At 42.8% G+C, this 71,893-nt stretch overlaps 1 protein-coding gene across 1 annotated transcript; it reads left to right on the top strand.

Moving 5' to 3' along the window:
- Window positions 1–18,797: 18,797 nt before the first annotated feature.
- On the top strand, window positions 18,798–48,164 carry GATA6 (GATA binding protein 6). The gene is made up of 6 exons (XM_049770057.1): window positions 18,798–19,963; window positions 24,361–24,527; window positions 28,404–28,529; window positions 30,527–30,614; window positions 30,698–30,801; window positions 47,450–48,164. Exons 1-6 carry the CDS (start codon window positions 18,826–18,828, stop codon window positions 47,615–47,617), a joined length of 1,791 nt encoding a protein of 596 aa, XP_049626014.1. The 5' UTR covers window positions 18,798–18,825; the 3' UTR covers window positions 47,618–48,164.
- Window positions 48,165–71,893: the final 23,729 nt, after the last annotated feature.

Genomic DNA, 71,893 nt, shown 5'->3' with positions numbered 1-71,893 from the left:
AGGGAGCCGGCTTTTGCAAAGCTTTGCCGGTTTTCATTCTCTGTAGTCCCTCGTCAGTATTGTTTTATAGCGAAAGAAAACATTTCATGCCATGAGTTTATAGGGAATGGGTTCCAGTTCTGTCTTCTTAGTTCTCACGAAGTATGCTTCTTGGAGGCAGAGAAGGATGATGCTTCAGTTAACTTAAGTCCTTTTCTTTTTGGGTTTTTAGCTTTTTCTTTTCTTCTTCTCTTTCCTTCCTTCCTTCCTTCCTCCCTCCCTCCCTCCCTTTTTCTTTCTTTTTTCTTTCCTTTTCTTCCTTCTTTCTCTCTCTCCTTCTTTTCTTTCTCTCTTTCTCTCTCTTCTTTCTTTCTCTCCTTCCTTCCTTCCTTCCTTCTTCCTTCCTTCCTTCCTTCCTTCCTTCCTTCTTCTCTCCTTCCTTCTTTCTTTTTCTTTCTTTCTTTCTTTCTTTCTTTCTTTCTTTCTTTCTTTCTTTCTTTCTTTCTTTCTTTCTTTCTTTCTTTCTTTCTTTCTTTCTGTCTGTCTTTCTTTCTTTCTTTCTTTCTTTCTTTCTTTCTTTCTTTCTTTCTTTCTTTCTTTCTTTCTTTCTTTCTTTCCTTCTTTCTGTCTGTCTGTCTTTTCTTTCTTTCTTTCTTTCTTTCTTTCTTTCTTTCTTTCTTTCTTTCTTTCTTTCTTTCTTTCTTTCTTTCTCTCTCCCTCTCTCTCTCTCTCTCTCTCTCTTTCTTTCTTTCTTTCTTTCTTTCTTTCTTTCTTTCTTTTTTTCTTTCTTTCTTTCTTTCTTTCTTCTTTCTGTCTTTCTTTCGTTTTTTGTTTTGGTTTTTGGGCCACACCCGGCGATGCTCAGGGGTTACTCCTGGCTATCTGCTCAGAATAGCTCCTGGCAGGCACGGGGGACCATATGGGACACCGGGATTTGAACCAACCACCTTAGGTCCTGGATGGGCTGCCTGCAAGGCAAGCACCGCTGTGCTATCTCTCCAGCCCCCCCCTCTCCCTCCCTCCCTCCCTCCCATTTTTGGGCCATATTCCATGATGCTTAGGAGTGACTCTTCATTCTGCATTCAGGAATTACTCCTGGAGGTACCTGGGTAATCATATAAGATGCCAAGGATAAGGATCAAACCCAAGTTGGCTGCATGCAAAGCAAGTGCCCTACTTTCTATATAGCAGCTTTCGTCTTCCTTTTTGATTGTTTTCCTTCACCTGTTTCAGGAACAAACACTGTTTTTCTGTAGTCAAAAAAGAGAACAAAACAAAGATAGAGAAGATAAAATTTTGCCATTGAATCATTACAAAATTTTTTCAAGGGAAGCAAAGTAAATCTTCTTATTTACTCTGAGGGAAAATGCAAATATTGGAAGAGTCCAACCCTTTATAAAGATATAAAATTAATAAACATGAGCCAGAGCAATAGCATAGACTGTAGGGCATTTGCCTTGCAAGCAGCTGACTCAAGTTCATTTCTGGCACCCCATATGGTCCCCGGAGCCTGCCAGGAGTAATTTCTGAGTGCAGATCTAGAACCCCAGAGTGACTTTGGGTGTATCCCCCAAACAAACAAAAAATGAATATGGTCCCCCGTGCCTGCCAGGAACTATTACTCCTGGCAGACAGCCAGGAGTAACCCCTGAACACCGCCGGGTGTGGCCCAAAAACAAAAAACAAAACAAACAAACAAACAAATACAAAATAAAATATATACCAAAATAAAGATACATGAAATGGATAGTTTTTTTCTATGATACTTTCCTTTCTAATGGTGGTAGTAGGCCCTAAATTTGAAATTCAAATGAAGTAATGTAGTGACTGGGATTTGAGAAAGGGTCAGAGTGTACTGTGGGACAGAGTGAACAGAAGTAGAACACTTTCTATAATTCCCTCCTCCTTGGGGAGAGACACAGAGCTTCATCTCTCACTGGATGTGACAGCTGCTTTGGAAGCCTGTGAGTTACTGTTTCCTTCAGTATAGCAGTGAGTGATAGAGAAGCAATGGTGGGTATGTGAGGGCCTGTTCTAATTTGAAGTGTCTTATATGATAAAATATGAACACAGATGATATAATCATCTTTAGGATATTCTTTCATGCTCCTGGAACATAGATAGTAAATTCAAAAGCATTTTAATGCTAAATTCAAAAGAATTTAGAAAACCAATTGGTTTTCTTTCCTGAAATGAATCCACAAGTGAAATTCCCTTTTCCTCCTTTTGGAGGTTTTGTTTGTTTCTTCATTTTAGGCCACACCTCATGATGTTCTGGGCTTACACCTAACTCTATGTTCAGGGATAAAGATGTAATTCTCTAGGAGGAAACTGGAACAAATGAAAACTATTTGTATGTGAGGAACCACACTGTTCCATTATGGGGGCTCTAAGAAGGCTCATCTTGAGAACAGAGCAATAGCACAGTGGGTAGGTATTTACCTTGCATGCAGCTGATCTGGATTTAATCCCTGGCACCACATATCGACTCCCAAGCACCACAAGGAATAATTCCTGAGCACAATTACCTGAGCACCACCAGACGTAGCTCCCCAAAGCAAAAATACTAATTTTGAGGCTAAACAATAGTACAGAAGGTTGGGTTCTTGCCTTGTACATGACTGACCCAGATTCTATCCCTGTTATCCCAAGTGGTCCCTGAGTACTGCCAGGAGTAATTCCTGAGTGCAGAGCCATCAGTAACCTTTGGGAATAATCATGTGTGCCTCTCCCCCAGAAAAAAAAATAAGAAAAGTAGAGAAAGAGTATTCATTTGTCTTTTAGCAGGCTGGATCTTGTTTGTTTTCACAGCTTTTGAAGTTCTGCCAGCATTATTTTGGCCATTTTTGGAATTCTGGCATAATGCTCTCATCTTGCCTCCAAATATTTATATACAGAATACCTTATTTCCAATAGCAAGCTTATTTTTATGATTTGTCAGTTTTATAGAAACCTGAGAGATCCAAACAGTCTCATATTTCTAAGCCAAAGCAAATAGCAGTTTCCTCCTTCTCCACCCATGGCTTAGTTACAGCAGGGACATATTTTTTTCTAAAAGTAAAGATACTGCCCAAATGATAGTACACTGGATAGGATATTTGGCTTGCTGGATCTGATCCCCAGCAATCCGTACAGTCACCCAAGTCTCACTAGGAGGGCTATCTAAATGCAGAGCTGGGAGCTCTGAGTACCACTGGGTGTGACCCAAAATTAAAAAAAAAATAGTAAAGATATTTGCCATCTTTAGATGGTTTTAACATAAAATGTAATTATTTTTAATGTTTTGTGCTAGCGTTAAATTATAGGTTGCAAAATAAGTGATCAAGTAAGTATGATGTGTTGAAACAAAAATATCCATACTTAAATCATGATTTATAAAAACCTATCATGTAGGGGGAGAGGTTGATGGCCTATTTGGTAAAAATAAATGCTATTACAAGGCTCTGTCCCCTTCACTTGACCCATTAGCTTGCTAATGCTCCTGGCATCCCATATGTCTCCTAAGCCTGGCAGGAACAATTTCTAAATGCAAAGCCAGGAGTAATCCTTGAGCGCTGCCAGGTGTGGTCCCAAAACAAACAGACAAAAATAGTTATGTCTCAGCTTTATGTTTCTAATATTGAAGATGATCTTCTGAAGTTTTTAAAAATTTTTTCTGGGGCTAGAGCAATAGCACAGTGGGTAAGGCATTTGCTTTGCAAGCAGTTGACCCAGGTTCGATCTTGTTATCCCATATGGCCCTCCGAGCACCACCAGGAATGACCCCTGAGCTCAGAGCCAGGAGTAACACCTGAGCACTGGTTGTGACCCCCAAAAAGCAAAAATAAATAAATTGCTTATTTGTATAGTAATTGGTATTTCTCCCCTTAAATGATCCGTTCAAATGGACTTACTGAATTAGTGATTACTCCAAAATTCTGAATAGAGACAATGTAATATTTTACTTTTATTGAAGTAATATCAAATTCTAAAGGTGTCAACGAACTGAAACCAAAACCCTCAAAGCAGTCACCATGTCTGCATCTGGCCATCTCCATAAAGGCAATCTATTCTTGATGGAGATGTAAACCAAGCTGTGAAAAATTATGGGTATATTGGTTACACAGCTGAAATCTGGCAGTTTGGGAAGATAAGTGGACCAATTTCCTGCCAACTGCACCCAGCACCCACGATTGCTGTTTCTTTTTGTTGTTGTTGATTTGTTTTGTTATTGGTTTTGTTTTTGTTTTTGGGTCACACCCTGCAGTGCTCAGGGGCTACTCCTGGCTCTGCACTCAGAAGTCGCTCCTGGTAGGCTCAGGGGACCATATGGAATGACGGGATTTGAACCATCATCCCATTATCGGTTCTGGATTGGCTTCATGCAAGGGTAATGCTCTACCACTCTGCTATCTCTCTGGCCACAATTGCTGTTTCTTCAATGGCTCTACTTCACCATTCATTTATTACTTTGTGCAGAGATGCAAATTTGATCAAAACTCCAGGCATGCCAGTATTAGACTAACATCAACAGGACTTTTTTTTTTGCTTTTTGGGCCACACCCAGCGACACTCAGGGGTTACTCCTGGCTATGCGCTCAGAAATTGCTCCTGGCTTGGGGGATCTTGTGGGATGCTGGGGGATCGAACCAAGGTCTGTCCTAGGTTAGCACAGGCAAGGCAAATGCCCTAGTACTTGCGCCACTGCTCTGGCCCCAGGGCTTTTTTTTTTTTATCACTTTCTCATACTTTTGTCATACTTTTGGAAGATCTGTCAGCCTGAAAACACACCCCATAAAATTTACAGTGCTTGGAATTCCTAAAGACAATTCCAAATCTTTGAATACTATCATTCTAATAACACACCGATTTAGATGCCAACATATATTTGAAGCCACCTAATTTCCAGAAATAAAAGAACAGGAAGATCAGTTAGCAACAGATATTAATAAACGTTCTGACAATGACATAATGACCTCACAGTGAGATTCATTAATTTTCACAATTTTGTTGCTGTACTCCTTTTTCTTTTCTTCCTTTCTTCTTTTCTTTCTTTTTTCAAATAATTTCACTCCCATTATCTGGAAACAAACAAATGTATTATGATCATGTAATACATGCTCCTTTTTTTTTTTTTTTTTTTGGTTTTTGAGGCCACACCCATTTGGTGCTCAGGGGTTAATCCTGGCTCAGCACTCAGAAATTGCCCCTGGCTTGGGGGGACCATATGGGATACCGGGGAATTGAACCCGAACCGCTCTTGCAAGGCAGACACCTTACCTCTAGCGCCACCTCACCGGCCCCTACATGATCTTTTTTTATTCAAACTCTATAGCTATAAGGCTTTTCCTCCCACAAATAAAGTTGTTCAGGATTGGGCCCGGAGAGATAGCACAGCGGCGTTTGCCTTGCAAGCAGCCAATCCAGGACCAAAGGTGATTGGTTCGAATCCCGGTGTCCCACATGGTCCCCCGTGCCTGCCAGGAGCTATTTCTGAGCAGACAGCCAGGAGTAACCCCTGAGCAACACCGGGTGTGGCCCAAAAACCAAAAAAAAAAAAGTTGTTCAGGATTGAGATACAGTCATATAACTGTGCCCACTGTTCTATAGCTCTCACCCCCACTAGTTTATTTTTTGATGGTTTGTTTGTTTGTTTTGTTTTGTCAATAGAGTTGAATCACTGACTACATCATTGAAGCCAGTATCATGCAATGTTTTGCCAAGTTTCCTTGTTGTGTTTTGTGAATTCAGATCTAACATTCATCTATAATTCATCTTGAATTAACTTTTGTGTATGGTGAAATAGTGTTCCAATTTCATTTTTTGCATTTGGCTAAGCAATGTTCCTAGCAGTACCCAATATAATATTATCTTTTTTTTTTCTTTTTGGTTTTTGGTTTTTGAGTCACACCCAGCAGCGCTCGGGAGTTACTCCTGGCTCCACGCTCAGAAATCACTCCTGGCAGGCTCAGGGGACCATATGGGATGCCGGGATTTGAACCAATGACCTTCTGCATGAAAGGCAGATGCCTTACCTCCATGCTATCTCTCCAGCCCTATCTTATATTTTTTTTAATTGTACTGCAGGTAACATGGCTATCCTAGTATTAACATTTATGGCTTTTTTTTTTATTATTATTTTGGTTTTGGGGCCAAACTTGGGGGTTAGTTCCAAGTCCTTGCTCAGAAGTTATTCCTGTTCATGCTCTGGCCCAGGTTGGTGTTTAAACATTATTTGTAGTTGAGATTCTATTTGGAAAGATAGAGGAGGAAAAATTTGGTATTTGTATTGAATTTTATAAACGTAAGTGATCATTGCCTTCAGTGTGGAATAGATGTTATTGATAGTAGTGGAGATTTTGTTTTGGGCTTAAGCATTCTATCTAAGACTTTCAATTGAATCACTTCACCTCTTCTCCCATAAGCACTAAGTAAGGGCTATTTAATGATTGTACTGATTGGGATATGGAAACACATGCGAAGAAAACTATATCCCTCAAATCTCACAGAACAGCAGAGCACAGTGGGGCAGTAAAGACAAACCACTTACATGTCAGAATGACCACAGTTCTCCTGGGCAGAAAGGACAATTCTAATTGTGGGGTGATTAGATAAAGAAGAGATCTATTGTGTGATGGAGCCACATTGTGAGTGCCTCTGTAGGTTTGGTGAAGGGTTTACAGTCATTAGTCTCATGAGCAAGTGACAGGGACAGCACTGGGAACCCACCAGGTTCAAGTGAATGGGACCACAAGCCCAGGCAGAATGGGAGCATCCTCTTGCAGTGCTTTTTGAAGTGGAAAAGGTGATCCAATGTGCTCCAAGGAAGAGCCTTTCTTTTCTCCTTTGTTAGATGCTAAATATTTGCATCCGAAAAGAGTTTTATTCTTCTGCTATTTACCAGTGCTTATAACTCCATTCACAGATTAAATTATGAGCACACTTATCATTGTGAAGACTTAATAACAAAGAGAAGGTGCTGTAATGGAAAGAACACATGTATGAATTTAAATAATTCTCAACAGGAAAATACCTTATATCACCAAAGCCTTCCCGTACACCCTGCCCCATAGCTCTTTTTTATACATTTGTGCACCTTTCCCCAACCCTTCCTCTCCTCCTCCTTTCCTTTTTCTCTAAGAGCCTGGAAAAGAAGTCTGTGTCCTTATTTACCTAACAGTACAACCTAACAGCATGCTATTCAACCAGACACTCTTCAGATTTTTATAAGCATCAACTGATCAAGTCTTCACAATTCTTTGAGGTATCTATTATGATGATCATCCCTTTCTTTACAGATAAGGAAAACAGAAATATAGATATTGGGATATTTAGATACTTAAATAAGGCCAGAAAGAGATTGTAAATTTCAGAGCAGGGATTTGAACCCCAACTTCCTTGATCTCAAACTCTCCATGTGGGTGCTTAATGTTGGTTAATGCTGAGGTGTGTAAGCAGATTCTGCTGCTAGCTCAACCTTTCAAGTCAGCTCCTACCTTATTCACCAGTGTTTTCACTTCTGCAAAGAGCCTGCTGAGCCCTCTACAGAAAGATGCCTTTGAAATGCAAAGGTTGACAGCTTTATTTGTGAATCCACACTGTGGTTTTGGCTCGCATCTGCTGGGCACAGGGCTCTGTGGTAGTCAGTCTTTAAAAATGGTGTAATTTTCACACTGTTTTTGTTGGATGATTGCGGGTCTTTAATTTGTGGTATTACAAACAGCAGTCATCTGGTTTAGGAGTAGCCAGGAAAAAAGTTATTTGGTATCTATTAAGTCAATTCCTATTTTTATTCACCTTTGTAGAAGTGTATATTATTAAGGGAGGAAAAAGCAACATTGTAATAGACTCTAATGTGTCTCTTCTGACAGGATAGGTCAAACGAAAAGGTCTTCTGAAGACAGTAGCAACAATTTTGCCTCCCTCTACTCCAGGTGAATACTATTTTCCCCTCAGTAATGACACCTCAGCTTTCTTTAGAATATCAATTTTAAAAGGGTAAAAAAGTCACACCTCTCGGTTCATGGACTTGGAACAGTAATAATAATAATAAAGAAAAGACCTTTGCTACCCAAAATAGTTAGCTTACCAGAAAACGCCAGAAAGTCAATATAAGTGAAGGCATGCAATTATGTAAAATATTTAATATAAATTTCCAGAAAGTAGCCAATTTGGAAATAAGGGTATTCATAATAGATAATCTCTTTGGTCAATGTTCTATGATTTAATTAATATGTTATACATTTATAGGCAAAGAGTAGATTATTTCAATAGTGTGTGCCCTTGCAAGACATTTCAGGGGTTGCAAACTTGAGTCTAAATAAACTGTTCCATTTCTGAAGAGTAATCATTCTTTTTGTTTAGCCCATTGGTATAGTATTTAGATTAACTTGGAGGTTTGTATTTAACCTGACAGAATTTCAAAAGCCAGATCAGATGCGTGCTCCTGGTCTTTGCTGGACTCTGGCAGATCTACAATCAGGGAGAAGGACTCTAGCCATTAGTTTGTGATTAATGTTTATAGAAAGTAATATTTCTACCATTTTATGAATGAAGCTGCTAAGGCACTGAGGGGTTAAGTGGCTTTCTTCATTCAACTGAGAGTCTGTTTATTAGATCCAAGAAAATCAGGCCCTCATGCAGCACAAACTGATTTTTTTGCCTCTAATTCTTACCTTAGCGAGATACAGTTTCTGGACCTGCCCACAGGCAGGTTACAAGCTGGAAGTTGGAACAAAAAAAATGTCAGAATCGTGACCATCCAAAGGAGGAAGGAAGCTACAATGGTATGTTTGACTAATAGGACTGGCATGGGGGTAATACTTTTTGGACCCCAGTCCTCCCTACCCCTACCCCCAACTCTCCACTCATTTTTGCTGATTCCTCATGTCTTCTGCCCATGAGGATTCAATCAGTCTCAGACTGCTGACCAGGGTGGGGAAGCAGGAGGACTGTAAATCTGAGAAAGCTGCAAGTATTCGGGGTCTTGAACTTTATCAGGTTTGAATGTGTGATTGTGAAAGTAAAGAGCAGAGAAATGACAGCACTCAGTAAATCAAATATAGAGAAGATCAGGACTGTCAGAGGCAAGAGAAAAACAGGCTCTGGGGACAAACCCCACTGAAGACCTGCAGGGAGAGCAAAACTGAGTCCCCACCGGACTCTACCTAGTTAAAAACAATTCCCTTCCTCTGTCATGTAGTTCAAGTAACAGTAGTCTTTCTTATGTGCCATGATATTCAAAAAGCTTTCTAAACAATTAATATTAACATTTTGTTTTAGAAGATAGGTGACTGTGAGAGTGGGGGAAAACCCACTGAAGACTTCTGGAAAGGACTACATTTTTTTTTTATTAAAAACAAAACATCTAGCAATGTTCAGGTGGTACTCCTGGCTCTGCACTCAGGAATTACTTCTGTTAGTGCTTGTGCAAGGGCTCCAACCTGGATTGTAGGGGGTCCAATCTGGGTCAGTCATATGTGGAGCAAGTGTCTTATCTGCTGTACTATTTTTCTAACCCGGGCATTTTCTTTTAGAAAAATTATGTCCATCTTTATCAGAAATTTTCATATTTGCTCTTTCAATAATATTTTACCTAAAACACAATCGAATAAAATGGGAATGAAATAAAAATTCTGAAGAAAATGTGATTAAAATAAAATGCTTCCTGCATATATACCAATGTACCAAATTTACAAATAAAAAACATGTCAGTTCAGTTACTTGTGCTAGGATCCCTGCCCCCACCTTTTCCTCTTTCTACTATCTATCCCCTGCTCAGATCAAATTAGCCCACCCTAAAGGTTCTCTCATCTTCAATTCACTCCTATCTACTTTCCAGGGAGGGTGCTGCTGACTGGAATTCTTGTCTTGAAACACAGGATGAGCCTCAAATGATCTTTGTACTGTAGAATTAGGAGCATGCAGCTTGCCTGTGCAAGGGACCAACAAGGAATGTTTTCTCTTTAAAGATACACAAACCAAATAAAAGGATCAGAGTTTATAATTTGTAGAAAAAGTTGATACTATCAACAGCCATCTCAAAGTTGCATAAGTACTAAAAACATTCTCTATTTTGGGGAGAAGGGGGTGCCACATGCAGCTATGTTGGAGGGGTCTCCTCCTGTCTTTGTTCTTGGGGATTGCAAGTGTCCAAGAAGTGCTAAGGATCAAACCCAGAGAGAAAGCAGTGTTCAACTCATTGAATTTGTTCTTTGGTCCCTAAAAACGTCTTTCCTTCTTGAGGGGAGTGGGGTGGGGCTGTTTAGGGCTATGCCCAGTGGTGCTCAGGGGACCAGGTGGGATGCCGGGATTGAACGCATTTAGCTGTGTGCAAGGCAAATGCCTTATCAGCTGTATTATTTCTCTGGCGCCTAAAGGACTTTTCTAGAAATCAGTTTGGCCCTGGGATTCATAAAAAAAAAAAAATGAAATGGATTGTAGAATACATGACACAATTTTTTTTTTTTTTTTTTTTTTTTTTTTGGTTTTTGGGCCACACCCGGCGGTGCTCAGGGGTTACTCCTGGCTGTCTGCTCAGAAATAGCTCCTGGCAGGCACCGGGGACCATATGGGACACCAGGATTCAAACCAACCACCTTAGGTCCTGGATCAGCTGCTTGCAAGGCAAACACCACTGTACTATCTCTCTGGGCCCACATGACTCAATTTCTAAACAGCTATTCTAATACTAATACTTATATTGTAGGTAATGATAATATAATAGCTAATAGCTGTATTTCTTCCCAATGCAACATAGTACTAATATGAATGCTACAAGACTATATAAATAAATATAACTGTTCACACAGATAGTGCTTACTCTTTCTTATATTAAGAACTCTTCACAGCATTCAACAATCCTGCAAAGAAGATACTTTTAACCCTCTGAATTTACAGATAAGTAAAAGGAGACAGAGAGGTTAGGCAGGCAGCTTGTCCTTGTCTACAGCTCCACCATGGTAGAGTCAGAGTTAAAACCAGCCAGGCTGGTCTGGAGCCCGTGCTCTTCAAATCTCAGTATGTGCGTCTCCCTTCTTTATTCTTTACCTACTTGCTGTGAACCAGAATGGACAAACTTTGCCTGTGAACTGCTAGAAAGGGAGGGGGAAAACTCAGAAGACTGAGCCATCTCCAAGTAGGCTGGGAGTCGGCAGTGGTGCTCTGCCTAACCGGCCTGACAGAAGTGCCTAGACTGTAAACACTCAAGCACGGGAGCCAGCGCATTGCACACTCAGTCGGGCAATCAGGAAAGGGCTGGTGAGTGGGCAACTCTTTGGTCCTAATTCCCCACATATTTGCAAAGTAGCATAATGGAGAGGCACTATTTCTGGGTGGCAAACGCAGTCCTTTTTAATGTCATGGACGTCTCCCCTCCTTTACTTCACCAACGGAAAACAGCAAATTTCCAAAAGCCCACACCCTCCCTTTTCTGCTTCACCTAAGCAACATATGCACGCGCTGAACACACACACACATACACACACACACACACACACACACACACACACACACACACAATCTCAGAAACTGACATCTGGATCCTGATTCTAGAATTGGCATTGTCTTCACCGTGACTGAGACCAGCAAGATTCAGGGAAAGCCTAGGTCCAGTCTGCCTAGCAGATTGGAAAGGTCTGCTTCTTTGCTCTAGTTTTGAGAGTAGAAACAATCCTCCACTCTTCCTATAACACACACACACACACACACACACACACACACACACACACACACACACCCCACACATTCCTTGAGGCTCTATTGAGTAATTTAGAGGAGAGTACTTTATTTGGATGGAGCTATGGGGAAAGAGACAATTTTAACTTTTAGAATCCTGCCTGAGGTGATAGACAGAGGCATAGGATACTAGATTCCTTTTTGGAATTTGAAGTCCTGTTTCCAGCAGTCAAGAAATTGAGCGAGATGACAGCAAGGCAACCAACCCCTTGGTGGTTTTGAAAATAGTACAGGGGTCCAGGCAATTGTCTTGTGCGCCGATGTCCCAGCTTTAGTCCTTGGAACTGCTTTTGGTCCCCCATCACTTCCAGGAGTGACTCTGGAGCACAGTCAGGAGTAAGCCTAGGGCACTGTAAGGTGTGGCCCCCAAACGAGTCACAACGAAATAAAGGAAAAGAAACAGTTCCGCAGCAGGGAGAGAAGAGGTCTTCGCAGTAACCTCCATCTCTTCGTATTGCCCTCCGTTCCCAGTTTTAAGTGCCATAAATGGGCCTTGTGCGCATGTAGGGAAGGGGAGAAAAAATGAAGCGGTGGTTGGGACCCAAAACGTGGCATCTGGGCACCCAAGTCCACGCACACGCTTCAGCTCTACCCGCAGAAAGCCTGTTCCCTGCTTCACTCAGGATCGAAGGGAAGCGATCCTCAGGGGCACCTCGGGGCTTTGTGAGGTGATGCGATGAACCTTTAGGAACTCTAATAAAGAACCGCACCTCGAAGTGACCTCTGCCTATCCTCTTTCGCGCTCTGGACTTCGAGTCTGCACCCGCTTGACTCGGCTCCCAGAGTCGACGAGGTGATTCTCTCTGGCCCTCGGAGACGGGACACAGTCCTCGCAGCAAAGACCCCAGGAATGGGGCGGTCAGGCCCGGCCAAGAATCTGCCAGGGATGGCAAGGCTAGGTACGCGTCGGCTAGCTCCGCAGCGCTTTGCTGCGTGCAGGGGGCTGCGGACGGGCTGGGCTGAGTGTCCCGCAGCTCTCGAGACCCCCGAGAGGCCTGACACTGTAACCCAGTGCCGCCCCCCACCAGGCAGCCAGAGAACGTCTGCGTCCTTCCTAAGTGGAGGCCACAGGACGAGCTCCCCGGGGTGTCGGGGCGCACGGGGGCGCCCGGCGCCAGCGTGGAATGTCTTTATCGGGACCCCGGGAGCACAAGCTGCTTCTTCGCGGCTTTAAGCGATCACCCGGAGACACGTCTCGATCTTCGGTCAGACATCTTGGGCCTAATAGCCACATTTATTTGGTTTAAAGCGGCCTTGGGGGGAACCTGGGAGGAAAATCTGTCGTCGGCCATTGGGTGGCCCAGATAACAGGCTTTAAAGGAGACAGAGAGAGAAGAAGAAGAAAGTAAAAAGGTTAATGGACGAGGGCGGGCTCGCAGGCGCCCGGCGCGCGCTTTTACGGGGACCCTCCAGGGCCGCCCCTTGTCGCGGCCCTAACTTATCCGCGGCGCATCCAGTACATTAAGGCGTTAAACTGGGCGCCGAGCGCCGTGTCACCACCGTGACCCCCGGGCCCAGCTTCGAGCCCTGCCGGCGGCCGCTGGAGCGCGTTGGGGGCGGCGTGGGTTGAGGGGCCGCAGATTCGACGGTGGGCTCCAAGGGTTTGGACGCGGCAGGTTCTTGCCCCAAAGGGCTTCTTGAGGGCCGGGAGCCCGACAGGGATGGGCGACCTCTAGGCTCCGCACTTTCCACGCTTCCACCACCGCAGCCACCCCACCTGACATTTCTCTGTGAGACACCCCAATCCCGACTAGGGGCTTCGGTCTCCAAAGCCGCGTCGTTTGGGGGGCTCGGTCTCAGGGCCAAGAGAAGGGCCCAGGAGCGAGGGGGTGGGGGGCGCTGAGGTGATCCCCTGCCTTCTGCTTTAGTCTAGAACCGAGAAGACTTCGTAAACCGTCCCCCCCCTTTTAATTTTAAACCTGAAGGTTACATTTTTAAGTTAGAAATAGTCCTGTCCTCCTCTCTCTGCAGCGTCGCGGGCGTTTTGCAGAATGACAAGTTACAATTTACGGGGCGGGGGGCAAAGACATATGGAGAAGCGGGTGTTCCCCGGAAGCAGCTCGTCTTTGGGTCCCCAGACACCCTCTCCCGTTTGGCAGCAGAGCCTCCGCCCCCTGCCCTGTGGGCCGCGGGGTTCCGGCTCCGTAGGAATCGAGAAAAGTGCAGAGGCCGAGCCCTAAGAAACAAGCCCTGGGGACACAGCACGCCTCCCCCCTCCTCCCCGCGGGCGTAGAGGGCGGCTGGGGAGGGCCGTTTTGTTCAGGAGAAGCCAATCCTTGGGTCCGAAGAGTTAGGAGAGCAAAGATTTCGTTTCCGAAGAACAGATCCCGAGAAAAGAAAAAGGCGAAAGGGAGAGGAAGGGGGGGAAAAAAAGGAAAGAAACCAGAAAAGAAAAGAGAAGAGAAAAGCAAAGCAAAGCAAAGCAAAGAGTAGTAATGGCTGAGTCTGCCTCTGCCGGTCTAGGAGAGGGCAAGTCTTGGGTGGGTGGGTGGGGGAATCTTCAGTTCAACTCCACCTAATTCGGGTGCATCGAACCCCCATTTCTACCTGTCTTCAGGGACCAACTGAAATCCTACCAGGAAGCTCACAGCGTCAGGCCTACAGGCCCAAGGGGTGGCTTTGAAACTCAGCCGCTTTCCAAGGAGGTGTTCCCAGGGCCAAAGCGGTAGGTCGGGCCCTTCTAACTGCAAACCGGCCAACCCGGAGAAATCTGTATGAATCAACCCTACGGGGAAACACGTTTTGTTATATTTTTAAGTAAACCGACAAGAAAACCGTTTTACTCTCCTATTTCCTCCTTTGGTTGGAAAACCATCCACTTTCAATCTTGAGGGTGGGAGGGGCAGCAAACAATCAAACGCCCCCTTTCTTTAAGACAAGGTTAAGGAGAGATAGGAATCTAGAAGGTGAAATGCCAGGTCCCTTCTGCAGCTTAGAACTCGCAGGAGTCAGTCTAGGTCCTGCTCTCACCAAGGTCCCAATGTGTTTTGGAGGGTCTGGCGCTCCCTTTCAATGCTGCTGTGGAAATCAGGCTAGAGAGTCAGGGCTCAGATTCCTAGAGGCTCAAAGGCTGCTCCTGGCTTGGACTCCTGTTTCCCCAAAGGATTCATTTGTTAACACCTCTTGGTTAGAAATTACCTTCCTGAAATGGAAACTTAGAAAATAAAAAGTTGCTTTTCAGAACAAACCTGAGAATCATTTCTAAACAGCTGAATACAAAGGAAATCAAATGGTCTGCCTTTTTGTAAACTGCTTATTTAGGAGCTTCTGGAAAAGCTCAGTCTACCTAAAAATTAGTCCCTAGTAAAGCTCCAGCAGAAAAGCACCAGAAATCCAGCTGGAGGGAAACACAGGCTTTTCCAGCGGTGGCATTCGATCGACCTCAGGTTAAAATTTAAAGCTCCTGGTTCCTGCTCCAGTGGCCAGTCCCCCGTTCCAGAGTTTTCTGCCTTCAGTCTTTTCCCGCAAAATGTGCCAACATTGAAAAACAGAGCTGAGGCAGAGAGCAATGTAATGAAAGTGACTGAAATGGAAGAGAACGACTCACGGAACTTTTCAGTAGCAATTAAAAAATTAATACGTGCTTAGTAATAGCAACGAAGAATGAGAAAAAATACAGTCAATTCCCTCCATTCTGCATCCCATTTGCGCTGGTAGGCCCCTTCTCTTCCCTCCACCCCGCGATACACAGGTTCCCAGCACCCTATTTAGATGGCGGCGTGATGGCTCGCTAGTAGACTAGTAAACCTTCGATTTCTGGCGTTCCATGACCCGAATTACTCGGGTTCAACTCCCTTTGGACTTCCTTTCCTCCCCCATCTGAAAGAAACGACGACGAGGACAAAACAAAACAAAACCCAAACGCTTTCGGGGAGTCAGACCTTCAAAAAAAAATCATTTACTTTGATTTACCTGGGGAGGAGGGGTTAAGTATACACGTCCATTTCTATAAAATACAGCCTTTTGACTATTGGAGCCCGCGCTCCACACACATCTGTTTGGAAAAAAAAAATCCCCCTTTCCTGCGTGTGAACCAAAAGGGGCGAGACATCACCGCTCCCGCCGGGGACGAACTTGTGGCTCACTCGCTGCTGACAGACAGATCGGCGTTGATAACCCCGCGACGTTCATTTCCAGTCCCTTCGCCTCCGCTAAGGGCCGCCTAGGTTCCGGCACTGTTGTGATCATTGGAGGGAGCGGAGAAGGGGCGTGAGTGGGGGTGGGAAGCCTCGTTTCGTGTTGGACACAGGGACATTTGACCCCTGTACCCCACACACCCCGATTCCAACTACTTTATCTGAGACTTACCTGAAATTCTCAGAGAAGGCTCAGAACAATCCGGGCACCCCAAACTCTGACATCTGAAAGCCTCCCCTCTCCTCCACCTCCCTGCACCCAACTATAACATTCCCAAAGGTGACTTTCCTAAAAAAATCTCCCCGGAATTTGGTTTATTTCTAAAATAACTAAGTCAATTCGGGCAGCTCCAGGGAGCTGGACTCGAGTTCCTTCTTCCCCTTCTCATAGAAGCATCCACTCCGGACAGGCCCGGCCCACCACGACCTGCGCTCCACGGTCTCCAGAAGAGGTCGGGTAAAGTTTAAGGTCGGTTGCCTACATGGCGGAAGGGAAAAAGAAATCACCCCCAAATGGGGGGGGGGGGTAAAGAAAACACACCCCACTGAATCTCTGTACCAGGAAGAGCGGGGAAGGCCAGCGGAGCAAAAAAAAAAAAAAAAAAAAAAGCACTTTCCCCCTCATTCCGGGGGCGCCCTGACCCGACCCGGGGAGCAGGAGCCTGCGTCCAGCCGCGCGCGGGCCCGAGCTGTCCACGCCTCCAGCACCCTCCCTCCGCCCCCGAGTGTGCGTGTGTAACTGGGGGCGGAGGAAAGCGGGGCTCGCAGGATGGGTGTGGGTCGCCAGCCAGGTCAGGCGTTCTGCCACCTCCGCCCCTCCCCCGGCGGCCCTGGGCCCGGCGCCCGGTGGATGGACGGACGGACTCTCCCTCCCAGCCCGCCTCCCCGGACTGTCCTAGCACTAGCGGCTCGGCCCACGCCCGCGGGCTGCTCGGCGCTCATTGTCTGCCGGGGCGGCGCGCCCCTCCCCCCGGCACCCCTCCCCACCCCCTTTTCTCTCCTCCCCTCGCTCCCTCCTCCTCCTCCTCCTCCTCTTCACCTCCAGCGCCCAGCTGCTCGCCGCGCGCAGTTCCGACCCACAGCCTGGCACCCTTCGGCGAGCGCTGTTTGTTTAGGGCTCGGTGAGTCCAATCAGGAGCGCAGGCTGCAGTTTTCCGGCGGAGCAGTAAGAGGCGCCTCCTCTCTCCTTTTTATTCCCCAGCAGCGCCGCGTCGACCCGGGACTCGCGCTCGCTCGCCGGCGCCCTCGGCCTCTCTTCGCGTCCCGCAGCCGCCGCCGCGGCCCTTCTCCATGCGCGGCGCCCACCCGAGGTTCGCCTGCTTCCTTTCTCGGGCTCGGGGCTCTCTCTGGGTTCCCCTCCACTGGCGCGCCGCCCGCGGCCTCCTTGCTCTCCAGCCGTCGCCGGGCCGCGATGGGCTCCGCGCCGGGCTGGCTTTCTCCGCTCCGGGCAGTCCGGGCTCCGGGGGCGGCAGTCCTAGCGGTCCCTTGGTTCCCGGGACGCGGCGGGCCGGCTTCTGGTGTCTTTCCTCTCCCCGGAGCGCTTATCTGCGCGGCTCCTTATCTCCGAGTTATCTCGGCGCAGAGGGGCGGGAGACTTCATTTCTCGCTATCTAGCCAGCTCGGGTCTGTGTGTGTGTGTGTGTGTGTGTGTGTGTGTGTGTGTGTGTGTGTGTGTGCATGCATTCATTTTTAGAAGGGTTTATCTCCTCTGAACCCGAGTTTTTATGGAAAAGCAGCCTGCTATCTAGCCAGCTCGGGTGTGTGTGTGTGTGTGTGTGTGTGTGTGTGTGTGTGTGTGTGTGCGTGTGTGTGTGCGTGTGCGTGCGTGCGCGCATGCATTCATTTTTAGGAGGGTTTATCTCCTCCGAGCCCAAGCGTTTTTTGGAAAAGCTGCCTGCCTAGAGGAGGTCAGCCCCGGGGCCGTCTCGCCTCCCTCCCCCACCCCCTCCGATCTCCCTGTCATTCCTCTGGCGGTTGCTCCCCTTTGGGGTGGCCTCGGCTCCGGGGCGGTCTCACGTCCCCTTGCCCTCCCCCTTTGTGATCCCCCCACCTCCTTTCCTGCGCTCCGCTCCACCCCGCGACGTCCGATTCCGGAACGAGCTGGCCTTTTCCGAGGCTCGGGGTGGGCCCGGGTGGCCCGAGTGGCGCGGGAGCACGCGCTGCTGGCTGCAGACGCGAGCGAGCGGTGTCTAAGGTGCACGGACGGACGGGGACGCGGGGTGGACGCGGGAGCCGGCCCTGCCCGCCGGGAAGGTCCGAGGCTGCGGTCTCCTCCTCGTCCCGGGGTCTTCCCGGGGCCGAGTTGCGTGACTCTGGGACTCCTGTTGCTTCTCGTCTGCGCTTCCAGTCCGGGAAGCTCCGGGAGTGAACCGTGTGCTAGAACGCGGTGGTTTCGCTTTCTGGGGACAGGTTGCCTTTCCAGGCTCTCGTGATTTCCTTGAGGACACTCCACCCGGCGCGGCCTTCGGGGTCCATGGGGTCCGCTGGAGGGGGGGGAGGACGCCCACCGGGAGGAGAAGATGAAGCTGTTGGAGGCGCTCTGCTAGTTGCAAAGTTCTTTTGTGGGTTATCCTCCGTAGAAAGGGAAAGGTTGCTGTGGGGCGGAAGGAAAAACCTTGGCCCTCTCTCTTCACGGTCACCTCGGACTCGGGCTCGCGCGCGGAGGAAGGATGCTGCCTGCGGAGCGGTGGGCGGGGAGGGCAGGGGACCCCGCGGAGCGAGTGGACGGGGAGGGCGGGGAGCCGGTTCTTTGGGGGGTGGGGACGCGGGGCAATTACGTAGGTTGGTCACCCCCTCATCTTCCACCCCCCTGCTCCGGCGCCCTGGTGCCCTGGGCAGAAGAGGGGTCTCCGAGGACCAGTGTCAGCTAGGAAGGGGGAGTGAAAAGTGCAAAGCATCCAGCCTGCGCCTGTGGTAACCCCTGTTTTCTTTCTCCCGACCGCGTGTCCCCCACCCCAGGAGCTAGAAGTCAGCTGCGAGCGGCGCCGGACTGTGGATGGCCTTGACTGACGGCGGCTGGTGCCTGCCGAAGCGCTTCGGGGCCTCGGGCGCGGACGTGGGCGACTCGGGAGCCTTTGCCGAGAGAGAGCGGGCCACGCCACCGTCCCCCATCTCGTCGTCGTCGTCCTGCTGCTCCCGGGCCGGGGAACGCGGCCCCGGCGGCGCCGGCCACTGCAGGACGCCCAAGCTCGACACGGAGGCGGCGGCGGGACCCCCGGCTCGCTCGCTCCTGCTCGGCCCTTACGCCTCGCACCCCTTCGCGGCTCCGCACGGACCCTCGGCGCCCGGGGTCGCGGGCCCCGGGAGCGCCCTGTCGAGCTGGGAGGACTTGCTGCTCTTCACCGACCTCGACCAGGCCGCGACGGCCAGCAAGCTGCTGTGGTCGAGCCGGGGCGCCAAGCTGAGCCCGTTCGCGCCCGAGCAGCCCGAGGAGATGTACCAGACCCTCGCCGCGCTCTCCAGCCAGGGCCCGGCCGCGTATGAAGGCGCGCCCGGCGGCTTCGTGCACTCGGCGGCCGCCGCCGCCGCCGCCGCCGCCGCGGCCAGCTCGCCGGTCTACGTGCCCACGACGCGCGTCAGCTCCATGCTGTCGGGCCTGCCCTACCTGCAGGGCGCGGGTGCCGGCGCCGCCAACCACGCGGGCGGCGCGGCCGCGCACCCCGGCTGGCCGCAGGCGGCGGCCGACAGCCCCCCGTACGGCGGCGGCGGGGGCGGCGGCGGCGGCCCTGCGGGCGGCGGCGCGGCGGGGCCCGGCGGTGCGGGCTCCGCGGCCGCGCACGTCTCGGCGCGCTTCCCCTACTCGCCCAGCCCGCCCATGGCCAACGGCGCGGCGCGGGAGGCGGCGGGCTACGGGGCGACCGGCGGCGGGGCCGCGGCGGGGGTGAGCGGCGGCGCGGGCGGCGGCCTGGCGGGCATGGGCGGCCGCGAGCACCAGTACAGCTCGCTGTCGACGGCGCGGCCGCTCAACGGGACGTACCACCACCACCACCACCACCACCCCAGCCCCTACGCGCCCTACGTGGGGCCGCCGCTGGCCCCCGCCTGGCCCGCCGGCCCCTTCGAGCCCCCGGTGCTGCACAGCCTCCAGAGTCGCGCCGGTGCTCCGCTCCCCGTGCCTCGGGGCCCCAGCGCAGGTAAGGGCCTCCTCGAGGCGGGGAGCTCCATGCTGGGCGGGGGACAGACCTTCCTTAAAGGTTCTTGTTGGGTCTGGGTGCCCAGAGATCAGTCTCGCTCTTGCCTTAGGTTTGCAGACTCTGGAGCAGGGCTATCACACTTGGGGAGGGGGCAGTGCAAGCGCGGTACTACCCTGGCGACTGAACGCAGAGTTAAGGGGGTTCGGCAAGGAGGAACGGGGCCCACGTGGGGAATGGTGAGGGTCTGAGCTCAGGCTTAGACCCGAGATTGTTTGTGAGCGTGGATGAGTGTAAGTCCAGGGGCATTTGGTTCATCCTGACCTGCAGCCTGCAAATGCCGGCACATCTCAGCTAGTCTTTGATCCTGACGCAAAGGATCCAGTTGTGTGAGCTTCCCCTAGAGAGCACTGAAAAGTCCCAAGGTGCTAAAGGACCCAGCGTCCTGTCTGCATCTTCCCTCTCCACAGCGGGAGGAGGTGATAGGCGGGAACACCTGAACGGGGTGGTGCAATTCCCGAGGCAACGCTGGTGACCCGGTGCGAAGGGACTTGCTCTGTGGCTCTTGCCAGCTCTAGGTTGGATCCCAGGGACCCTGAATCCCATACTTGAATTTTGAATTTCCATTTTCATCCATACTTTACAGACTCTGGGCAGAGAGGAATTTGGACTGAACTGGGACAAAATAGTGTAGGTAGAAAACAAAAGATTTTGAACAGTGTTTGTTGCCCCTCCCAAGCTGGGAAGGTTGTGAACTAAGATTCCTCCTAGACAGACAGCTTCTCCCAGTAGTAGTCCTCTTTATTTTAAATTTTAACCTGACAAACTCCTAAGGAAAGCATAGTTTGAAAATCTTTCTGCCGGTTATCTGAGGGAGACACTAGAAATGGAGGATAGAGGCAAATCCTTAGACATGACCCCCATTGAAGATCCTGTTCTCCAGTCTGATTTTTCTAGAAGCCCCAACCCTACCTCAGGGTCAGCAAGTCTCTTAGGGACAGACCCTAATTGATTAGAATAAGGTGAGGCATTAGCAACCAAGATGGCAAAGGATGTGCTAGAGATCCCGGTCCTAAAGGGAAGGGTCTTATTTCAACAGCCCTTTTCCAGGAAAAGACCAGACTATTGGGTAACAAATCCTTGGCCTTCACTGCCTAGAAGATTTTGGTCTAATACCCTCCTCTTTTCAGAGAATTTGGTTTTGCGCGGCCTTGACCATTTCTCCCTCTGCAGAGTGGAAGTAGGTGCTGCATTTTTGTGCGGCACATGTGTCACTTTTCCTGCTGCACAGGGACTTACCTTCCTGGCTCTTGTGAGCAGAGACCAAAAGTCCAGGAATCTTCAAAGCATGGGGACAGACTGAAGTGGGTGGTGGTTATGGTGAGAGGCTTTTGGCAGTCTGGAATTCCACAGGGACCCTGAAAGGTGTGTGTGAGTTTGGATGTGAGTTTGGTGGACCCAGGATCCCCTCTGGAGACACAAATCAGTTTGACCACTATAATTCTTTGATTGAGAAAAAAGTAGAATAGTGCCTAAGGTTAGGACAGATGATATAGGAGGAAAGTCTTTTGCTTGTCATGAGGCTTACCTCCCTTCCATTCCCAGCATAGCCAGGAATGAACCCTGAGCACCTCGCAGAGAGTAAACCCTGAACACCACTGGGTGTGGTCAAAAACCAAATCAAAACAAGCAAAAACATGTAGTGTCTTAAGTCAGAATTGGAGTCTTTAAATATTTTTAAGTCAACTGGTTTAGGAAGGAAAGCAGTGGGGTGCAGTTAGTCGCAGGCAGGTCACAAATTTCATTTACAATGTAAAATTAAAAACCTTTGGGTAGGACATGCAAAACAACAAAACTCTTTATAGATTGTGAGATTTATTTTGATATTTGTATTAAATTAGTGTGAAGAGGGTTGGGAAGTCTGTAAAATAAATAGTAAGCTACAGAGATATAAACCTGTCTAGGATAGGGAAAAGGCAAATAACCCGAACTTTGCTTGTCCTCACTGATGCTCCATGTTAGAGACCCAAGCCTCCTCAGGTTTCTGGGTAGATGAGCTACGTTTTCACTTGATACAGTTTTTTTCTTTTTTCTTTTTTAAGAACCCATTTTGGAGGACTTTTAAAAATTAATTTGTGTAAATCTAAGTGCATTTCTTAACCTACTCTATGGAGACCTAGACATGGGAACCCTTTTCACGCACCTTCCCTAATTTTGGTGAAAGTGAGCTGGATTCTCACAGCCCTCAGTTCCTGAACTTTGCAGCATCTAAACTGCTGAACTGTATTCATTTTCTGGATCCTAGGGTACCAATTTACCTTGCCCTTATTCAGTCATGCGGGGGGGGGGGGGAAAGAGATATGAGTTAGGGATTTTAAATAGCTAAATGAGCTTCTAACACAATCCGATGCTAAATTTTTTTTTATCTTTCAAACTTTTTTCCATACTTTTGTAAGTATAAGACTAGCTGACAGATGGGGGTGGGTTGGTAAGAATTTCCAACACTTAAAAAAATCTAGAATACAATTTTAGATATTTTTTATTTTGAGGTTTTCAGATGATTCCTGTGGAGGGCACAGTTTTCTCCTAGATGTCTTTATTGTTTCTGCCAAGGGGATGGTGACCAGGCCCAGGGCTGGGTCTCCCAGGGAGTGCCTCACTCCTCCCTTTGAGAAGGGGCTCTGATAGGTAACATTTTAAAGTCAACAGCAAAGACAAATACCTTGTTTAACTTCAGCGTCCTTGAAGTCCTGAGCATTTACTGATGACTGCAGTCAATACTGGCTTTTTACGCAGAGAAGAATAAATCTTTGTTGGAAGTTGGAATATATCTGTGCTTACTTTGATTTTGTGTTGGTTTCTAGATGGTTTTACGGTTACTTCTTGATGAGGAAGGAGACTTGTTTTCTAGAGTAAATAGTATTAATGAAATTGAGTTTTGACTGCCCAGCTCACATTTAAATATCTGCAACAAATAATAAACACAGCTCTAAATGGCTAGGAAAAGGGAAGGGCTAGAAAAGAATCTCTGGCACACATAATCTTTAAATAAAACTCGTAAATATACAGATCATGTACTTCATTATAGAATATCAAAATTGGAACATTTAAATTTAAATAATTCTAACCAGTTAATTACTTTGAAGTCTAATTTAGACACTGCCTGTTTGGAAATGGGGATGATCCTCACCGGTAGAGAGTTTGTAAAGGAAAGTCCACAAATAAAAAACATTTGACAAAAAACAGTTAATACAAAAAAAAAAACCCAGTTAATACGTACTGATCTTCTTTTAGATAATATTTACTTATTCATATTTAAACGACTTAAGTGGAAGCATTAAAGTTATAACCACTTAGTCTTGAGGGTTTTTAAAAAAATATTAACAGGTTAGGCGGTGCGAGGTACGGAGCGCTTTCCAAAACTACACAGCAAAATAACATACACATGATTTAAATAGATTTCATAAGTTGGAATTTTGTAAAAAGAAATTGTGTAAAAAAAAACAAGAAAATGGTTTTATTTAGAACTTAGGACTGTCTTTCAGAAAACCTGTCTGAGGAAATTTTACAGATTAAAAACATGCCCGCATTAGAAATTGTATTTTAGTTTTGGTTCTTTTGATACGAAAATTATAAGGTTGAGCATTAACTCAGAGTTAAATGCAGAGTTTTAAGTCATTGCTACTCTGTGCTCCTTAGTATCTTTTAAGAACTGAGTTATATTTTTTAATTGACTGACATGTGTCTAAGTACAACTTTATTTTTTTAGCTTCTGATTTATATTGGGGAGAAAAAATGGGTGGCAGATAAAGGAAATGCTTTTTTTGAAAAGCACTTGAAATCAGTGTCAGTTATGCAGCTTCACTGTGTCCCGGGATATTTGTGGTTGGAGGTTGCCGGTGGGTGTCAGCGATCAGCGTTAATATTGTAGAGCTTGCTGGGCTTTGGCATGTGGCATCCTGTGATTATGATGGATTTCAGTTTTGAAAAGCTTGGGAACAGCCGGAAAGGAGGAGTCGGTCTCCAACCGACCTCCCCACAGCTCATCTCAACTCAGAGGTCCCTACTGGCTGAAGGCAATTGATTTGGGCTCTGCTTTGAGTTCCGCCTGGGATTTCCTAGGGGTTTTATTTTTATTTATTTATTTATTTTTTTTTATTGGGGTGGTGGTGCACAGAAGTATTGGATTGCTGATCTTTTGTGCCACTCACAACTGTTTCTGGCTTGGTGACTCATCAGAAAGATGCGTTCGAGAGGGCACGCGCGGAGAAGACCAAACGCGAGTTGTTAGCCCTGGGACTATGGGTCCAGGGGTGCCTGGGATGGTTTTGGGGGTGTCTACGTGGAAGAGCTTGCGCGGCGCTGACTCTTGACTTGTCTGATGTCTGCTTTCGCCCTAGACTTGCTTGAAGACCTGCCAGAGAGTCGCGAGTGTGTCAACTGTGGCTCCATCCAGACGCCGCTGTGGCGGCGGGACGGCACCGGTCACTACCTGTGCAACGCCTGCGGTCTCTACAGCAAGATGAACGGCCTCAGCAGGCCCCTCATAAAGCCGCAGAAGCGCGTGGTAAGTGCCAGCGCCGCCCGCCCTGGCGGCTGTGCCCCGGGGCTCTTGCAGCTAGCTCGGCCCTGTCTCACCCGGCTGCCCTCAATCCCTCCAGCTAGCATCCCTGGAGCTGAGCAAAGCCGAGCGCTGGGCTAGCCTGTACGTTTATCTATTCTTTCTTCGTCATGGGCCACGCCACTGATTCCCCCAGCACGTGCCCAAGGGCAAGTCATCCCGAAACTCGAGTCTGGGGGGCCCAGGCTGCCTGTCTCCGTATTTATTTATATGTATAAGGAATGACATCCTTCCAGAAAAACAGGAAGGTGAAGAGTGCCCCCGTCCTTTCAGAGAATCTGTACTTATCTCTAGATGTCCTTGTCAAAGCCCTGAAATAGTTTTGGAAGGATGCCGAAGAAATTAGGAACCGTAGTAGTAAGCACCCGGGAGGAAGCGGGTGTAGCCAAACAGGTGGAGAAAGGAGTCCTGGCTGTTTGGTGTTTGTTTGTTTGTTTGTTTGCCTTGACGTGGTTTGGATTTTTATCCTTGGTAAACTGTTTTCCCTCCTTTATAGAGTAGGACAACCGCCTTCATTTCTTTCTCCCCACACTCATTCTGGGCTCCTTTTAATTCAGTCTCTCTCTTCTAACTATGGGTGCTTTTGACATGCCATACCTCTTGGATTGCCCTTGAATGTGGAGAATTTGTTTACTCTCACCTTTGCGATTTTGAAATCTCACTGTTCAGAGAGCAACGGGACCCTGGGGGTGGGGGGTGAGAATTCACTGTGCCCAGGTGGTGGATTTCCCCAATTCCCACATTGTTTGAAAGTACAGGAATTCTGAGTTTCTTCAGGAATTAGCCTCGTAATGGTTATGCGTTTTAGGAGAGGCTATTTATTGCTGTGGCGATTAGAGATTATAAATTAAAGCTTTCCCAAACCCCCATTGTAAGACTAACATTTGTTTAGACAAGCACCCATGCATTTTCAAGTAAAATATTATATAATTAGATGCCAGACATCTTAAGTATCTTAAGTAATTTATTTAATTGTTAGACTCTAATTAGCAGGAACAAATGCTACACACATTGTTAGTGTTAAATAGATTAGAACGAAATTGCATCACAATGTAAGTCTGACACCTTAAAGAGAAGCAATTAGTTTTATGGTTATTTTGTTTTTAATGCATTTAAAATAAAATGGCTGGGGTTAATTTAATGAGTGTATGTGCTTAAACTTGTTACAACCTCCTGGAGTTTAAAATTTTCTTCAAAGGGTAGGCATCCCTAACTTAAGAGCTCCACTCACTATGGTGTTCGTCTTTTTCTTAGATGCATCAAATTAACAGAAAAAGGCAAAGGCAAAGAAAAAAAATTTCTGGCCAGTTCCCTGTTTTTATGTATTATCCAATATACGAGCAGTAATAAAACTTTTATTTCCAATGGTACATTGAGCTTAGCATGAGCTGAACTTGGAAACGTAACATTTTCTTGATTAAAGGCAAAACGGACACGTTAGTAGCTTTTTTGATTCCAGTTAACATTGTAAACTTCATCTACAATTACCTATGTTTAGGTAGTACCTTTTTTTTTTTTTTTTTGGTGCACTTAATCTAAAAGAAAATAGAACAGTGGTGGAAAACTCCTTTAAAAGTTTTTTAAAAAGTCTCTGGATCGGGCCGGAGAGATAGCATGGAGGTAAGGCGTTTGCCTTTCATGCAGGAGGTCATCAGTTCGAATCCCGGCGCCCCATATGGTCCTCTGTGCCTGCCAGGAGCAATTTCTGAGCGTGGAGAGCCAGAAATAACCCCTGAGCACTGCCGGGTGTGACCCAAAAACCAAAAAAAAAAAAAAAAAAAAAGTCTCTGGATCAACTGGTTTTCCTTTGGCAGGTGTCTTGGCGCAGTAACCAAGGTCAACCAATATATGCTTTGTAAATGGGTTATAAATGATACCAATTGAAAGGTGTGTCTATCAATTAGTTCACCTTGTGGACTTTTTATTTATGGTTTTGATGGATTTAGCCTAGTTCTCAGAGTATTGAACCCAAGTTTGTTTAGCCAGCAGTGCTGAACCAATCATGGAGAATGTGAAGTTGTAATACTCTGCAAAATAAGAGATTTATGGTGTAACTTGAATTCCTTGTCAGTGATGAATATAACTGAGATCGCTGTTACAAGGAACTTTTATAACCTATTCACCTTCATTTCACATGTTTATGGGTACTGACTTCACTTATGATCTGCAGTTGACAGTCATAAAGTTCTTTGTTATAATGGTAAATTCTGATAATAGGTTTGCTTCACACTGGCTCCAAATTCCAATGGAAACTGTCATAAATGACCTTTTATAAAATTAACCTTCCTGCCCCTCATTTACTGATTTCACAGTTATGAAGAGAAAAAGGAGTGTTCTAGATTGTTTTCCTATAACCATAAAAAGAGAAGAAATTATGACCAGTTTTTGATTTGTTTTAGCAAATTTCCCCCCCCCCATGCTGTTGGCCAGAAATAATCATTTGAACTAAAAGTCAAATTGATTCTTAGCACTGACTTCTTAGAAGCATTGTAGTTGTCCTGCTAAGAGGTGTGTCACTGTCTCTTTGTTTTTATTACTTGTAAAGAACAAATGCTAAATACAACAGGATGTGAAATGTAAATGCAAAATTCAGTTTTCTTTTGTATTAGCTAGCAGTTTGATTTTTTTTAAAAAAAAGTGCATAATCCTCTGGCTGTCCAAGATAAGTTTATTTTATTTTTTTTTGTTCATTCTTTGTGACTTTCTTAATTTGCAACTTTTCTTGTCATTTGACACAGCTAGCTTCTCAAATTCTGTCGATTTCAGTTCTCAGTTGGTCTCTAAATTACTCTCATAACATTTATCCTTTTTTAAACTGTGGCATGCATCCTATGTTGTGTATTTAGATAATTAAAAAGAAATTTATATTTTTGTTGTTCTGGGGAAAATGTTTTTAAATTCACAGTAATATGGAGGAAATAAATAATCTTTAAAGATGTTATATGGGGGCCGTGGATATAGCTTAATTCCTGGTACCTCCTAAAAATATTTATTAGAGCATAAGGAGAACCTGGGAATGGGAAAGAGTGCCAGGTTAGACAATAGGCCTTTTCTTATGATATTATATGTTGCTAGGGCAAATGAAATGTCACTGCACATAAGATAATGTCAGTACTAAAACAATACTATAAAAACCCCCGTATCATTTGTAAAGTGGATAATGCAAAAATTCAGGCAGCCGATAATTAAAGAATGTATTATTATTTTTTGCAAAGATTTGATGCATTGTTCAAGTTCCAATTCTGATGTACACCCCTTTCAAATTTTTAGTATGATATTCTACACAGAACTGAGATTTTTACCCAGTTTTTCTGTGAGTTTTAGAGAGCCCATTTTCAGACCATTGGTGATTGCTTTCTGAAACTCAGATCTATCAAACCACAGTGAGTCGAGTTAGTGGCTGTAATTGTGATTGCTGCTCAGTTATTTTTATAATAATTTAAATTAAATCTCTGAATCTGATAATATGTTGAGAAATAAATGCACATTTAGGGGCTTTAGAAACTCCAGAATAGAAGGGCCCATTTTCATGTACTTTGTTCTTTTAGGGCACTTTTCCCTGGGGGGTTTGGTTTTTGGGCATACCCACCAGCACCAGGGCTACTCCTGGCTCTGTGCTCAGACAGGCTTTGGAATCTATATTGGATGTTAGGATCAAACCCCGGTCAGCATGCAAGGCAAAAATACCCTGCTATTTATGTAAGGCTCAGGCCTAGAACTTTTCTTTTTAACTAGGTAGATATTTCTTGAAGACAGGGACATATCTTACTGATGTTTGTGTATAAGCATATAATAATTTGTTTCTGTACATTTCATCTCTAGCCTTCTTCCCGGCGACTTGGATTATCCTGTGCCAACTGTCACACCACAACCACCACCTTGTGGCGCAGGAACGCTGAGGGTGAACCTGTGTGCAATGCTTGTGGACTCTACATGAAGCTCCATGGGGTGCGCCTCTTTTCTTGCTGTGTAACTGCTTCTCGTTTCTCTGTCTTTTTCTCTTAAACCCAATTTTTAGTTTATAAAAAAAGATGGCAAAGGAGAAAGGATGCAAACAAATGTTTGTTCTCAATAAAGATTATGAACCTAGGTTGAGATTAATTTTAATATATACTGTTTTTCATACTCTTATGGAACAATGATCAAACATCCATTGTAAGACATCCCAAGTTTTGTTTTTAATTGCTTTTTTATGTTTTGGGGTTTTGAGGACATCTTTGCCAGACGCATTAACTCAGGCTCAGTGCTCTGGGTTTATCTTGCATGTGCTTGAGGGACCAAGAGGTACTAGGAATTGAATTTGATAAAAATCTCTTGTATGCATTAGTTGGTAGAGCTACCCCAGGAACCAACACTCCCAGCTTTTTTTTTTTTTTTTTTTTACTTTTTAAAATTAGATATGAAATCACTGTTATTCAGCATTGAGCTGCAGGAACAAAATATTATTCCAACACTAATTCCACTGTTAGTGTTGACTTCCCTCAAACAATGTCCCTAGGCTCCCTCCCACCCTTTCCCAGTTTTAGAAACACTAAAATACAATCCTCAAATATACACATTTTAGTTAAAAATTTACTAAATTTTTTTTTTTGTTTTTTTCTGTTTGTTTGTTTTTTTGGGCCACACCCAGCATTGCTCAGGGGTTACTCCTGGCTGTCTGCTCAGAAATAGCTCCTGGCAGGCACGGGGGACCATATGGGACACCGGGATTCGAACCAACCACCTTTGGTCCTGGATCGGCTGCTTGCAGGGCAAACGCTGCTGTGCTATCTCTCCGGGCCCCTAATTTTTAATTAAAATGTGATAAATGGGGCCCGGAGAGATAGCACAGTGGCGTTTGCCCTGCAAGCAGCCGATCCAGGACCAAAGGTGGTTGGTTCGAATCCCGGTGTCCCATATGGTCCCCTGTGCCTGCCAGGAGCTATTTCTGAGCAGACAGCCAGGAGTAACCCCTGAGTACCGCCAGGTGTGACCCAAAAAACCAAAAAAAAAAAAAAATGTGATAAATGTTTTTTAAGTCAAATGGTACGTACATGGTTCAGAAATTTAGTCATGTTTCTTGTATGCAGCTAATCCTGGTTCTCTTCATGGCACCCATAGTTATCCGAGTTGTCTGATTGTGGGGCCCTAGCACTGAATCTCTAGCCAGACTGGCTGAGAACCATGGGCATTGGCCCCCTGAACTTAACTTGGGATCCTCCCATAAAACTAACCCCTAAAGACAAGTAACCTGGTACATATCAGAGGAAGAGAATAAATGATACCTTTGAAATTAAAAATAGGTATGCAGGGGCCGGTGAGGTGGCGCTAGAGGTAAGGTGTCTGCCTTGCAAGCACTAGCCAAGGAAGGACTGCGGTTCAACCCCCGGCATCTCATATGGTCCCCCCAAGCCAGGGGTAATTTCTGAGCGCATAGTCAGGAGTAACCCCTAAGCGGCTACTCAGGTAACTGGGTGTGGCCCCAAAACAAAAAAGCAAAAACAAAAATAGGTATACAGTGAGTTTACTCTAATTTAAATACTTTTAAGAAAGTTATTTGAACAATAAGAGCTAAATTGAAGAAATAGTCTGTGACAAAGCATCACATTCTTAAGCAATCTGTTTTGATAGGAAAGTGTGTGTCTGTAAATGGTGATGCTCAGGGGTTACTCTTGGCTGTGCATTCAGGAATTAGTCTTGAAGGTGCTCTGGAGCCATAGGGGATGTTATGGATTGGATCCAGATAGGCCGCATGAAGGGCAAATGCCCTACTCATTGTACTATTACTTTGGCGCCAGGAAAGTATATTCTTCGTGTATTTAACATTCTGTGTATTTAAAAATTGAATTGACATTGATTTAAGTTTAGGTTAAATAAGGGTTTTTGATACCATTATTGAGTCTTCAGAGTTTGTGTTTTTTTTAAATATATTTAATAAACAAAGCCTATATGGATTTTTTTGGTAGGTGCCAAGACCACTTGCAATGAAAAAAGAAGGAATTCAAACCAGGAAACGAAAACCTAAGAACATAAATAAGTCAAAGACTTGCTCTGGTAAATAATGTTGAAATGCAGTTTGATTTCTTACAAACCTTAGCAATAGAGTATATTTCTGAGGTTAATTTTTACTGTTGCAGGTAATAGCAGTAATTCAGTTCCTATGACTCCAACTTCCACATCTTCTAACTCTGATGATTGCAGCAAAAATACTTCCCCAACAACACAACCTACAGCCTCAGGGGTAAGTGTTCATCAGTATAGACGCTGAACTACTTGTCTTCTCTATTATCTTTTTTGTTTTTTTTTTTTTTTTTTTTGGTTTTTGGGCCACACCCAGTAACGCTCAGGGGTTACTCCTGGCTATGTGCTCAGAAGTTGCTCCTGGCTTGGGGGACCATATGGGACAACGGGGGATCGAACCGCGGTCCGTCCAAGGTTAGCGCAGGCAAGGCAGGCACCTTACCTTTAGCGCCACCGCCCAGCCCCCGTCTTCTCTATTATCTAATTTTTATTTTTATTTATTGTTTTTGGGGGGGCTACACCCAGCAATGGTCAGGGTTTCTGTGCTCAAAAATTACTCCTAGCACACTCGGAACCATGTGGGATGCTGGGAATGGAACCTGAGTCATTTCCTGGTCAGTCTCCTGCAAGGCAAATGCCCTACGCTATGCTATCACTCTGCCCCCCCCCCCCAATCTAAAATTTTATCTTATCTGACAGGTCAATAATCTACTCCTACAGTTCAATTTGGGTAATGGGTAAATTTTAGAGAAACTACATTTAAATTTAGATGCCAAAAAATGAACAATTTAACTGTTCCAAACTCAAGGCTTTTATTTTTAGGGATGTGTAACATAGCTGGCAGTGCTGGGAATGAGGGAGTACTCCAGCTCATTGCTTGAGGTTGGTCTAGATTCTAGAAGGTGCCGTGGGGACTTCCAATGCCAGAATTCAATCTGGGCCTTTGCTATCTTTCCAGCAATATTTCCAGATACCGTTTTATCTTTATATATTATTATGATTAAATTAAACTAAGGAAAGGAAAAAATAGTTTTAAGTGCTTGAAGTGTTTGATTTCCAAGTTTCTATCCAAATTGGCTTGTATCTATTTGTAATGTAGAAAATGAATCTTCACCCAGCCATTTTGCTGGGAAGCCCTTCTTCATCAATTGCACTTTCCTTGCTTATTTCAGGCTTACAGTTTGTTAACATGCCTCTGAGCAATATAGTTTGGAGTAATTCCTGCCTCTGATCAGAGGGGGATGGCAGGGTCTTTGTAAAATTTTACCTGGACTGTCCTTAGAAAAATGATCTGGCTTAGACCAGGGATTATTAAACTTTTTCCACTGGTCATCCTTTATTACTTTAGAATTTTCACACACTCTTGGTATATCTATATAACAGGAGAACAACATGAGAAAGTAATTTTTTTTTTGAGAAAGTAATTTTAAATCAAATTTTTGAGATACTAAAAAAATAACTGTTGGGTTTCTCCCCCCCCCCCCTATTCTTTTTTCTTTTAGATTTAAGAAACTAGGACCTATATATTAGTGGGATTGAGAACGGGGACCTGGGTCCAAAGGAACTTTGTCATTAGCCTGTGGAGAGGGTGGAGAGTAGTGTTTTGGTTATGCTGTGGCTGTTTTAGGGAAGAAATGCCAGGATTAAAATCCATATTTTTACTTACGAATTGTTTTCTAGAGGCTGGAAAGGTAGGGCACTTGCCTTGCAAGTATACATACCTGGGTTTGATCCCCTAGCACCGTATGTGGGCCTCAACTAAGAGTGAATGCTGAGTAGAATCAGGTTCAAGGCAAAAATACCAAAAGGAAAAGAAGAAAAAAGTTGTTTTCTGTATTTAGTTTTGCCCTGTTTGGGGTACTTTTAAATTCTGCAAATTCCTGGACCCCACCCAGGATTTTCTGAGTCACTCCCTGGGGATGGGGCTTAAAAAATGTGACTTTGTAAACAGGTGGCTGTCTCAGGTGAACTGATAGCTATTGCCTTTGGTGTCCTCAGAACCGTACCAATTGCTGCTTCTCTTGTATTTTTAATGGTTTAAACAAACACCAATTAAACTTTCAAAATAAAATTTTATTTTATTTTTTTAGGCCAAACCCAGAGGTGTTTAGGGATTACTTTCTGACTCTGAGCTCAGAAATCACTCCTGGCAGGCTCAGGACCACATGTGATGTTGAGAATTGAACCTGGGTTGGCCACGTGAAGGTCAATCCCTATCCACTGTTCTATCACTCACAACAAATATTTTAACTGGTGCTTAAAGTTGTATTTGATATTTTTCTTTGCTCTCAGACAAAGTCTTTGTTTTCTTAGTTCACAGGGGAAAATCCTCTTAGCTGTCACTCCAGAAATGGGTTAAATATATAAGTATGTTTTTATGTTTTATGTCTTCTCAGAGCAGTTAGACAGGATAACATCGGTAACTTATAGGGAAAGAAAGATTCATATTACTTAAAAAGTCATTATTTCTTCATTTCTCAGAAGCATTTATATCACTCCTGAGACAAAACCATATTTACTGAAACATTGAGGAAAGCAGTTGATACTGGGACCTCATGGGTCTCCATATTTCTGAATTCTAATGCCAGCTCCCAGTCACTTCTGTTAACAGTCCAGTTTCTGCCTGGAAAAATCAGAATTTGAATGATGAATGTCTCTAAAATAGAGATTTGCCCAATCAAGGACTTTAGGGACTGTGATCCTTTGTAGATGGAGTTTGTTTTGCACTATGGATTTTTGTAAAATGGCCAAGTTGGCTATTAGCAGTCCTATTAACTGCCTGGAGAGGAGGAGTGGTGGTAAGGCAGTGATGGACTGACTTTCTCCAAATTGGAAGACCCACCCAGGTATCTCAAATCCTTTTGGCTTTTGGGATATCTTGGAATATGCAAGCCATTCAGGAAAAATCTTGACCTCTTGTGGGAGGCCAGGAGGCTAGTAACAAGGATTTGAGTGTGTGGTTGAGAAGTTCCACATAGTTTGAGTACAAGTTCTTATCAGCCCTGTGAACTGCCCACATAGAGCTGCTTCCTGGATAGTTTTTTCGGGTGTGTTTGCTAGCTTCCCCTTTAATTAATTAATTTTGGTTTTTTTTTGTTTTTGTTTTTGTTTTTGGGCCACACCCGGTTATGCTCAGGGGTTACTCCTGGCTATGTGCTCAGAAGTTGCTCCTGGCTTGGGGGACCATATGGGACACCGGGGGATCGAACTGCGGTCCGTCCAAGGCTAGCGCAGGCAAGGCAGGCACCTTACCTTTAGCGCCACCGCCCGGCCCCTAATTTTGGTTTTTAAGTCACACCTGGTGGTGCTCAGGGGTACTCTTGGCTTGCATTCAGAAATCGCTCCTGGCAGGTTTGGGAACCACAGGATATGGGATGCAGAGAATTGAACCACCATCCATCCTGGCTCGGTTGTGTGCTAGGCAAAGGGCCCTGCCACTGTGCTTATCTTCCCCCCTACTTCCCTTTTTGCATAAACACACTCTCCCTACTCCTTCTCTCCAGAAATGTTACCTCTGCTGTTCAACTCCTCAGGATAGCTTAGTTTCTTTCTGTTGAGGCTATTATGGGAAACCAATAAGGGATATCCTTGTGTTTTCCTTTCATTCCCTAGAAGTTGCCTGAGACTTTCTCTGTATGGGCTTAGCTTTACTTCTTTTGTTTTTGAGGTCACAGCCAGCAGTGCTCTGGACTTACTCATGGCTCTGCTCTGCTCTCAGGGGTCATTCATGGGTAATGTTCAGGAGACCCTTTGTGGTGCTGGGTTTCAACTGTGGCTTGCAGTGGAAGAGCCTTAGCCCTGGACTATCACTCCATTCCAATGTGTTATCTGGGCAGCTGGGAAGAGTTGGCTGGAGGCATTTTCTGTGATCTGTTTTGTGAAGCATTTGTGAAAGTTATCTGTTGACAAACATAAGCCATTCTTTTTTACATGGTCTTGGCACATGATGTTGGTGTTGGGATTAGAGGATTTTGAGAAGTGCTATAGGTGAAGAAAATGTTGTATATGCATAGCAAGGTCCTATGGGGCTGTTTAGGAAGTCTGTTCCATAGCACTCTACTCAGTGTTCAAGCTGCCTATGATGATATGGGCCTGTTCTATTGATGTTCAGTGGCCCCAGGACTCACTCACATTGGTTATTAATAGTAGTTATCTTAGTCCAGTGTTTCCCTAAGTGTGAGTGTATTTGGGGTTGAGTGAGGAAGAAGTATGATAGTAGTTCCACGCAATTATCATTTTGTTTCCTTAAAGGTAGCTTTCCAGGGTAGCACTATGAAAAGGGATGGTACAGTGGGAAGTGGAAAGCTGCTGTAGAGGTCTGTCTGAAATACTGTCATTTTATTTCTCTCTGAACAGTTAGCTGAAGGACATTTCCAGAGTGCAGTCCTAGCAGGCTTCTTCCAGGCCCTGATGTTTCTGTTCTGCTTTGTGTGTGGGCAGTTCATGGGGCAGTACTGGTCCTTATTTGGGCCTAGCTCCGGAGCTGACATGGCAGGATCTCAGGAGGGGGTTGGGATCTTTTCCTGCCCACTCTTTTTTTTTTTTTTTTGGTTTTTGGGCCACACCTGGCGGCGCTCAGGGGTTGCTCCTGGCTGTCTGCTCAGAAATAGCTCCTGGCAGGCACAGGGGACCATATGGGACACCGGGATTCGAACCAACCACCTTTGGTCCTGGATCGGCTGCTTGCAAGGCAAGCGCCGCTGTGCTATCTCTCCGGGCCCCTTTTACAATGTTTTTTTTTTTTTTTCCTGCCCACTCTTATACACAGATCTTTGGGGCTTCTCCTCAGCAGGATTTCTGGGGCACAGGGAATCTGTCTTTAACGTTCTTCTGGGACAAGTATCAAAGTACCACAAAAATATATTTTGTGCTGCTCCAAATTCTAGTGTCTTTGATCTTTTTGCATGTTTTAATGTGACATGCTATTATTTAATGTGACATTGCTATTAATTTGTGTTTTCACTCAACCTTGAGAAATAGGAGTCTCTGGTCATCAAGGAGGGACTTGTCTAATGAATTAGTTTCTCCCTGTTTTTGGCTGTATGTATGGTGTGTGTGACATAGAAGGGGACAGTTTGTTTCCTGTAAGGGACAAGAAATACCAGTTACCATGGATGCTAGTAATAAAATAGCTCCTGGCTTCTTCTTTTGGAATTATTTGTGTTCATTAAAATAAAGTGTTTTCAGTGAAATTTTTAGGTTAATTTTTTTTGTGCCATTTGAAATACCCCAAAACAGTCTTTTATTCTAGCTAATGCTTTCTTATGCTTATAGAATTTCAGGAAAATGTGTATTTAGTTGGCCAAAATAGGTGCTTGCTTTTGGCATACTATGTTCTTTTAATATTGGTGATAATATATATAATAATATATATATATATATATATATATTTTTTTTTTTTTTTGGGCTACACCTGGTGGTGCTCAGGGGTTACTCCTGGCTGTCTGCTCAGAAATAGCTCCTGGCAGGCACGGGGAACCATATGGGACACCGGGATTTGAACCACCTTAGGTCCTGGATTGGTTGCTTGCAAGGCAAAGGCCGCTGTGCTATTTCTCCGGGCCCTGATGATAATATTTTAATCTTTTATAGTTGTGTTCTATTTATTGACTGAGTAAAGCTTTACTTTAAAAATTATTTTATACTCTTTACATATATATTTTTTTGGTCTATATAATCTAGAATGTGGGGACTAATCCATAAAGTTCATATATGTATGGATGTAGTATTTCTCTTAAGTTCCTTAACACAGAAATTTTGTTTTGTTTTGTTTTTTGGGCCACACCTGGTGATGCTCAGGGGTATTACTCCTGGCTATGTGCTCAGAAATCACTCCTGGCTTGGGGGACCATATGGGATGCTAGGGGATTAAACTGTGGTTCATCCTAGCTAGCGCCGGAAGGGCAGTCGCCTTACCACTTCGTGCCACTGCTCCGGCCCCAACACAGGAATTTTAATTTAGTGAACAAATTATATTTGGAAGGTGGGTTTGGACCAAATCCAACAGTGCTCAGATGCAATTCTGGCTATGTGCTCAGGAGCAATTCCTGGCAGTCCTCAAGTGACCATATTTGGTGCTGGGGATTTAAGCTGGGGTCAGTCGTGTGCAAGAACTAAGCACCTTACTTCTTGTATTATCTCTCTTGCCACAGTGATAAAATTATTAAACAAATTATGGCAATAAGTCAGTGTCTGAAAATAAGAAATTTATATTTTGCCTGCCTAAAAATAGTTTTACAAAATTGGGGAAGGGTAGATTAATTTGAAACTATTTCACATCAGTATTGGGTCTGTCTTAGGAAGGGCCCAAAGTACATTCATTTGTAAATAGTGTATTTATTTAACCCAATTGTGGTAACTTTTTCTCATGGACTCACTCTGATTATGGCATTGTGGCTGGACATAATAGTTTCTATTATTATTAATTATTTGTCTAATAGTTAAAATAATTGAAAAGTAATTTTATGTGCTATGATTGCTTTTATGCTGAGGAATTTGACTAAAGAGGTTCTGAATCAAGCTGTTGGAGGTTAGACAAAAATAGAACTTAAATTGAGAACCAAATGAATTTTTTTTTTTTTTTTTTTTTGATATTTGATGCTCAGAGTTTACTCCTGGCTCTACACTCAGAAGTTGCTCCTGGCAGTTTCAGGGGACCATAAGGGATGCTGGGATTTGAACCAGGGTCCATCCTGTGTTGGCCATGTGCAAAAGCAAACACTTTGCCTTTGTGCTATTGCTCTGGCCCCTAATGAAATAGTTTTACATTTTATCATCATATATGTTCTTTTCAGGTATTTAGCTCCCTTTCCTATACTTTTTCATGTATAGCTAGTGGACACAGGAGACAAGAAACTAGCTTTTCTCCAGTACTTTTTATGTGCCAGGTGTTTTATGCATAATTTTTTTATTCCAGGTCCATGACTTTAAAGATGTGGTGGCTTTATTTTTACTTTATGGAGGAGTGTTATAAGTAAACAATAAAAGGAAAAGTTATGTATCTAGTTAAGAGGCAGGGCTTGTATCTGGGAGCCACAGTGGCTTGTTGTGGTCACTGTGTGGTGGAGGAATCTTTAGAGAGAAGAAACATTTTCTTAAAGAAATCTGACATTTTGAATAATCTCAGCATCAAATATCCCATTGAAACAGAAAACAGAAGCAGAGAAGTGATTTGCTTATGAATAAAAGGCATATTATTTATATTTTCTTGTGATTGTTGCACTTCACCAACAAAATGTATTACAGTACTAAGCCTTTTTATTGCTGTTGGGTAATCAAAAAATTATAGGTGGTTAAACACAATTCTTGATAAACAATCTGGTTATTTTAAAAGTCTCTTAAAATATTAAATACGGGGCCGGGCGGTGGCGCTGGAGGTAAGGTGCCTGCGCTAGCCTAGGACGGACCACGGTTCGATCCCCCGGCGTCCCATATGGTCCCCCAAGAAGCCAGGAGCAACTTCTGAGCGCATAGCCAGGAGTAACCCCTGAGCATCACAGGGTGTGGCCCAAAAACCAAAAAAAAAAAAATATTAAATACAAGCTTGAAGTACCAAAATCTTCAAATATTTGGTTTAAAAACATACATAGTGAAGGCTATGTTAGTGGAAATTTAAGAATGTTTAAATTACCTTGAATTAGTTTTTAAATAATTAAAAGAGCAAGTATCCAGTTTCCCTCAAGGGAATTTATAATCCAGAGATGCTCTTTTCCAAATGAATGAACTAGAAAGAGTTAAAAAGTCATTAATCTCCCACAAGGGGCTTGTAAGGGTTGTGGTTAGGTATTATTATTGCCTCATTTATAAAGCAGGATCAGAGCGACTCTGTAAGGTCACAAAACAATCCTGTGCTGAAGCCGGGACTGGAACCGATGTCTCCTGCCTCCCTGGCCAGGGCTGTAACCACTCCTGGGAGTTGACCAATCATCACAGTTATTAATATCCCACTTGCCACTTGCTACAAACCATGAACATAAATATTTTGTTGGCATTTTATCTTCATGCTCCCTATGTGCCAGGCTCCTTTTCTTTCTTCTTTCACAGTCCTTTCTAATAACTCACGTTCCTGTCTGACCACATTGGCCTTCTCCATGAGAGTCACACGTCACCTTGGCAGGGATCATTTGAGCCTGCTGTGTAGTCCTGGAGTTTGTATATGTTCATTTTGATGTCAAGGCCTTTTCGTGTGTGTGTGTGTGTGTGTGTGTGTGTGTGTGTGTGTGTGTAACAGAATAATTTAGGAATGCATTATATTATACTTGATGTCTTTGTTTTGATATTAGTAAAGAATAAGACTGCATTGCTGCTTAAACAGTTTATATATCAACCCAATTGATCACAGGGCTTTGGTTTATTTAATAAGTGACTTATCACAATTTGACAAGACAAGGTATAAAAACTAAACATACCTTTTTATATAGACTAAGTTTAAAAGACTTTATTTTAGAACGTTTTTTTCTTGGTGGATTACAAAATCTTTACTTTTCCCCATTTGCCTCTATTTATAAAAATATACAAAATTGTCACAACATGAAAAAATGTTACTGGAAGGCATGGCCAAATTTAAGAAATCTGGCTTAGAATGCTTTGAAATGTTATTACTAAATGAATCTTTGAAGAAAATGAATTCTTTTACTGGAACAAAAGTAATTTATTATGCATTTCATGGGTGTCTGCCAAAAGAGTTTCTAGCAATATGAAGATCTAATGGATATGAATTAAATATAATCCGTTATCTCTGTTCTTGTTTCGATCTGTTAACTTCCTCTGAAATTTTAATAATCCTAAGAAGCATCTCCAAAGACAGGTGTTGGCATATGTGATAACCCATAATTCACCTACCAAATCAGGCTTAATATTCAGTCTAAAATTGAATACGATGAAATTATTTGAAACTGAATTTAATTTTAAGGAAGATTTTAAATAGCTAAAACAACAATAATAAAGGATTATTGATTTTATTTTTGTTATGAGTAAATCATTTCAAATCTAAGGACATAATTTACTTGATGCACTGCCACATTGGTAGTTGTTAGCTGGCAAGACTTTTGTTTTTTAGGCCACATCCAGTAGAGTTGGAAGCTACTTCTGGCTTGATGCTGGATACCATGAAGTGATAGGGATCAAACCTGGGCACCCAGTACATGGAAAGCCCATTGAACTATTTCTATAGCCCAAGGTAGAGATACTTTAAATGTAAAAACTTTTAATTGGCTGTTGGAGAGATAAGAGTAGAGAGGTTACCTAGGGTAATGCTTGTCTTGCATGTAGCTGACATGATTTGATTTCTGGCACACCATATAGTCCCCTGAGCAATCTAGGGAGTGTGTTCCCAAACACATTCCCCTTACTAAAGAAAAAAATTCTTTCTAAGTTTAATCAATTCATGGTGCTTGAATACATTTTTTTCTGGGGGATTTGTAGATTAGTAACTGCAAGAAACAGACAAGGTGTTGCTGTAACTCTGAGTATAGCAAGCTCCTAAGGATTTATAAGGGATCTTTTCTTTCTTCAACTGAAGGGAAAAAATAATTGCTGCCTTCTGGCCTTTAGGAGTATTTTGTATAGCATTAGTGGGAGATTTCTTTGAAACTCAAGAATAGCATTGCTATTTAACAATCTTGGAAGATAATAGGGATACTTTATTTTAATTATTATTTATTTACTTTATTTACGTTGGATGACATCTTCCATCCAAATAAAAAAATATATTTATTTAGAAATATATGCTTTCCTGATGTTATGAATTGTGTGATGTAAAGCTATTATATTAATCATACTGTGCATACATTTTATATTTCAGATAGCAGCCATTTTTCATTTCTTGTGATATTTAATAGTAATATAATGCTATCTTATAAATGTACTTGCTTAGTATGTTCGCGTGTATGTGTGTGTGTGTGTGTGTGTGTGTGTGTGTGTGTTTGTGTTGGGGGGGTTGGGACACGTGGTATTCGGGACACCATTGTTGCTGTGTCTGGAGATGAAGCCAAATCACCTGCATTCAAGTAAAGGACTGTAACCCTTATACTATCTCTGGTTTTCCAAGTGTTTTTGTTGTTTTGTTGAGATGATAAGATTAAGATGCTGGAGAGACAGACAGTACAGGCAGTAAGTACAGAGCAGACCCTGGTTCTAATCCCAGTACCAAATGGTTCCTTGAGAGCACAGTAGCTTTTAAACTATGGCCCAAATTATTGCTCCCACTCTTCACTCTGCAAACAAGAGTTAGATGATCATCAAGTTTTCTAAAAGGCTAGCTTTTGAAAGTTAGGATCATAATTCACCAAGTTTTAACTCCTGCTTCAGGATCTTTGAATCACTTTATATGAATTTTATAATGGCCTCCTGACTTTCGGCTCATGTTGGAAGATATACTTTCTCTTTAGTGTGCTTATGACTTAAAGTTGTGAGTCAGGCCCTCCCTCTGCCTAATTATTATTATTATTATTGCTGATAATCCCAGGGAACTTAGAGAATGCCCTTTTTTTAACACACATGCTTTCTGTATGAGGACATATGTATGTATCTGTGCGCTCCTTTACCCAGAATAGATTACATAAAGAATTGTTCTTCCATCCTTAAAATGAACAGTGCTCACTGAGATGTCTATCACCTATCCAGAAAGGGCAAGATAGGTTTTGGATGGACTTGAGAGGGTGACAGGAATAGCTAGCAAGTGTCCAAGCAAGGAATTTGTTAATGTAAAATAGCTAAACTTCTACTGTAAAAAGTCATCATTAGAAAATGACTGTGCTTCTTACTAATAAGATAAAGTGCTCATTATTTATTGCTTCTTTGAGTAGTTATACTCAAAGGGTTTTGCTTCAAATGACAGTGTTCACGGTCCTGGTAGAGGCCAACTTCATATGCTTGTGATTTGCTTTTGTGTCACTTTCTAAATTGTTACTGAGCGAATTTTGTGTCTGGTCCTATTATCTATGAGCGTGTTAGAGTAGAAGCTAAGCTTTATCTGGAAACATTTTCTTTTGTTCGAACATTTACATAGCAGAGGACCTGGAAGAGGATGATCTGAATTTGAGCTCCCTGAGCCAGTATAATCATTGTCAGAGCTACATGTTCTTTCTGGGAATGAGCCACCTGCAACTCTTGAGTATCTGGGTTTGACCTTTCCAGAATGAGGTTGCCTTAAGACAGTTTACAGCAGAAAACTTCACAATTGACTCCTTCGGGGTTTCCTCCTTAAAAATGAAATGTATGTTAATGACTCACAAACCAGAAAATCTACATCTCCTTAAAGAAAGGAACCTTTGCTTTGATCTTGGCTTTAGGTGGGTCCCCATCAGAGACTATCTCTGGGATACTTACTATGGGGTATGTGGAGTCAAAGACAAGAAAGAACTCCTGCTCTTGATGAGGCCGCTGTGAGCCAGACACTACTGGGATTAGGACTCTGAGACATCAGATCAGAATTCTTGACTTCACATCGTCAGACTTCTCCACAAACAATGAAGGCTTATTCTTACAGGAAAAAATGTCAGTAATCTCAAGATGAATTGTGCCTACCACTTCAGAGTAGTGGATATTTTCCATGTCCCAGTCTGCGGCAGTCTTGAGTTGTCTCTGAAGTCATTTATTCCTTTAGGAGAGAGATTTCCAGAGGAGCTGCTCTCTCACCTAGCTTGGCCTGCTTTTAGTGCTGAGCCCAGGCTGGGTCTGCTACTGATAACACATTCTTTCAACAGGAAGTGCCTCCATTTTCAGTTGTCTCTGGGAGGGTGGAGGGCAGATAAGCTGGGAATGGAAACACAGAACAGATTTCTGCCCCACCCTCCTATTGCACTTTGATCAGAGGACCCTGCCTGCTTGAGCTCCCCATGGAGAGGAGGAAGGATGTTTCAGTGGCTGTGCTCAGCATTCCAAAGCACTTTCCTCTATCTTTGGTTTTGGCTCAGGAACATTGGTTGGTTAACTCACATAGGTAGTTAGTTAGTCAGGTGGCTGCTCTAGTCATGCTGGGATGTCTGTGATCTGTACTCGAGTTCATTCAAGAATTTAGCTAGGTGTGGAATAACATTTTATTGTTTTTGACTATCCAGCTCACTCATCTCTCAAATACAGTACTGGCATATTCTGGTTAAATTTTGCCTTTCAAGGAGAATATCCTAAAGAAAAGTATGGGTGGCAAAAAGATCAGAACTCTCAAATGATTACATTTCTTCATCCCTTCTTGAGTTCCCCTTAAGTATTGGGGTTGTGTGTTTATTTTTTTTTTAAATCAAGGTCTTCTTTAATGGATAGAAGCTTAGAAGGGGCCCAAAGCCATAGCATGGTGGTAAGATCTTGCTCGTGGTCAACCGGCTTCAATCCTTGTCATTCCCTGAACGCTCCGGGAGAAATCCCTGAGCACAAAGCCAGGAGAAACCCCTGTGCATTGCTAATGTGGTCCCAACCCTTCCAGAAAATCGCCTTACTTATAAAAACATGAGAGGAGATCCCAGCCCAGAAGGAACATGTATTCTGAGAACACAGGCTTCTCCAGAGGAAAAAGAGGCAGAAGAAAAGATAGGTGTTCAAAGGAGAACATGGGCTTGAAAGAACATGCAAGAAAGGAAGCAAAGAGACAGAGATACATGCTCAGAGGAGAACATGGGCTTGAATGAGCTAGCATTCCCTTCCCAGTACTTTTACTTGTGTATGTATATATAATTGTGATAGTTAAAATTTAGATTTTGCTGATTTTCATATTTACATTGCATTACAGAATTTTTGTTTTTCAAAATGATCTTATTTTTTAATAATGTAATAATATTTTGAGTGGATATGCCTTGTATCCCTATAATATTTGAATTAGATTATTTCTATGGTTTCTACTAATACAAGTGACTATGCAATTAATTTCTTATGTGGAACCTTTTCCCTTTTTTACATTATTTATTTTTATACTGTTTACTTATTATAGATTTATTCTTGGAATAAATTTCCAGAAGGGACTCTATAGTCAAGTAAGATATAAAGTTCTCGAAATGGCTCCGTTAACTGATTTTTTTTAAGTTCTGTATCAAAATATAGTCAGCCCCACAAGTCCACTGCCCTCTTCTCATGAGCAAGGGATCCCAAGTTATCATGGTCTTACCAGATTCCATCAGATCTCATTATGTATCATTTCATGACATTTTAAAATTTTCTTTTGCTGATGTAAAATGATCATAAATCTTTTTAATGCAGCATTTTATGTTTTAAATAGTGTGTCCCAATTTGAAAATAGCATGCAAGTTACTTGTCCTTCTTTTTGACTGTTTTAGGTTGCTTTGATTGTGAAGAGCAAGCATTGTTTTTTTTTTATTACAAAATCTTTATTTAAGCACCATAATTACAAGCATGATTATAGTTGGGTTTCAGTCAGAAACAGAATACTCCTCTTCACCAGTGCAACATTCCCATCACCGATGCCCCTGATCTCCCTCCTTCCCCACCCCTGCCTGTATTCGAGACAGGCATTCTACTTCTCTCATTCATTAACTTTGTCAGAGCAAGCATTGTTTTATGAGCTCATCACTCCTTTTATTTGGGATTTGCCTCCTTGCTCTTTCATTGTAGGACTCTGGCTGCTATATAGCTTAACTTTTCTTTTTCTTAGTTCAAAAAACAATGTTAAGATAGAAGAAAAGAAAAGTTTTGGGGGACATTGTTCAGGTGTAAGAAAAATAAAGTATTCTTTCTTGGGCCACATCCACTGGTGTTCTCAGCTTACTCTTGGGTAGCTTCAGGCGTAACTTCAGGTTGTGCTCCATGGACCTTCTTTTGTTCTGGAAGTTAAATCAGGGTGGGCTCCATGCAAAGGAATAGCAGTACCTGCTGTTTTATCTATCTGGTCCTTAAAGTAGATTCATATGATTTAAAGGAAGGACAAGTTAAAGGATTCCAGAAATTCCTGCACTGAGGAGTCAGTAACTGTTGGAACATCAGTTTTCAGACTCACCTACTGCCTTCTTTTTACAGAGGCAAATCTTAGTTTTCCTCCATCCGAAAATTTTCTCTTTAAGCAAATAAAATAGCACCCCCTCTCCCAGTTGCTCCTGAGTCTACTATAGTCTTCCCTACCCCAACCTGTCTCCACACCCCATACTCCTTATACTCTCCATTCTCTACTACCCTTCCTCTTTCTGAGGTCTGTATCTCTTCCTGTGAAAGGCTGAATTGGAAATATTTTTTTTTAACTTTTTTTTTTTATTTTTTGGTTTTTGGGCCATACCCAGCGATGCTCAGGGGTTACTCCTGGTTGTCTGCTCAGAAATAGCTCCTGGCAAGCACGGGGGACCATATGGGATTGCAAGGCAAACGCCGCTGTGCTATCTCTCCGGGCCCTGAATTGGAAATATTTTTCTTGAGCTCTGCATTAGTTTGGCTGCTTCCACCCAGGAGTAACGGCATCTCACCTTGGCTAAAACATGGAAATGGAGATATATGAATTGCATTCTTGAATTATTGTCACCATGGTGCTTGAGAGAGTGATGCTGGGTGTTCTGCTTCTGATCTTGAGGAGGTAGCTTAGGGCTGGGACCACATCCAGTCTTGCATAAGGAAGACTGAGCATGTGAGTGTGGGAAGCCTACTCTGCCTGCTGTCTCTGCCCTTTCTTTGAAGAGCCTTTCATCTCTGGTTTTCTTTCCTGATCTCATTCCATCTCCTGTGTTGTTCAGAGTAGACCTTTTATTATTTGGTTTGGTTTGGGGGCTATACCTAGGAAGTGCTAAGGGCTTATTTGTGTTTCTGTTCTTAGAAGTCACATGGAAGTGCTAGGAGACTAATAGGAATTGCTGGGGAGTGAATCTGGATTGGCTGCTTGTAAGACAAATGCCTTATCTACTGTATTATCTCCCTGGCCCATCAGTTTAAGTCTTTAAAATTCTATTCTTCAATTTTGGGACCACTTCAGGCTTGGTGCTAGGTTATGACTACCAAAAGTGTTTGAGGGAATAGGTGGTACTGGCTGGACTTCTTGCATGTAAAGTATGCACTAAGCTTACTGACTAAGCTTATGTATTAAGTATGTGCTAAAGCATGCACTAAATTTATTCTCTAGCCTCTATATTTAAAATTTGGGTGTGGGGGTACTGTTGCTGGATTTCCCAACAGTTTTTCAAATATTCTTTTTTGTTTGTTTGTTTTGGGTCACACCCTGCAGCACTCAAGGTTTACTCCTGGCTCTACACTCACAGAAATCGCTCCTGGCAGGCTCGGGGGACCATACGGGATGTCGGGATTCAAACCACCACCCGTATTGCATGCAAGGCAAATGCCCTACCTCCATGCTATCTCTCCGGCCGCTCAAACGTTCTTTCCTTGCTAGGAAGGGAAAACACTACTTGTGGACTTGATTTGGTCTCTTCAGTTGGAAGTTATTGTTAGTGATCAAAAGAACCTTTATGGTGCCAGAGGTTGAAGACAAAACTGCTATATTTGGATCATATGCTGTGGTGCTCTGGGGCTACTCCAGTTCTGTGCTCAGGCCTCTCTGTTGGTCATGCTTAAGGAACCATGAGGTACAGTGATCAAAGTTGGGCCTCCTGCTGTCGAACCAACTTTTCAACCACACTGTGAGGATGAAGAGATCCAGTCTTCATCTAGGGAAAAGTGGAATTATTATTACTATTGGGTTTCCCATGGTTCTGTGAACCCTCTATCAAGTTAGTCTGAGTATAATACTTGTGTTTCCTTACTGAACCATCAACTCAGTTGTGAAAATGGATATTTTAAGTATTTAATGGAATTGTGTACGTGAAAAGGAATGCTTTAAAAATTATGCAGACTCTACCTGTTTTCTGAACCAATTTTTTTTGGGGGGGGTTGTTTTGTTTTGGGGCCACATCGAGTGGTGCTCAAATGGAACTATTTTCCTCAACCATACTCTAAACATGATGTTAGGCATTTTAGTTTTCTTTTACTCAATTATATATTTTCTGTTTGGCCTTTCGAATTTAGTAAGAAGGACTTAAAACGAGAAAGATGACCTTTTGCTTCTAGAAATAATTGCCCCAATCATGATGATAGATAGTAAGATGTTAGTATTTTCTTGGTAATGTGTTATGGCTGTCCTTGAGAACAATTAAGGTAAATGAGACGGATATTAAAATCTATATATACATGGATTAATTTTCTAAATTTCTATGAAGTCAATGCTCAAAATTTCATTTATTTGACTACACCGAACTGTCATTTCTGACTTTGGCATAACTGCTTATCATTGTGGTTCTACTGTGTGCGTGTTTGTGTGTGTGTGTGTGTGTGCAAGCATGGGTGTACACTTGTGTATTGCACACACGTGGCAGGGCTCTGCATTTTCTCTTTTGAAATACTTAAATTGTATGGACATCATTAAGGTTTGTTTATTTACATGGTGTGGTTTATTTAAATGTCAGATCTGGGGGTTTGGCTTATTTTTATTTATTTTTTTGCAGATAGGTTTACTTTAGTTCCTTTAGTGCCCCTCTCCCACTTTTGTCCTTCTAAACATCTTGGGGTGGAGGCAGCTGTGAATTTCCCAATAAATAGGAGAGGGGCCGGAGCAATGATGCAAGCAGTAGGGCATTTGCCTTGCATGAGCTAACCTAGGATGGACCTCGGTTTGATCCCCTGGCATTTGGTATGGTCCCCCAAGTCAGGAGCAATTTCTGAGTGCATAGCCATGAGTAACCCCTGAGTGACACTGGGTATGGCCCCCCAAAATAAAAATAAACAGGAGAGTGTGCTTTCAAGTTCTCAGACCAGGGCCCCATCATGGTACTGTTCTTGTCCTGGTTGGCTGGCCCATCTCATTGGCCTCCATTGACCTTATGGGATTGGGTCACTGGGCAAATTGATTAATAACTCTCTCCCCTTCTCTCTCCCCCCCCCCCTTTGTCCAGGCGGGTGCTTCAGTGATGTCTGGTGCAGGAGAGAGCACTAATCCCGAGAACAGCGAGCTCAAATACTCAGGTCAAGATGGGTTGTACATTGGCGTTAGCCTGACCTCACCAGCAGAAGTCACATCTTCAGTGAGACAGGATTCCTGGTGTGCCCTGGCCTTGGCCTGAGGCCGCCTTAGTGAGCAGAGGCATTACCTGGGCCTGCTGGACCTGCCCTGCCCTGATTTTATCAACCAGTGCACACTGGTGTGAAGATGTTGACAGACCTTCTGAAGTGTGATTCTGTGCCTTTCTTTTGAAAAATTATTTCCCAAGAGGCTGGCTCTGCTTAGCCATCAGACTCTGGAGAGGGAGAAGATTGAGTGCCTCCTGGGAAGGGCCTGAGGGGCTGCCACATGCTGCCCACTCCTTGGCTATGGCCAACTCCAGGCAGCCTGTGCCTCCAGGGAAGTCTTCGTACGCTGAGCTGCTTCCAAGAACAGGGACTAGAACCGGGGCTATGCCTGCTAAGGATTATTGCCAGCGAATTAAAAAAAAAATTTAAGTGTATTGCCCCAAATCATGTACTTTTGCTCAGTTTTGGTTATTCCAGGATTTTCTCATACATTTTCCACATCCAAATTCCACATACTTTCATGGAGAAGATCATTCGAGGCCATTTGGTCTACCTTCAGAGGCTAAGTCCAGGTTCCTGAGATCTCTTGTCAACTAGTTTTCATTTGCAAGACTGCCTTCTAACTCTCCATACTGACTGATGCTTCTCAAAGTTCCCATTATGAGACTGATCAGAAGTTGTTCGGAATTTGTAAACAGGGTAGCAAACGAGATATTTTTCTTCCATGTATACAATAATTTTTTAAAAAGTGCAATTTGCGTTGCAGCAATCAGTGTTAAATCATTTGCATAAGATTTAACAACATTTTTTATAATGAATGTAGACATTTTAACTTAATGGTACTTAAATAATTTAAAAGAAAATGTTAACTTAGACATTCTTATACTTCTTTTACTGCAACATCCCATTTCTATATTTCCAATTGTTAAAGAGAATATTTCAAGAACAAATCTTCTCTCAGGAAAATTGTCTTTATCCATTTGTTAAGAATTTTTATACAAGGACACCAATATCCCCCCTTTATTTTACTGTGGAATATGTGCTGGAAAATGCAACAAACCTTTACTACCTAACAGACAACACATGTAAATACTCTAGGCATCTGTATACTATGATGAAGTCTAGTGTGACCAACCCTCTGGCAGGTTGGTTCACTTTTTTTTTTTTAAATGGGATGTCATGGAAACCTATTTCACCAGAGTTTTAAAAATAAAAAGGGTATTGTTTTGTCTTCTGTACATTGAATTTATTTAACTTCCAACTTAATACTGTATATGGCTAGATACATAAAACAGGAGAAAGCGATGTTTGCAAATTCCTTCCAGTTTTCATAATTAGATGCATTGTCTTTTGGAGCTGCCTATTCCTGGTTTACTTGAGGTTGACATGGGGTTAGTGATTGCTTTCAATTTGCATGGAGGAGTGCTTTTTCATAAATGAAAAAGATTCGGTATTCAGTTACATAATTTGAGATAATAAGCCTTCTATTTAGAACCAATTCTTAAAGCCACTGCAAAAGTCAAGTATCTTTTCTCCCTGAAAATAGTTTTAAAGCACAGATACCGAATGGTTTACTTGCTAGTTCTATCCTTTTGCAAAAGGTCATGAAATCTCAAAGCTCATCTTTGTCTATAGTTCTTTTACTTACAGAAGAAGATAAGATATACAGTGATCTAAAAAGACCAAGTGTTTACTTAGTTGTTTTTGGGTGGACTTCAGGAAACCAGAACATTGACAGCACAATATTTTACTTTAGTTATTAAAGTTGGTGAGTTTTGACTTTTCAGGGCCTTACTAGATTACAGCATCCAATCCGAATCTATAGAAAGGAAAGATTGAGTTTTGACCTTTCAGGAACTTATTAAAAATGTATTCAAGCATTCAGTCTGAATCTTAAGAGAGAAAGGATTCTTCCTTTGTGGTAGGATTGTGTTGGAAGTCAGATGGTGTGTGTGTCTGATCCTTCCTTGGCAATAGCATGTAGACAAGAGCAAATGCTACAACTTTGGAGTCCTATTGCTTAGCTTTAAAATGCTTGACTGGAGCTTGGCTGGAGAGATAGCACACTGGGTAAGGTGTTCGCCTTACACAGGCTGACCTGGGTTTGATCCCTATCATTCCATATAGTCCCCTCAGCCTGCCAGGAGTGATTTCTGAGCGAAGAGCCAGAAGTAACCCCTGAGTGCCGCTGGGTATGGCCCACAAATCAATAATAAAAAAAAAAGTTAATAAATAAAATTCCTGACTCTACTCCGTGGCTCTTAAATTGGCAATACCTTGTCCATTCTGGAACGGTTGAGGGAGGGGTATAATGCCTTGGGTACAACTAGAGAACCCTGAAAATATTTTCTCAAAAGCCAATGATAGGTCACATAAGTTTGGAAAGTTCTGCAGAGCTCTTACCATGGACAAGTTTTCCAAAGATCTTTTTTCTCTAAGGCTAGCAGTGTATTTATAGGGTTCAATAAAATGATCCTGTCAGTGCTGACTGGCACAGTTCTGACATAGTACACTCTGTATATTGATGTTAAAAGAAGCTGGTGTTAGCATTTACATGGATGTTTTGAACAGTTTTCTACCCTCTGGAATTTCAGAAAAGAGTGATCAGAGAATCTTATATTCCTTGGCTCACCTACATTCCTTGACAAGTTCTAGAGAGAATGAAAGTAGGTTTCTTCAGGCCCAGGGTTAACAGATGAGTGAGAGAAACAATTATGCCCACTAATTTTTACCTTCCCTCCTATTCTCATTCCTTTGAGTGCTTTCCTGGTATGTTGGAAGTTAATATGCTTTGGTCAGTGGATTTTTCTTATAGGGACTGACTGCCAAGTAATTGTTTCTGGGTATGACTGTTAAGATTGTTCCTCCTAGTCACCTCTCCAAAGGTGGTGCACAAAAATCCTAATAGAATGCTTTTAGAAACTGTGTACCTAGACTTACAATCCTCAGACCTGTGCCCTCTGTTCTTCCTCACTCTGGCTCCAACCAATTTTTAAAATTCCTTTCCCTCCTTCCCTCCCTTCCTCCTGTTTTGGAGCCTCATCTGGCATTGCACAGGGCTTATTATTTGTGACCCCTGGTGTTTCTTTATCAAGGGACATTTCTTGGTCAGGGATTGAACTGGGGTTGGCAGGACAAAGGCCAAGTGCTTTAACCCCTGTACTATTCTCTGCCCCTAAACCAACACTTTTTTGGTGAGTCACTTCAGCAGTGGGGTCTAGCAGTGAGAGAAATAGAACTTGGGACTCCTGAATACAAAGCATATGCTCTGGTCAACTGAGGCCTCAGAACAGGTTCTGTGTGATTGACCTTCAACAGCTGCTGAGTTTTGAATAATCCCTTTTCCCCCTTTTGCCATGGCTTTAGGTGGGGAAGGAGGGACATGGGCTAGTTGTCTGTAGAAAGCACAAAGGAAAGGCATCATGGTGGTGTCTGTTGGTTTGGCTGACGTATAGGTAAGCTGAAAGTATATGTAAATTCATAGGTACTCTGGATAAATCAATGACAGTTCTGTATCATGTTTCTAAAAGAGCACTGATATTGAAGGTGCACGTGGGGTGGGAGTATCTACACTTGGACCCAATATATATATTTTTTTTTGGGTTTTTTTTTTTTTTGGTTTTTGGGCCACACCCGGCGTTGCTCAGGGGTAACTCCTGGCTGTCTGCTCAGAAATAGCTCCTGGCAGGCACTGGGGACCATATGGGACACCGGGATTTGAACCAACCACCTTTGGTCCTGGATCGGCTGCTTGCAATGCAAACACCACTGTGCTATCTCTCTGGGCCATTGGACCCAATATTTTATATCATCTTTCTCACATGCACAGGAGAGATGCCATGGGCATCAATTTAATAACCTCAACCATCACAGTGTTCACAGTTGATAACACTATTTAGCAAAGAGTGGCATCACTTTTTTCTTTGTTTGTTTTTTTTGGGTCACACCCAGTGGTGCTCAGGGGTTACTCCTGGCTCTGTACTCAGAAATTGCCCCTGGCAGGCTCGAAGGGACCATATGGGATGTCAGGAATCAAACCACGGTCTGTTCTGGGTTAGCTGCATGCAAGGCATACTCCCTACTGCTGTGCTATCTCTCCAACCACGTGGCATCACTTATTGTTACATTTATTTTGTTTGGTAACTTTTTTTTAGGACAAATACTAAATAAATGGCTAACATACAACATGAAGGATGTGGTCATTTATAATTAGTTGAATGGCTTATAGAGCTGTTTGTGGGTCCCTGTGGACAGTCAGGAAACTTGGCGATACTCTTTCCTCTGCCTCACCAACAACCCCGAATGGGTAAGATAGGTATTGTGGTGTTGGAAATCTTTCAACTGCTTTTATGCCACTATATGGCAAATTAAATGCAACAAAGGGAGGGAGTCTGTAGTTTGAACTGGGTTTTTGAAATATGAGGCATAAATTAGTACACTGCTGCAATTTGTGCTGATTAAACCACATTCAAGTTTGACCAATGGTGCATGCTGTTGTCAAGGCCCCACCCAGCATGACTGAAAAAAGCCAGTGTGAGAGGGGTCTCCTCACTTGCTTTTTACCTTGTTTTTTTTTTGGCCTTTGTGAAGGCTAAGACCTCCTGTTGAATTGAATCATAAAGAGTGAGATTTGGAGGCTTTGTAAGATGTACGTATCACTGCCCCCTAATTCCAAATCTGCCTACTCTGGGGCCCCTGATATAAAACTGAATTGGTGATATGCACCCAGACCGGAAAATGGAAAAGTCTGGTAGCTGAGTAGTCCACAGAACAAGGAAAAAACAGTTTTGCTTTGCTTGGCCCATTGCTTTAATATCTTGTAATTGGTTTTCTAGTTCTTGGAAACAACCAACTTTTCATTGTTTTTTGCCTCTGTGTCTTCTCTTTAGCTATTAGAGGTTTCCTCTTGCCCTCCCTGCATTTGTCTTTAATTTTTGTTCTGCTTTAACACTCCAAAGCTGGTCTAAAATAATCACAGTAGACATTATCTGGCACTTAACTATGTTCCAGTTTCTACACAAAGTGCTCTGCATATACTGATTCTTCCAGTTCTGGTACCCAGTGGAGAAAACGATAGTCTCCGTTTTGCAGATGTACGTACAGAGGCACAGAGATTCAAAGTTACATAGTGACAGAACTAGATTTGAACCTAGTCAGGCTGGCTCCAGAGCAAATGCTCTTACTCATTCTTCCATATTGTCTTTTCATATTGAACAACATGGAAAGGGGAGCCAGAACTGGCTTCAGTTTGACAGTATTCCCCTCTTGCACCACAGAAAACACTCAGTTGTGATTTGTAGTTAATATGTTTGTAGATTGAAGAGTCCCAGTTATGTCTACTTTTCTCCTAGTTTCTCTACAACGTAGAATATAGTGTTTGGTTGCTATAGTTTTATAGTATGGTTGCTATAGTGTTTGGAGTGCAAGTTGTACTTTTTTTTTTTTTTTTGGTTTTTGGGCCACACTCGGCGGTGCTCAGGGGCTACTCCTGGCTGTCTGCTCAGAAATAGCTCCTGGCAGGCACGGGGGACCATATGGGACACCGGGAATTGAACCAACCACCTTTGGTCCTGGATCGGCTGCTTGCAAGGCAAATGCAGCTGTGCTATCTCTCTTGGCCCAAGTTGTACTATTTTTGAGCAATTCACCTCTCTCCTTCACATGTATTTTAAAGTGGGGCTCTGACTACACTCAAAAGATTACATTTTGAAAAGTAAAATAAATGGGGCCAGTGAGGTGGCGCTAGAGGTAAGATGCCTGCCTTGCAAGCGCTAGCCAAGGAAAGATCGAGACCGCGGTTCGATCCCCCAGCGTCCCATATGGTTCCCCCAAGCCAGGGGCAATTTCTGAGCGCTTAGCCAGGAGTAACCCCTGAGTATCAAACGGGTGTGGCCTGAAAAAAAAAAGTAAAATAAGTGAATGAAAATATTTTTAGTGGCTGAAATCATGCACCAGCAAGAACAAGGTTCATAGAAGTGTGAAATATCTGTACTGGGTTGTACCAAAGAAAAAATTTTTTCAGGAAACCTTGTTAAAAATATTGGCACCGGTTTATTGGGCTTAGTCTCTTTTCATATGTTTCAGTATTGCTTACATCATTGCTACCTCTATCTTTTTTTTTTGTTTGTTTTGTTTTGAGTCACACCTGGCAGAGTTCAGGGGGTTACTCCTGGCTCTATGCTCAGAAATCGCTCCTGGCAGGCTCGGGGTCCATATGGGAAGTCAGGATTCGAACCATGTCCTTCTGTATGCAAGGCAAACACCCACCACTGTGCTATCCCTCCGGCCCCAATCTTTTTTTTAATGAGTGCATTACCAGTATATTCTCTCAGGCATTCTCAAGTTTCTTAGTGTATAAATATTACATAGAGTATACCACAGAGCACACATTAAAGTTATAGAATTTCTAGCTACTAGGAAATATGGTCAGGTTGAAGAGCCTGCATCAATTACAATTTGCATAATTTAAAATTTACTAAATAATATAAGGCTCAAAAGTTACAAGTTGAAATACAGTGAAAAACAATTGTCTGTCACATTTTTCTTCTCTAGCTGCTATGTTCCTTTCTCAGAAGCAATTTCTTTTTTATTTTATTGCACTTTTTTTCCCTAGAAGATCTTATTTAATAGAATTCAAAGAAGGAGAAAAGGAAAGAAAGCCTTCTTGATATGGGAGAAAGTCACTTAAGTAGGACTGCCAGTTTCTTATTTCTTGTGTTGTTTATATGCAAAAAGCTTTTTTATATAAGAAAAAGCTTATGTATATTCCATTTACACATATGTTAGCATATCCTGCATATTGCCATGAATTTAGTTTAATTTCATGTACTAGATCTGAATAATTCATTATTTAATCAGTGTCCTATTGAAGAACATCTGTTTTTTATCTTTTGCTATTCAAGCAATGTTGCAATTCTTATCTCATATCTGTGTCATTTCACTCATATACAAATACACCTAGAAGATAAGTTTCTAAAAGTGGCATATCTGAGTCACAGGGTATCACTGCTTTTAATTTTGACAGATATTGTCCAATTGCTGTCACAGAGGTTGTTCCAATTTACACTCCCACAGGGAGTGTATGAGAATGTTTGTTTTCTTTAGTCAAACTAGTGCTATCATCCTTATTTTTGTTAGTTTTGTATTTCTTGGTTTTTGCTATTGTGAATGAGATTGAAAGTCTGAAGAGTTTGATCTTCAAATGGGTGTGGCCCAAAAACAAAAAATAAATAAATAAATAAATAAATAAAGAGTTTGATCTGACCAGGCTTCAATCCCTGGCACAATATACTCCAAATCCTGCTTGGAATGACCCCTGAGCATAGAGCCAGGAGTAAGCCCTAAGCACTCCTGGGTGTGGCCTCCCCCAATCATTACTATTATCTGATATTTCATTTCACTTGATTTATAATTAAATAATGACAACTTATTCTGAGGTATCTATCAACATTTTCTTGTAAGATTTTGAAAGTTTGGCGCAAGAATGATTACATAGCAGTAGGGCTTTTGCTTTGCATGTGGATAACCCAGGAGGGGCCCAGGTTCAATCTCCAGCATCCTATATGGTTCCCGAGCCTACCAGGAGCGATTTCTTTTTGTTTGTTTTGAGGCCACACCGGGTGACACTCAGGGGTTACTCCTGGCTATGCACTCAGAAATCGCTTCTAGCTTGGGTACCATATGAACGCCGGGGGAATCAAAAGGTGGTTCATCCTAGGTCAGAAGCATGCAAGGCAAAAGCCTTATCGCTGTGCCACCACTCCAGGAGCAATTTGAGTGCAGAGCCAAGAGTAACCCTGAGCACTGGAGGGTCTGGCCCCCGAACAGAACAAACAAACAAAGAATTTGAAGGTTTGTATAACATTAGAAAAGACTTCTTGGGGCCGGAGAGATAGCATGGAGGTAAGGCGTTTGCCTTGCATGTAGAAAGACGTGGTTCGAATCCCAGCATCCCATATGGTCCCCCCAAGCCTGCCAGGAGCGATTTCTGAGCATAGAGCCAGGAGTAATCCCTGAGCGCTGCCTGATGTGACCCAAAAACCAAAAAAAAAAAAAAAAAAAAAAAAGAGAGAGAGAGAGAGAAAGAGAGAGAAAAGAAAAAAGACTTCTGAGGGTTGGAGAGGTAGTACAGCACGTAGGATACTTGTTTTATTCATGGTCAGTCCTAGTGAATCCCTGTCACCAGGTGTGATCCTTGAGCACAGAGCCAGGAATGAGCTCTGAGCACTGATGTGTACTTAACTGCTAGATAAACTCTGTGTGCTTGTCTACCAGATTCATTCTAATTTGTTATATCCTTTTCACTGCAGAAGACTATCTTGTGTCTATTCAAGAGGCATGCATTTTCTGCTTATACTGCAGGTGTTTGGAAGGTTGAGAAAGCCTGCTTTTGGTGTTGTCTAAAAAGGGAAATACATACTTACCTAAGAACACTTGTTTAAAACTTAGATTCATATGCATTTCAGGATGGAGGCAATCTTGCTGAAGTCCTGCTGAAGAAACTAAGGCTCAGAGAGATATAGTCTTCCTGGTCAATGTGGAACCTAGTTCCAGGCTTATGTCTCAATGGCCTTGGCTTAGACTCAGCTATGAAGTCACAAAATGGAACTTGAGAACCAAACATTGAGAGTAAACCTTGGCCTTTAGCAAAGGCTGTAACTTCTTTGTACTCTATGTGATTAATCCTTTGAGGAATTAACAAGCAACTGAGACCTAGCCTAGTACAATCCTTCAAAGATTGCGTATGTCCCCAAACGTCAATTCTGAGTTACCTCCAAGGAGTAGCACAATGACCATTGGTCCCAAGTGAATCACCAGCCTGCATTTGTTGGAATAAATGAAAGCATTGTGAGAACAGGAAATCAGGACAAACACCTCCACTTGCTAACTCAAACAGCTTCCCTTTCTGAGCCTCTGGAGATCAGTTATCACCAAATGGACAGATAGACTGCAAAGTTTCTGCAGGCTTCACAGCTTGTAAATAGGAGACTGCATTCTTCATGCTCTCCTCTTGTTGAATCTGGCAGAGAAAAGATCTCTGGCTTCAGTTAGTTGGGCAATGATCAGTGACTGCTGGCTGAGGGAGAGTGAGGCCTACAGTTGATAACCTTTGAAAGTTCAGTTTTCTTAATATAGAGCACTCTGTATTTCAAGACAAAGCAACTTTTCATTAATCCTGTTGGGAACGCTTATTTTATTTGCATTTATAAAGCCATCCCAAATTCCAGAGTGCATCATACTGGCATAGCTTACACACTAACATACAACTCATTTTACCATGCTTACTCATTCTAATCTCTGCAATTTTATTGGGACTTCCCTTTTGTTTACCTTATTCTACTACTTTTATTTTGTGTATCTTTTTTTGAAGTCTCTAACATTTCTGGCTTTTAGAAAGAATTAGGTTCAGTGACATTTCCAGTTAGGTTTTTCTAGAAGTTACTTTTTCTTCCTCCCTTCCTTCCTTCCTTCCTTCCTTCCTTCCTTCCTTCCTTCCTTCCTTCCTTCCTTCCTTCCTTCCTTCCTTCCTTCCTTCCTTCCTTCCTTCCTTCCTTCCTTCCTTCTTTCTTTCTTTCTTCTTTCTTTCTTTCTTTCTTTCTTTCTTTCTCTTTCTTTCTTTCTTTCTTTTTCTCTTTCTTTTCCTTTCTTTCTTTCTCTCTTTCTTTTTATCTTTTTTCTTTCTTTCTCTTTCTCTTTTTCTTTCTTTCTTTCTTCTTTCTTTCTTCTCTTCTTTCTTTCTTTTTTTTTTTTTCTTTCTTCTTTCTTTCTTCTTTCTTTCTTCTTTCTTTCTTTCTTTCTTTCTTTCTTCTTTCTTTCTTTCTTCCTTCCTTCCTTCCTTCCTTCCTTCCTTCCTTCCTTCCTTCCTTCCTTCCTTCCTTCCTTTCTTTCTTTCTTTCTCTCTTTTTTCTTTCTTTTCTTTCCTTTCTTTTTTGCCACATCTGATAGTGCTCAGGAGTTATGCTTGACTGTACTTAAGGTTACTTCTCGTTCTGTGCTCAGGGATTAATCTTGGTGGTGCTTGGTGATCATATGCAATTCTGGGGATCAAACATGGGTTGCCCATGTGAAAGACAAGCATCCTACCTGCTGTACTCTTCTATTTGCTTTCTTGAAGTGGAGGGGCATATAGTATATTGGCAAGAAGCAGGCCTTTTGAATATACAGAACTAGATCTGAATTCTGGCTTTTCCACTTCATCTGTGTGAGTTTGGTCATAATATTTCACTTTCCAAGAGTCAATTTACTCACTTGTAAAATGGGAGTAATAAAATTTCTTACAGTGTGACTAGAAAATTGAATGAGATTCAGATTGCCAACCATAGGATTTGGCATGGAAAATTTAAACAAATGAGTTTCTTTCCTTTCAGTCATTGCTTCTGAAAGACCACTAGAAAGTGTGAGGCCAGAAGCTCAATTTCTGGCTGTCAAAAAACTTATCTGCTTCCTCAGTTTTTTTTTTTAAGACCATATCAGGGTGTAGCTATCAAGTGGCTAGAACAAATATGAAAGGGTCAGGGAGTTCTTTGCTTTTAAAATACTCTGTACTCGAGGAATTGGCAGTTTTTCCATTGTAGGAAGAAGTGATGAATCATGACAGGAAGTATTGTGTCCCCCTGCAAATACCTTACCAATGAAAGTCATTAAAAATAAGATGTTCTGAAGAAAAAAAAAAGATGTTCTGGGGGCTGGAGAGGTGGCGCTAGAGATAAGTCATCTGCTTTGCAAGTGCTAGCCTAGGATGAACTGCGGTTCGATCCCCAGGCATCCCATATGATCCTCCCAAGCCAGGGGTGATTTCTGAGTGCATAGCCAGGAGTAATCCCTGAGTGCCAAGTGGGTGTGGCCCCCCCAAAAAAAACAAACAAAAAAATAGGATGTTCTAATGAGATTAGTTTTGGAAGGAGTCAGAATGCAGCTGTGTGCCAGTAACTTCAAGTGAGTTTGTTTTGGTATTCTTGTTGATACTGTTTTGGGGGTCACACTTGGAGGTGCTCTGAGAGCACTCCTGGCTATGTGCAGGGAACTGTGTGGTGCCCAGGAGAGAACTTACAGGCCTTACATGTAATTAGTGTGCACCAACACTCTGAGCCATTTCCCTGGCTTAACTGTGGTTTTTAATCCCTGTTGCTTTGTTTCCAAGCCCCAAAGCTTTGGCTTGTGGGGATGTATAATTAAAAGGTTATAGCAAAATATTTAGAATAACAGCAGTAACAGAGGGGACCAGAGAGACAGTACAGTGATAGGACATTTTTCTTGAATGTGACAATTCCAGATTTGATCCTTGGCACCCATATGTCTTCCAAGCACTGCAATTCCTCAATATAACCAGGTGTTTGTTGTCCTAAAACCAAAACAAGGAGCCAGAGAGAAAGCATGGAGGTAAGGCGTTTGCTTTGCATGCAGAAGGTTATTGGTTTAAATCCCGACATCCCATATAGTCCCTCGTGCCTGCCAGGAGCGATTTCTGAGCGTGGAGCCAGGAGTAACCCCTGAGCACTGCCGGGTGTGACCCAAAAACCAAACCAAACCAAAACAAAACAACACAAAAACAAAAGAAAAATACCAGCAATGATAGCAATATTGGTAAATTATAAACTCACCAAGGGTAGGTTGCAAGAGAAAAGTTCTTTTCCGATGGTAAAGAGTGAGGGAGATGTCCTCACACTTGAGAGGTCGAGGCAGCCTCATTGTGGAGCAGGATCATGGTCAATGCAGCCTCAGGAGAGCATCTTTTGTGCTAGACCCAGAGTTCACCCTCCTCATAGCCTGACTCCAGTGGCTATTTATGGTCATTAATCTGTTTCTTTCAACTGTTCTGCTCTTCCAAGAAGATAAATTTGTAAATTATTCTTTTCTTTAAATTTGCCACATTTTTTGTTTTATTTTATTTTTAAATATAATTATTTCATTTAAGCACCATGGTCACAAAATGTTCATGATTGAGTTTCTGTCATAGAAAGTATTCTGGTACATTACCCTTTATCAGTGCCTGCCACTACTGTTCCACAGTTTTCATTCCACCTGCCTCACAAGTCTTCACCACAACATTTTCTGCCACCACTGTCCCCAGTTTTTATTCCACCCACCCCACAAGTCTCTAGGGCAGGGATTTGCTTGTCTCTCTCTTTCTCCCATTCTCTTTCCTTTTTGATAGTGTGATTTGCACTACTGTTAATGAAGGGTTATCATGAATGTCATTTTATCCCCGTTCAGCACCCAGCTCTTTTCCAGAGTGACCAGTTCCAACTATCAGTGGACCCAGTCACAGTGGACCCTTTTCTACCCTAACTGCACTACCACTCTTTGTGGCAATATTCTTATTATGAACTGGCCTTCCTGGCCCTCTTTTGTATAGTCTCTGAATATTATTGCCATACTGCATTTTATTTTTTATAACCCACAAATGAGTGAAATTATTCTTTGTCTATTCCTCTTTCTCTGACTTATTTCACTCAGCATAATAATCTTCCACATCCATCAATGTATAAACAAATTTCATATTTTCATTTTTCCTAATAGCTGCATAGCTATTGGTGTGTATAGCTATTGGTAATAGCTGTGGTCCATTGTGTAGATGGACTACAGTTTTTTAGCCAGTCACCTATTCTTGGGCACGTGGTTTGTTTCCAGATTTAGGCTACTGTAAATAGTGCTGCAATGAATATAGGAATGCAGAGGAGTTTTTGGCTTAGTGTTTTTGGGTTTCCTGAAAAGAGTGGTTTTGTTTTAAAAAGGCAACAGCAGTATCAATATTAATGTTAAACATACAGTTACTGCACCACACTCACCATCAAAAAGCCAATATCCATTCATCGCTGTCCCCACCCCACCAAGTCCACCTCACTTGCTTTAAGAAGGAACCAAATTAAAAAAAATAAAGAAGGGGGCCGGGCGGTGGCGCTGGAGGTAAGGTGCCTGCCTTGCCTGCGCTAGCCTAGGACGGACCGCGGTTCGATCCCCCGGCATCCCATATGGTCCCCCAAGAAGCCAGGAGCAACTTCTGAGCGCATAGCCAGGAGTAACCCCTGAGCGTCACAGGGTGTGGCCCAAAAACCAAAAAAAAAAAAAAAATAAATAAATAAAGAAGGAACTAAATGTGAGATCATATGGATCACCCATCTAGATCCTTATGAATGCTGGTTTGAGGAGATTACCAATGGCAGGAAAGCTTAAAGAGGAACCTGAAAAAAAAAAAAAAAAGAGGAACCTGGTTCAGCCTAGGGAAAGAAAAATGCAAAATTCTATAGTATCAAGTGAAGGCCAGGTAATATCAGGTTAGCAGGTACATATATATCATGATGAGTATAGATGACAATATCCTCATGGTCTGCTTTTGAGTGATGAGAAGGGGTCAGAAACCTGTTGACTTCAGAGGCAGGTAGATACTTGGTGATATTAAAACTAACAGGAATGTCTGCTCAAAAGTGATCAAACCTAACTACAGTCAACTACTCACCTTGAGTGGTAGATTCCAAGGTCACTGTAACAGGACATAGAAAATTGTGCTCCAATAGGAGAATTAATACCGAAGTTAAGGCATTTGCATTGCATGAAGACTGGTTTGATCCCAGAACTGCATATGAATCCCTGAACACCTCAAGGAATCCATAGAGCTAGGAGTAAGCTCTGAGCACCATCTATCAGGTGTGGCCCAAACTCCCACCTTCCATCTCCCAACAGCCTCCCCCTCCACCCCCCCCCCCCCCACATTCACACACAGGCACTGGCATTCGCACACCCACACACAGGAAAGTTCCTAGAGAAAAGGTCAGACGTGGAAGAGAGAGATATGTGCTTTCAGAGTCTTAATGGCTCTATATCCAAATGAGAAAAATTATATTTGTAATCTATTCATCCTTCTATCCCTGAGAGGCCTGAAAGCATAGCTTATTTCTCAAAAAACTAGAAATCGAGCTCCTGTATGATTCAGCAATACCTCTGCTAGGAAAATACCCTAGTATTTCCTGAAAAGAGTGGCCATACCTCTGAATTTCTCACAGGCCCAAACCTTTACTCTACCTGGTAGAGTTTTTGGTTCTGACCTTGGAGGGACTTTAAAAGTAAATAAGTTGCTTCTCAGGAAAGGCTACTTGTGATTGGTTATTCTTAGGTTTCCTCTGCTTCATGCGTCATAGGTATTGGTCTAGATTTGTTTAGCCAAGCTATTGAGATATGAGAATCACCTTAGTTTTCTTGTTTAATTTCATACATGTAAACTCAGTTTCTGATTCCACAGAAGAATATCTTTTTCTTTTGGGGAAATCATCTAATCTTCTTGGGCCTTAATTTTTATACTTTTTATAGTTTTTTATAATTTTATATTAACTTTTATTATTTATTTATATTTATTTATACAAATATTATGTATATTAATTTTTATATTAAGGTGAGAAAATTTGATTGATATCACTCAAAGTTCTGTTCAAGTCTAATATTAAATAATTAAAATGAGGGGCTGGAGAGATAGCATGGAGCTAACGCGTTTGCTTTTCATGAAAAAGGTCATCGGTTCAAATCCTGGCGTCCCATATGGTCCACCGTGCCTGCCAGGAGCAATTTCTGAGCATCGAGCCAGGAATAACCCCTGAGTACTGCCGGGTGTGACCCAAAAACCACAATAAAAATAAAAAAATAATAATTAAAATGAGGGGCCAGAGAGTTCACTGAGTACTATTGAACTCAGATCAGTAAGCTTGCCTTGTATGTGGCTGAACTGGGTTTGTTCTTGTGGTCCCCTGAACACTTTTTTTGTTTGTTTGTTTTGGTTTTTGGGTCAAACCCGGCAGTGCTCAGGGATTACTCCTGGCTCTAAATTACTCAGAAATTGTTCTTGTCAGGCTCAGGGGACGATATGGGATGCAGGGATTCTATCCACAGTTCTTCTGCATGCAAGGCAAATGCCTTATCTCCTTGTTATCTCTCCAGCCTCCCCTTGAACACTTTTAGGAGTGATGTCTTCGCACAAAGTTAGGAGTAAGCCTTGTACACAGCTGGTCATGGGCCTCCCTCCAAAATAAAATGAATATAGAAATACCTGTGGGATATGTTGAAGTCTAGATCAGGGATTTTAAGGAGATCAAAGTTGGAAGAAGTTAGATGGGAGGGGTGTGGCGGGGGATACCTGTTTCTTGATTTTTAATAAAAATTAGAATGGAAGAAAAAATTTTGTAGTGTAACTAAAATTCTGCATTACATATTTATTTTTAATAAATGGGGCCGGAGAGGTGGTGCTAGCAGTAAGGCATCTGCCTTGCAAGCACTATCCTAGGATGGACTACAGTTCGATCCCCAGGCATTCCATATGGCCCCCCAAGCTGAGAGCGATTTCTTTTTTTTTTTGGGGGGGGGTTGGGCCACACCCGGCATTGCTCAGGGCTTACTCCTGGCTGTCTGCTCAGAAATAGCTCCTGGCAGGCACGGGGGACCATATGGGACACCGGGATTTGAACCAACCACCTTTGGTCCTGGATCAGTTGCTTGCAAGGCAAACGCTGCTGTGCTATCTCTCCAGGCCCCCGAGAGTGATTTCTGAGCACATAGCCAGGAGTAACCCCTGAGCGTCAAATGGTTGTGGCCCCCCCTTAAAACAAACAAAAAATAAAGACCATGTATCATATAATTATATTGTTGATCATAATACATTTGTTTCTAGGTAAGTGGGAGTGAAATGATTAAAAAAGGAAAAAAAAGAGTACAGTAACAAAATTTGTGAAAATTATTTTTTCATATCTATTGTCTCTTGGTATTACTACCATACTATCTTTTATATTTTTATTTTTAAATAATATCTTTAAACACCATGATTACAAACATGAGCACAGTTGGTTTGAAAATGACTGTATCTTGCAATGAGGTCATTGTCAGAAGGTTTAGTATGTAGCTGTGTAAATTACAAGCAATATAGCTGATACTATGGCTGTTGTGGGGTATGTTTTCAGCTGTCAGGATTTATAGATGTATGAGAAGACAGAGAGAGCACCCATACTCACTTCAAAAATGTCCTGGTGATGCTAGCCCAAATACTGGCATACCTGGAGCTTTGGTCAGATTGGTATCTCTGCAGAGAGCTATAGATAAGTGGTGAGGCAGGGGCAGCAGACAATGTTTTAGCAGGTTGGGAACTTGGCTTGCCCTCTCCTGATATACCAGCTTTCAGCTATGTGGCTGGTGTGTCCATAACTTTTCATGGCTTCATAAACATATCTTTTGAGAACAGAGTGAATTTATGAAGCTGTCTGAATGCAGACATGGCAAATGCATGTGTAGAGGGTAGCATATTATTGTTTTGTTTTGTTTTGCTTTTTTTGGTTTTTGGGCCATACCCGGTGATGCTCAAGAGTTACTCCTGGCTATGTGCTCAGAAATCGATCCTGGCTAGGGGGACCACATGGGACACTGGGGATCTATCTAGGTCTGTCCTAAATCTGCCATATGCAAGACAAAGGCCTTACCGCTGTGCTATTGCTCCTGCCCGGGTTGCATATTCTTGTAACTCATGAGCTACTCTGGTCTTAAAAAGTGTTCTTAGAATAAAAATGAATACATTTTCAAATATATATATATTCCTTTTGACTGAAAGTGGTCAGTATACATTTTTATATTAAGATGGGTAGGTAAAGGAGAAACACCAAAACCAGAAATAATAAAGAAAATATTAATAAATATAAAAATTAAAGAATGTTAATAGGCATAATCATATCACCACTCTTGTGATTATTATTTGGTGATTGGTGACTTTTTGTTGCTTTTTTTTTTGGTAGTTACTGTCGTTTTTAAATTTTTTTATTGTTGTTTGTTGGTTTTTGTTATGTTTTTCTTCTTTTTTTTTTTTTTGTCTTTTTTTCTGTCTTCCAACAGAACCACACAACTTGAATCATCATTTTCTGCCTCATAAACTGAGGGGGAAAATAAAAATGAATGGAACCAGGACCAAACAGCCGTATGAACATTGAGTGGAAATAAAAAATGATCAGACTTAAACACCAAAGTCAACAACAACGGAATCGATACCCTATCTACAACAAGCTATTCACAGAGGGGATCAGTTACACTAGCACTCCAAGGAGCAAAGTAGGGAGATATGGGACAAATGTTAGGAAAAGGGGTGGAGGGAGGACAACACTGGTGGTGGGAATGGCCCTGATTCATTGCCACTATGTACCTTAAATATTACTGTGAAAGATTTGTTATTCACTTTGGTCACAATAAAAATAATTAAAAAAGAAAAAAAAAGAATAGTTGCTAGCAGATCCTTACTCTGCCATCCCCAAACTGGACTCTGTATTCTTTATTTCCTTGGCATCTACAAGGTTGGTTTGATATTTCTATACAAATCCAACCGATGGCTGGGACAGCTGAGAACTATAATTATAGCTCTCTCTAATTATATAATTATATTTATATAATAATCATTATAACTTCCATTAATTTGCACACATCTTAAAGTTGGGGCTTTTATTTGGAGTGGGGAACACATCTAGAGGTGCTTGGGGTCTATTCTTAACTCTGTGCTGGAGGATTGTTATCATATCCATGGTACTTGGGGGCTCACGCAGTGTGGGAATTGAATTCAGGCCTTCATGCAAATCCTGTGCATAGCTTCTTTTAGCTCTCCTTGGCCTCAAGGCAGAGTGTTGCTTCTCAAAGTGTGGTTTGGTGCTGGACAGTTCAGGCTTTCCCTGAAATAAATCATTGTGGGAGTATCTTGGACTTCATAATAGGTTTTTTTTTTTTTTTTTTTTTTATTTGGTCTTTGGGTCACACCTGGCAGTGCTCAGGGGTTACTACTGGCTCTATGCTCAGAAATCACACCTGGCAGGCACGGGGGACCATATGGGATGCCAGGATTCGAACCACCGACCTGCACTCAAGGCAAACACCTTACCTCCATGTTATCTCTTTGGCCCTGGACTTCATAACAGTTTTAAACAAATTTTGGATTTAATAATACTTTCAGAATACATAGTGCATGAGAAATGTGAAAAACATTAATTACATTAATTACTTTTATGTATTTGGTTTTTAGGCCACATCCATTGGTGCTTAGGGTTACTTCTGGCTCTGCACTCAGGAATTACTCCTGGCAGGCTCAGGAGACCATATGGGATGTCAATGATGGGTTAGTCATGTGCAAGACAAATGTCCTACCTACCACGCTACTGCTCTAGTCCCTGCAATGATTTTTAAAAACAATTTACAGAAAAATGCAGTCTCCATGTTCAAACTGGGTCAGCTGCATAGACTCTCTTTTCTAGAACAAGATGTAAACCAAGTCATGAAAGATCATTGGTACACCAGTCCATGTAGCATAACACTGGCTATCTCAGGAGGAAAGGGTGGGCTAAGCCCCTGTCCTGCCAAAGCTACTTCTTAATAATGCTGCCTCCATTACCCAATTTTTCTGATGGCCCTGCCCCATCATATCTCTACAATTTTCTTTGGTGACACCAATCAGACCAAACTTCAGGTATGCAACTTTTGGGCTGATATCACCAGAGCTTTTCAGAGTGCAGGCACCCTCCCCTTGTATCTTCCTTCTGTATCTATCCCCTTGAATCTATCATCTGCTAGGAGACCTTGGGACCTGAGTACATACCCCTAAAAGTGGTAGTATCAGTGACAGTGCTTTGAATTTCTGGAAAACTTAATTTGTTAGATGTTATCTTCCCTATAGGACCACACCAATTTAAAAGAATGAACAGCTGGGAACAGAGAGATCACATGGAGGTTGGGCATTTGCCTTGCATGGAGAAGGATGGTGGTTCGAATCCCAGCATCCCATATGGTCCCCTGAGCCTGCCAGGAGCGATTTCTGAGCTTAGAGGCAGGAGTAACCCCTGAGCATTGCTGGGTGTGACCCCGCAAAAAAAACAAAGGGGCGGGGGGAATGAACAGCTAACAACAAGAGCTTACTAAACTTCTGTAAACTTCTATATCTTCATTGAAGATATAATAATATTCACAAATGTGCTTGCTACTGTACTTTTTTTTCTTTTTATAAACTTTCTTCTCTTCTATTTTCTTTTTTTCATTCTATTTTTTCAATAACTTTGCTTTCACTTATCTGGAAACAAATATATTACAGTCAACGTTGTCAACTATTTGATGCATTTTCTTTAAGTAAAGAAAAAAATCACATATTATTATATTTGTGGTGCTGGAAATCAAAAACCCAGGAGACATGTTTTATTTTTTTTCCATGGGGCCACACCTCAGCCCCTATGATTATTATTCCCCCCAATAAAAACATTTCACAAATACATATTTATATCTCAAGTGTTCATTTGCTTAATGATTAGAGAAGAAACACCTCACACTTAGCATGAGACAGAAGTGAAGCACAGAGATAGAGTACTTGCTTGTTTTGTTTCTGAATTGCTAAATCCCTTTTGATTGTTTCCCTTCCTAAGCAGTGTTCAGGGCTTACTCCTGGTTCTGTGCTCAGGAATTACTTCTCATGGTGCTGTGGGACCATAGAGGGTGCTGGGAATTGAACTGAGATTGGCCACATGCAAGGAAAGCACCTTACCTCCTATACTATATCTTCTGCCCAAAATTTAATACTTTCCATTCTATTTTGCTATGAATATTAAAGTACTTTTACATCTAAATGAAAACAACAATAGCAACCATTGAATTTGATTTTTTGTCTTACTAAAGACAGAATAACCAGTAAGATAAAACCTGCTAAATTCTTCTTATATCCATCTGGATAAAAGGTGCTTTTGAAAGAGGGTTTGTCAAGTGCCATGATCTCATCATCTGGCAACACCGGTGGGAGGGGATCCAAGGGAAACCCAGGGTGTTGACGTGTGGGTGACTCAGGGCCTGCAACACTGACAGTGAGCAGCCTGGGGCTTGGAGTTGGTGGGAGGGGGTGGGCGACCTTCCCTGTCCTGAGCTGGGATCATCTGTAGTGAGAGACTGAAGACTGTGAGCTGTGGGCTCCTGCCTGCCCAGCAAGTGCTACACTGGCTTTTCCTTCTTCTAAGACTTCTGACTTGAGACTTCTGAGACTTGTGGGCTAATTTCTCACAAGTCATTTTGTTTTGGTTTTGGGGCCACATGCAGCAAAACTCATGACCATGTGGTGTGTGTGTGTGTATGTGTGTGTGTGTGTGTGTGTGTGTGTGTGTGTGTGTGTGTGCGCGCGTGCTCGTGTGTGCGTGTGTGCACATGTGTGTATTGGAGTGAGGGTGTCAAACCTGTGGGCTCCCATGTAAAGCACATAATGGAGCCATTTGCACCATCAAAAAGATGGTGGACCCTCCTGCTGTGTCCTTTAGAGTCTGGTGTTTTTTTTCAAGGACTCTATAAGATCATTGAGTCCTTGGACCACAGTTTGTAGACTTTCCATGTACTTTCCCAGCAGTGTCCTCCCTGGGGAGAGTTCACATGACTAAAGCATATCCTCATGTTTTGTTTTTTTTTATTTGGGGTTTATTTATTTGTTTGTTTTCTTGATTTTTGGACACACAGAGCTGTGCTCAGGGCTTATTCTCCTGGCTTTGCACTCAGGCAGGGCTTGGAGGACCACATGGGATGTGAGATCAAACCTAGGTTGCCCACATGGCTAGCAAGTGCCATTTTTTACTATACGATTGCTCTGGCCTCATCTTTATTATCTTTTTTAATTCTTTGTTTTGCTGGTACCAGGAGTCAAACCTGGGACCTCACATATATGAGGAAAATGCGCTATTGTACAGTGACAGACTTGGCCCTAATTTGGTTCACTTATTTTGTTTTGGGGGTCATACCCATAGGTGCTCAGGGCATACTCATGGCTCTACTCTCAGGTATCACTCTTGGTAGGGCTGCAGGGACCAATGCAGTGCCTGATAGTGAATATAGTTCAGTCATGTGCAAGGGAAATACACTACCCTCTATATTATCGCTCAAGCCCTGGGCTTATCTAGTACTATTATTTTCTAGTGAATGGGGAGATGACTCAAAGAACTGGAGCAGATGCTTTGCATGCGAGAGCATAAGATCTGATCTCTGGCACCATATGTATTCCTAATACCAGGAGTAGCCCCTCAAGGACAATGCTGGGAGTAACTCTCAAGTACTTCTGGGTATGCTATCTAAACAACCATCTAATAAGCATCTTACTAGCATGTTTAAAGCTTTTAAAACCTCTTATTCCTTTACCTCACTTTGCTTCTTCCTGACAGTCTGTGGTTGGTGGTGGACTGAAGGACAGAATTGGGGAAGATGGGTGGGTGTTGTCAATCCTCCTGGTTGGCCTCTGCTCCATGCTGGTGGGTGATGTGGGTTTCAGGGAAATGTCCCAAGGCATTTCCTCATGCTTTGCACTCAAGGTCTATCTGACCTTCTGAGCTCCAGAGTCCTACTTGTGCAGCTTAAATGCTCAGTCAGCAAAATAGGAAATCCTTTGCATATTAGCCATTGTGGGAGAAAATTAACCCTGTGTGCCTTTGTGACATTTCCTTACAGTTAGAACTTTCTCAGAAGACTTAGGATTAAGGGGAAAACAATATGCCAAGTATGTTGAAAATCTCTTCTCCTGGGATCCTCGCATTCTCCTCCCCACCATTTCACTGTTTGCTGTTGTTACCTGGCACTTAGTACCGTAAGTCTTTTCCATTTTTATCCACAGGACAGTTTGATGAAATAAAATAGGAAAACAAGGAAAGTCCATGTAGTTGGATTGATTATATCTGAGCTCTGCTCTCATCTGAACTAAGAGGAAATGGGGTGAAACCTTGATGCCTTCAGGAACCTGTGTTTCTGACAAGATCAGTTATCAGAATTTGAGGCAAATGGTCCAAGTGTTTGTTTAGCATCTTCAGCTTCACAGCTTCCATTCTGAGCCAATAACCTGTCCCAGGGGACCCCCAGTGACCTGATTCCACACCTCCAGCCATTCCGGAGGCAACTTATTCATTAGTGAATGTGAGAAATGACTAATTAGCACCCCTCTCCTGTGTTCTAGCCCTGTAGGTTATAAGTGAAGAAGGAGAGCTATGCCTCCTTCCTCCCATCCTCTTTCTAAGATTCTCAATGACATTGGCTGATATTTCCATTAAGGAAACCACCATAAAATTAAAGGTATTTCTTTTTGGGGTTTTGTTTTGCTTTTGTTTTGCTGTGCTCAGGACTTTCTTTTCACTCTACACTTAGTGATAATTCCTTTTTTTTTATTTCATGGTACCACAGATTGAACCCAGGTCTGCTACATGCAAGGCAAGTGACCTATCTACCTCTACTATCTCTCTAGGAATGTACTAAAGCCTTTTTAAATGAAGACTAAAGAATTTAAAAAGTAAGAAAGCTAAAAATATCTTAGAAGATAAGCAAACCAACTCTAATATTCACATTCTAAGGTAATTGTAGTATATTTTGTATTTGTATATTTTCCATTTTTATCTATTGTATGCTTCTTAATCATGTGGCAATTTTAGTTGTTACATGTCCATGTAGTATTGTGCTTCTTTTTTATTTTATTTATTTATTTTTTGGTAGGAAGTTATGTCTAGTGATGCTCATGGGTTACTCTTGGATCTACACTCAGGAATCACTCTTGACAGTGCTCAGGTGACCATATGGGATTCCAGGGATGGGACCCTGTTGGCAGTATTTAACTTTCCCCATTGTACTATCTCTCCACCCCTGTGCTTATTTTCACCTAATATCATATCCTATATCTGTAATATTGCTATATGCAAAATTATATGCATGTATAGTAATATATATGCTTTTGCACAGTCTTCATGATGGTGATTTTCTGTGTCTATATAGTAGTCTTCATGTTGAAATCTTGAGTTTACTACCCAGTACCTTTGATGATGTTCTGATTGATTCTAGGTTTTCTCTGAACCAGGTGGCCAGGAACATTTCACCTGAGACTTGAATTCAGCCTCTGTGAAATAGCCAACAAAGGCAATTAGAAAGACAGCTGGGGAGACTATTCTTTTCTCTGCTTCTGACCACACTGTGAGTATGTGGGGGATCCTCAGTGCTTTTCGCTCCACCCCATGAGTGTTCGTAGTTGAAGTGCTTTTCAATTCCTTTAAAATCTCTCTCCTAAAAAGCTCCTACTTATGCCTGTTTCCTCCTCCACATCCTTTTTGGGGAACTCAATTCAGCCCAAGTGGGATCCCTGGATTCCTTCCTAACACCTCTCTTCCTCTTCATTGCAGGGTCTCCTCTGAATGCTTCTACATTCCTGGCTTCTTTCTGAATCAAAGAAATGAAGAGGGTAGGAGAACAGCATACTTTTGAATCTTATCAGCTTCTCCAGAGGATGTCTTATCTAAATATTATTTCTTGTCCTATTACATCACAAGCCTTCCAGGCAAGGGCCCTGTCTTTACATGTGCCATGGAAAGCAGAGAGAACTACTAGCACTTGGCAAAGGTGGAATGTTGTCTTTGCAAAATGTTAATAAGGGAAGATGAGAATTGATGTGCTGTGAGGTGAAACTTGTGCTAGAAATGAATGTGTCTTCCTGGGAAGAAGCCTTGGGACAGAGCTTCTCTAGAAAAGATAGGGCTGTTCATTCGAACAATGCTTTTTTTTTGTTTTTGTTTTTGTTTTTTGGGTCACACCTGGCAGGGCTCAGGAGTTACTCCTGGTGCTATGCTCAGAAATTGCTCCTGGCAGGCTCAGGGGACCATATGGGATGCCGGAATTCGAACTACTGACCTTCTGCATGCAAGGCAAATGCCTTATCTCCATGCTATCTCTCCGGTCCCTGAACAATGCTTTAAGATGGTGTTAGGTTGAATTTAAGGCCATCTAAAGGGAGTAAGTTGTACAAAAATTTGCTTCACTGACTTTAAACCTTGAGGCTAGAACTCTTCAACAATTTCTATAGTTTAATATTTGATTTTTTTTTTTTTTTTTGGTTTTTGGGCCTCACCCGGCGTTGCTCAGGGGTTACTCCTGGCTATCTGCTCAGAAATAACTCCTGGCAGGCACGGGGGACCATATGGGACACCGGGATTCGAACCAACCACCTTTGGTCCTGGATTGGCTGCTTGCAAGACAAACACCGCTGTGCTATCTCTCCGGGCCCTAATATTTGATATTTTTGACTAGAGGTTAGCTTTAGACAGGGCTTCTCCTGTGGGTCAAGTTAGTGGGCCCATCTATTCTCTGTGACATCTCCAAAGAGTAAAACTGTGTTCTTAAAAAAATATGTATTTTTGGGGGGCTGGAGAGATGGCATTGGAGGTAGGGTGTTTGCCTTGCATGCAGGAGGATGGTGGTTCGAATCCTGGCATCCAATATGGTCCCCCAAGCCTGCCAGGAGCAATTTCTGAGCATAGAGCCAGGAGTAACCCCTGAATGCTGCCAAGTGTGAC

The sequence above is a fragment of the Suncus etruscus genome, chromosome 3 (genome assembly GCF_024139225.1).
Source record: "Suncus etruscus isolate mSunEtr1 chromosome 3, mSunEtr1.pri.cur, whole genome shotgun sequence".
NCBI lineage: Eukaryota > Metazoa > Chordata > Mammalia > Eulipotyphla > Soricidae > Suncus > Suncus etruscus.
Note: the sequence above shows the minus strand (reverse complement) of the source record. Positions and strands in the feature narration are given on the sequence as shown.

Excerpts from the sequence above, each read along its gene's own strand:
- GATA6 (XM_049770057.1), top strand. The coding sequence starts at position 18,826 with ATGGCCTTGACTGACGGCGGCTGGTGCCTGCCGAAGCGCTTCGGGGCC. Across the intron at positions 19,964-24,360 it reads GCCTCGGGGCCCCAGCGCAG|ACTTGCTTGAAGACCTGCCA; the intron begins GTAAGGGCCTCC and ends CTTTCGCCCTAG. Across the intron at positions 30,615-30,697 it reads TAAGTCAAAGACTTGCTCTG|GTAATAGCAGTAATTCAGTT; the intron begins GTAAATAATGTT and ends TTACTGTTGCAG.